Raw genomic sequence first — 72089 nt, 5'->3', positions numbered from 1 at the left:
AGAGAGAGAGCAGAGAGAGAAAGAGAGCACACAGCAAGGGGAGCAGAAGAGGGAGAAACAGGCTCCCCACTGAGCAGGGAGCCCAATGCAGGGCTCGATCTCAAGACCCTGGGATCATGACCTGAGCTGAAGGCAGATGCTTAACAGACTGAGCCACCCAGGCACCCTGAGGATGGCCTTTTTCTTAATATGACTACTAAAATATATGTTTAAGAAAAAAAACATATAAACGTATATGTTTAAAAAACATAAAATATATGTTTTTTTTTTCCAAAAATCTCTCTTTTCTTCCAAATTAAATAATGGAAGACCTGTAAGGAGATGTTTCTGTCATCTTTTCTGCCAAAGCCCCAAAATGATTTTTACTAAAAATATACATGTAAAAATATGTACACAGTTTTTGTTTGCTTTGTTTATACATAGAATTTTTCTGATTCTTCTCTATATTTCTGAATTGTTATATATTGCATTCTGCCTTGAAAAAGAATAGCTCTATCCATAGGCTGAATTTTTTTTCTTTTTTTCAAAATGGAAGAAGAAAGTGTGAGTGGATAAAAATTTGAAATAGAACTATTCTAAAACAACAAGATAAAATGAAGTAAATGAAATGAAAACTTTTTTTTTTTCATTTTCCCCCAGCTTTCTTGAGGAGGAAGAGAAAGATCCTGGTTTAGTATCCTTTCTCTCTCTCTTTTTTTCCCCCTTCCTCAGCCTATAGCACAGTTCTTGGCACATCATGAAAGTTCAATAAATATTTGGTCAATGAATGAATGTGTGAGTAAAAAAAAAAAAATGCATATGCAATTAACTATACTCCAAGTGATTTCTTGTATGCGCCAGTACCCATTCTTGTTTCAATTTTTATGGAAAAGTGACTACTGGAAACCCTCTTTAGAAATTTTACCCAGAATGATTCACATCTGATTCAAATCAGAAGAACAATCAATTTGGCGCCATCATAAGAGCTCTCAGATGTTAAAGGTGACAAAATGGGCAGAACTCCTCCTAACAGATTATAGATACCATGTGTGACAGAATTAAGTGGGAAAATGTTCGTAGAAATGCTGAAGTGGAAGGCATGTCATGCCCATGTGGCTTGGCTGCAGGATACAATGCATTCACTGACACGATGGCAAAGTTGGGTGGCATATCACGTATGGCATATGGCAGGCTTCTGCTTCAGCAAATGCATACCACATGCCAAAACGTGGTGTAGAGTCTACTGATTATTCTGTGTCTTTTTCTTTCAAGTTTTCAAAATTAATATAAAGCTTTTTTAGTAACCCCAAAAGGAACACAAGAAGTCCAAACATACTTTAACTCATTCCACAGTGGATTTCCGTATTAATTATTTGTCCACCTTAAAAATTGCATATGTACAATTATTCCTCAAAATATGAACTAAGAAGGCTACTAAAAGGAAAAAAAAACCCTTATATTTAGTCAAAACAGAAAGAATCACTTTCAAAAATTCAAGTGTACATATGGATACCAATACATATGCTTTCATATTCTACTTCTTTATAGTCATATGCACTTATTTAGATCTTCACTGGGTGCTGATTCCTTCACTGGTTCCTTCTTTCAATGTGCTTGCAGTCTAGATAGGGAAAAAGGTAAACAAACAAAAAACCTAAGCTACAATGTGATAAATACAGTAGGAACAGAAACGCGGGTGAGGGGTAGTCCTGAGAATAGTAGAAATAATTAATTGGAAAGTATCCCAGAGTAGTTGATTCCTGTGATTGGTCTCTAAAGAAATTAAGAATCAACCATTTAACAAGGGAAAAAATAATACTATGAGCAAAAGAAGGAGCATTTGCAAATGCTAGGAAGCATAAATTAATATATTGGTTTTCAGGTGCTGCAAGTAATTTAGTATACATAGAGCATAGTGTAGAGAAATATGGCAATATGTCAAGAAGGCAGAGGCCAGGAACTATTCTATGTTATGTTGAGATTAGATTTTATTCTAAAGGGAATACAAAACCACAAAAGGGTTTTAAATGAAGAGTGATGATCAGATACATGTATTAAAGACATCAATCTGCAGAAGTTGCAAGAATGGGAAGAATGGGTAAGAAAATTATGATATCGAAGGCTGCTATAGTAGTCTAAATGGTAACAACCAGGGCCTTACTAAGGTGTTACCAATGCAGATGGAAAAGGGAGGGTGGCTCTTAAAGTCATGTGATGACAGAACTGGCAGGACACAGTAACCAAGTGAAAGCCTCTGGGCAACGGACAGAAGTAGTTTAGGATGACTCCAAGAGTTCTTGCTCAGTGAATTGGCTAAAGTAGGAAAAAAAGAGGGAGGATGTGAGAAAGATTTATTAAATAGCTATAAATGCAGTTTTGGAAATTTTGAATTTGGTTTGGCAATGGATTTATCTAATCGGAACTCTCTAGTAAAGAGGTCAATGTGTGGACTTTTAGGGGAAGACTTAGACTGGAGATAAACACTTTGGTCTTGAACAGAATGTGCCTTCTTCTATTTTGGAGGATGTTATGTGTTATAGGTGTCCAATAGACCACCATTATGGATTTATATGAAGGAGAATATTTATATTTTCTTTGCCAATATTTTGTTTAGGAGTCTAAACCTATGTTCTAGACTAAGATTATTTTTTTAGTTTCTCTCTCTCTCTTTAGTATTATCAATATTTAATGTTATTATTAAAATTATGTTTGCCTCATAAAGATTGAGAAGCTTTTTGCTTTTTTTTTTCCTCTCTCCACAAGGGTTATGTTAAAATTGGATTATTTATTCTTTGGATGTTATCATCTCAGTCAGATGTTTTCTTTGTGGGAAGGTATTTAACACATTCAACTCCTCTGATGATTTTAAGATTTCTTAGGTTATATACATACATATATAGTTGTATATATAGTTATAGGTAACATATGTGTAGTTTTATATATGTGTGTACATATATGCTATGTACATATAGTTGTCAATTTTAAAATGTTCCTTCTAAATAAGTTTATCTAGCTTATCTAAGTGTTTGAATACACTGGTGTTTAATTGCTGAAATACCTTTTTTTTAAAACTTTTTTGATCTCTGAAACATCTGTAGTTAAGTCTCTTTTCATCCTTCATGTTGTTTATTTCAATTTAGGTAAATGATATAACTTATTAGCCAAACCAAGGTATTTTTGAGAATTAAAGGAGATGCTATTACTTATACCATAATAATAGGTATAACCTTGGAATATCATGATATGGGACATATGGACCCCAGGGGAATATCTAGTTAGCTTCATATTCTTAGCATTTGGCAGCAACGTTTCTTTCTTCCTTTCTTTCTTTCTTTCTTTCTTTCTTTCTTTCTTTCTTTCTTTCTTTCTTTCTTTCTACATTACTTTTCATTTAGCCATTCCTGTGATTCTGATAACATCCAAAACACATTTTAATAAAAAATAAAATTAGACATATTTTTTAAAATTAATGCAATAAGAGGATAGTGCTATTTATATTTTATCAACAGCCAGTGCTAAATAGTGATCACTTAATGATATTATATGTAATGTTTATGGGATAATAAAAGAGTGAAACGTGTATTACAACTAATAAGAAACACATAGGTATATAGCATTTATTGAGGATTTACTATGTGTAGAGTTCCTGCAATCCTCATTAAAATCTACATGTCCAATATTATCTCCACTAGGAGGATGGAAAATCTGAGGCTTACTTTGTTCAAAGTCACATGCCTGAGAAGTGGTAGAACTATAATACAACTTGGGCTCATAAACTTGTCCATCTCTTGGTCAACATTTAGCATATTGAAAATTCCCAATAATAAGTAATCACTATATAGTCAAAAAGTTCTCTGAGAAACAAACCGAGGGCTTCAGAGGGGAGGGGGGTGGGGGAATGGGATAGACTGGTGATGGGTAGTAAGGAGGGCACACGTATTGCATGGTGCACTGGGTGTTATACGCAACTAATGAATCATCGAACTTTACATCAGAAACCAGGGATGTACTGTATGATGACTAACATAATATAATAAAAAAAATTAAAATAAAAAAAATTAAAAAAATCAAAATATACTTAACTATGAATCTTATCTTTTTAATATTAAAAAGTGGCTTTTGTTATCTTACAAGCATTAGTAGAATATTATTTACTGAAAAATTTGAAGTTACCTATTTCATACTAAGGTATCTAAATGTCTAGCACTTCTCCTAATAACGTATGAGAACTTTCAATCACTCATTCATTCAAGTGAAACCTCAGAATGAATCATATTTCATTGATAGTGGTAGGTACAATTCTGGTTGATAGACATAGGTTGAACCAAAGAGAGAGAGCTCTTGCTTTCAAGAAGTTTCTAATTCAAGTGAGAGAGCAAAAAACAATGAAGCAAACATATAATGAAATTTAATGTACTAATTAGCTCTAGGAATAAAAATGATGTAGTGTGAAGCCATAAAGAGTAACCAACATGGATGTGGTAATAGATCAGATTTAACTGAAGCAATGGAGAAAGTCCTGTGAAACTCTGCAGGTAGCATACTAGGCCTGGCAATTAGAGTGGGCAAAGTCCTCCCCACCAGGTAGAAAACAGACAAGTGCTTTCAGTTTGGCAGTAACAAGGTCAGTGAGCAAGGAAAGAGGCAAGGAATAAATTTAGAGAGGTAAGATATAGGCTCCCACAGCAAGTGAAATGTTAAACATTTTCTGTTTTGTTTATTACTAAGAACTATGTACAGTATATTCCCCACCATGTCCAACCACACGTTATCCTTGAGATTCATGATATCCATGATGTTTTTGGTACTCTGAAAGATGAAAAATATACTTGGTGGTAAGAGGCTGCATTCTCATAAATACAGAAGCTAAAGGAAGACACAAAGTGGCAGAGAGGAAGAGCACGTCTCAAATTGAGGGTTTGTAATGACTTTGTGGTGATTCAGTTTCCTGAGGCTAAAATTCCTTTTCTGATATGTGTCCAGATAGGTAAGGAAGGATAACTTAAAATATATTCTCTTGCAACAGTCTGAAGAAGGACAGCAAGTCATTTCCTAGCACAGGCAGGTGTGTGTGTGTGCTTGCACACACACACACTTTCTCCCAGTTTCTCAATCAAACTCAAATCTAGGTGCTGCTCTGAAGTGATTTTGCAAATGTAATTAATGTTTCTAATCAGCTGACTTTAATTTAGTAGATTATTTTGGGTAGACCTGACTTAATCAGTTATTGGCCCTATGAAAAAAGGACATAAGCCTTCCCTGAGACAGAAGAAGAGTGAACAATTAGTGAGCAACATACTTAGGTCCTTGTTCATGGTGTTTCATTCTGCTTGTGATCCTTCCTTCTTGATTGCTGGCTCTGTGAACTTCAGACTTGTTTAGTAAGCCACCGCTATTGGATAAGCCAATTTCTTGTAATAATCTATGTATCTCCTCCTGGGTCTTTTTCTCTAGGTGAACTCTTAGATACAGGGAGTACCCATCACAATACTCAGCATGTTAGACACCAAAGAACACATGGAAATACCCATGAGTCAGTTTTAAATACCACTCTTAGATACAGGGAGTACCCATCACAATACTCAGCATGTTAGACAACAAAGAACACGTGGAAATATCCACGAGTCAGTTTTAAATACCTGCCAGATCCAGATATCCTGAGGCCAGGTCACATAATCACCAGTGAAGTAAGTATTTTCCTTTTTTTTTTTTTTTTTTTTACCTCTTCTCCCTTTCCTCAGTTTAAATTGCTGAGGTCAGACATTTTGAATGGAAATCTGGAAGAGTCTCTTTTAAGTTGTTTAACTGGTTTTTTTTTTTTTTTTTTTTTTTTTTAAAGATTTTATTTACTTATTCGACAGAGATAGAGACAGCCAGCGAGAGAGGGAACACAAGCAGGGGGAGTGGGAGAGGAAGAAGCAGGCTCATAGCAGAAGACCCTGATGTGGGGCTCGATCCCAGATCGCCAGGATCACGCCCTGAGCCGAAGGCAGACGCTTAACCGCTGTGCCACCCAGGCGCCCCGTTTAACTGGTTTTTAACTTGTTTAATTTTAAAGGGCAAAGACAAATATGACTATACCTTGAAATCTGGGTATATGATGTTATTAGTTTTGTATGGCTACGGTAAAAATTACTGCAAACTTAGTGACTTAAAACAACACAACTTATTACTTCACAGTTCTGTAGATTGTAGAAATACAACACATCTATCACTGGATAGAACCAAAGTAACAGCAGAAATCAGTTGCTTTCTGGAGGCTCTAGGGGAATATCTATTTCCTTGCCTTTTCTAGCTTCTAGAGGCTCCAGCATTTCTTGGCACCACGGACCCTTTTCTTCATCTTCAAAGCCAGCAATGGGGAGCAGAGTCCTAACATAGCTTTGCTCTATCTCTTCTACCTCCCTCCTCTGCTTTTAAGGATCCTGTGATTACACTGGACCCATTCAGATAATCCAGGATAATTTACTTATATAAAGGGCAGCTGATTAACAATGATTATTCCATCTACAACTTTAATTTACCTTTGTTCTATAACATAATATAGTCACTGGTGGTGGGAATTTGGACTTCAACAACTTGGCAGAGGTGACTGGTTGGGTAATTATTTTGTCTATCATATATGAGTTCTTTGCTTATTTGGATCTGGGAAAACTAAACATTTCTGCACTTCTTTCATCCCTTGATAAGACATCATTTTATTGAGACAAATGAATCCCAATAGACAGGAAATCACTCCTGTAATTACAGAGATGGAAAAACCTGAATTTGTCAACTTACTGGCAATTGGTCCACGTCCAAAGACAGAATTTCTCTTTTTATTGCTGTATATCTTAACATAAATTGTCATTTTCATTAACATTCATTTTTTACATGAAAGGCATTATCATTAGAGTTTATATACATATATTTTTTTCTATGCTCTAAGTGGTATCCTGTATTTCTGTACATGCATTTTCCAATACACTGCTAACAGGTAGCTTTTAATGTGAACAGAATAATGGTCTAATATTCAAAGCTATTTCAAAAAAGCATTTGCTTAAAAATGTTAAAAATGGAGGTCATTATACAAAATTGACTCCAAATGGCTTCTTAGTCAAAGAGAGATAATTAGGTGCTTCCCTGAAGAAAGTGGTATATTAGGAAATTAATCTCCATGGAATTGGTAACCTTTCTGAATTTCAGTGATTTTTAAGTTCTTATGTTTGATTATATAATCTGGAAACCTCCAAATATACCAGCAAACCCAAAGGCCTGACTGACAGCTGCTTGAACAGCCAGGCAGAAGAAAGGAAAAAAGAATCGAAAACAACAACAAAAAACCCACCCAAAACCATAATCTTGATTTTACCAGCAAGGTTTCAAGGTAATTTTGAAAGTGTGAGAACTTTTTGTATATTTCAGCAGTACTAGTAAAAAAATATGATTAAAAAGGAGGCAAATTTAAATAGAAACAGGTAGGGATGAAGAGGGAAATGAGAGGATGGGCACTGCATTAATGCCATATATGAAATGTTAGTTCAGAAAGGAAAGGGATCAATTAGCTTAAAAGTTTTAAAACCATTTTGTCATAGTTTTAAAGACAAAAGAAAAATCATCCTGCAGAAATGCAGTTCATTGTTGAGAGGAGATGAGCAATGAACAATGAATTCCATCAGTTTTGTAGGCAACATTCCTTTTCCTTCATACAGTACTATCCATTATTAATGAGCACTATTTCTGAGTGTGAAAGAACTGTTTGAAAAACATTAACATAGTCTATTGGATGTGATTGACATTGTCATTCCTTTCATTTTGCTGTTGGCAAGAGGCATCCCTGTAGACTTATGTGCATCTGGACATTACTAATATTCTCCTTGTTATGCACTCTGGGCAGCTGTGATATGGAAATTTTTGCATTGTATTTTATGGTATATTTTTCAGTTTTTACCTTGTGTTCTGTTGCAAAATGCATAAGTCAAGCCTTTTTGTATGCAATGATCAATCAGAAAAATTATCTCTTTTCTAATCTGACTCTTCTCCAATTTTTAAAAATAATTTATTCTAATTCTAGAGATGTGCAATGACCGTCTGGTAGCCAGGCAGTTATTTAGATCCATGTCTATTCATGGTATTTCTTTTTTGCAATCCAGTTTTCAAAGCTGATTACATTTTTAATTGTCCTACTGCATAAAAGAACTATAGTTACCGTGTACCTGTTGTTCAGTAACACCACAGCACTGACTAACCCACACACATAATACCTTTTAATCAGCAGAATTGAACGTAACAAAGTCAAGGATTAGAAGAGTAATGAATACAAGGAAAAAAATTAAGCATCACATCCTCTTGACTTTTAAATATGTATGTAACTAAGCTTCTTTTCTCCTCTCAGCTGCCCTGCTTCTCCCTCCTCACAGCCCATATGCACACCCACACAGAGATCTGCATTCCTAAGTGTTGCTGACTTACTTCATATGAGCATACCATAAGTCGATCTGTTTCTCTGTACATTAATAAGCCATCAGTGAAATAGAGACTAAAATATTTTCCGTCAGCTAATGCTGATAGTCATTGTTAGATGGAGGTACAATACAACTGCTCCCATTCTCATTTTTGATATTCTACTGCCAGTTCTACCAAGTGTTTTGACTGTCCTAAAAATTCATCTTAAAAGGGGTTCCCAAAATTATGTTTTGTTTCTTGGGTTACCAATAAGTGTAATCCAAAAAAAAAAAAAAAAAAAAAAGAGAGACGAGGAGGAGGAGTTGTTCCATAGTAAAAGTAATGTGGAATGTTCTATGTCAATACTCTGGAGTGCCTCAGAGCCAGATAAGCTCTTATAAGGCTGACATACAACAGGACTCCCTGATAAAGGCATTATAATTATATTGTTTTCTTAAAATGATATTACTCTAGAATATTTTCTCCTCACAGACTGTCTAGAGTTATTAGTGTTCTATGGAACACATTTTTGGAAATTCTGATTTAACTGAATCTCCCTATTAAAAATACCATTTTACTAATGGAACCTACTCTAGGGAAAAACAACATCAATAACAAAAAACTTTTACTTCCTACTCTTTCTATATACAGTGTAGTATGGTAATTGAAAGGACTGGCTCCAGACTTTCACTTCCTGGGTTCAAATACCAGCTCCTCTAATTACTAGTTGTAATTACTACTACTTGAGTAGGTCTTCTACCCCTTCTTGACTCAATTTTCTCTATAGGAAATGAGAAAAAAATAATAGTGCTTTAGACATGAAATAATGTGCATAAAGTGGTAGGCTATAATAATTGCTATTATCTCTCCCCAAACTTTTGCACCTGAAGCACATTATCTCTTTTATATCAGGAAGACAGGTGGTTATGTAATATGGTATAGTTTGCTTTATCCAGGATGTCCTATATATTGGAGAACTTTCCAGAAATTGTCATGAGTCCCAAAATTGACTATCAAACTTCATACACTCTGGTTTTCGGTAATTAAGTAGATTGTTTTATGAATTAGCCCATTCTAAAGAAATAGTACAACAAAGCTATATGTTATACCAGTTAGCACATTTTTACTGCAGTTGCTAGGGGATAGCACTCCCATTCCTCCATTGTTTGTTAAGGCATGTGTTGGTCTAAAATTAGAAAGGTCAAGCCTATCATGAATGATAAGCAGAAGACCCTTTAAAAATCTATTCAAATCCTATCATGGTGGCACCAATTTATTCAACACTTTTTTTTTTATTGCATATCCATCATGTATCAGTCACCATTGTAATTAAAATCAGAAAAGCAGTACCTAAAAAATTACATGACCAAGAGAAGTTCAGCAAACAATGGGTGATGTGATAGAGAATGGCAGAGGTGTGACAGGAATGAAGAAAGCAACTCTGCAGAAGTGACACTTGAACTGGAATACTGGTAAAAAGAAGGAGCCAACCATGCAAACAGGAATTGTTAAGAATGAAGGTGCTGCTTTGCTTGCTAACACCATGTGCCTAGCCCCTTCATTCTCCTGCAGACTGCCCCATCAAACCAACCCTACTTGCCGGCAGTCCCTCCAAAGTAGTGCCTATTGCATCTCATTTTGCAAGCAGTCCCAATAGTGGCCAGCACAACCGCAAAGTGACTCTTACTGAGGGGAGAGGGGACGATGACCACAAACACCAGTTCAACTGCAGCTCCAGCACTGTGATGGGGGCAGATATCTGACTGGTTGCCAGCCCTGACCACCACCAAAAATCTCACATGGGGCAACACAAAGAGAGAGCCCCATTTAGGGTCACTGCAACTCCAAAAGACAGATTAGGGGCAAACATCTAGTCTGACTACAGGTCCCATCAACTAACAAAAGCCTTTCAGGGGACAATGCAGGGAAAGTACCCTGCAGTTGAGAGTGACCATGGTTCCTGTAAATAAGCTGAGTGAAAACATCTGGTCTGAACCACCTATGAGTCCAAGGCAACCCCAGACTGGCTCCTTAATAGCACAGAGGCCAAACCTTGCCCAGGAGAAGCAAAGTGGACCATTGCAGCCAACTGACAGAAAGCAAACATGGCTCAACCACAACGGTAGGGCACACACAACATAAGACACCTCTGAAATGCCAGATTCTGGTGAAAAGGAGACACTGCACTCCAGGGCACTCCAGGCACTCTTCTTCATAAGGCCACTACTTTCAAGATCAGGAGTTGTATCTGACTTTCCTAATATACAGGAAAAAAAAACAACAGAGTTAGACAAAATGAAGAGACAGAGGAATATGTTCCAAATGAAAGAACAGGACAAAAATCACAGCAAAAGAGCTAAGTGAAATGTAGATAAACAACATGCCTGATAGAGCAAAATAATGGTCATAAAGATACTCACTGGACTTGAGAAAAGAATGGAGGAACTCAGTGAGACCTTCAACAAAGAGACATAAAATGTTAAAAAAGAACCAACTATAAATGAAGAACTGAATAACTGAAATTAAAAATACATTATGGGGAATAAAATGTAGAATAGAGAAAGCAGAAGAATGGATCAGCAAGCAGGAAGACAGAGTATGGAGCAAACAAGCTGAACAGGAAAAAAGAAAAGAAGATAATAAAAAATGAGACTAGGTTCAGGGTACTCAGCAACATCATCAAATGTAGTAACATTTGCATTATTGGGATTGCAGAAGGAGAATCAAGAGAAAAGGGGGAAGAAAATTTATTTGAAGAAACAAGAGCTGAAAACTTCCCTAAGCTGGAGAAGATAACAGATACCAAGATCCAGGAGACACAGAGAGCCCCCACAAAATCAACCCAAGGAGGTCCACGCCAAGATACATAATAATTAAAATGGCAAAATGCAATGATAAAGAGAGAATTTTAAAAGCAGCAAGAAAAAAAGAGAACAGTTGCATACAAGGGAAACAACACAATGCTATCAGTTAATTTTTCCGCAATCCCTCTCAAAATACCAATAGCATGGGAGGTATCTCCCATGCACAGTTTTGTAGTATATCTTGAAGTCTGGGGTTGAGACACCTCCCATTTTGTTCTTCTTTTTCAACATTGCCTTTGGCTATCTGGGATCTTTTGTGGTTGCATACAAATTTTATGAGCATTTGTCCTAGTTTTGTGAAAAATACTGTTGGTATTTTGAGAGGGATTGCTTTCGGTAGTACGGACATTTTAACAATATTGGTTTTCCCAGTCTTTCCATTTGCTTGTGTCATCTTCAGTTTCTTCAACCCCAGATTTCAAGATATACTATAAAACTGCATTAATGAAAAACAATATGGTACTAGTACAAAACGGACACATAGACCAATAGAACAGAATAAACAGTCTAGAAATGAACCTGCATTTTATAGTCAGTTAACCTAAAACAAAGAAGGCAAGAATATACAAGGGAAAAAGACATCTTTTCAAGAAATTGTGTTGGTGGGGCGCCTGGGTGGCACAGCGGTTAAGCATCTGCCTTCGGCTCAGGGCGTGATCCCGGCGTTCTGGGATGGAGCCCCACATCAGGCTCTTCCGCTATGAGCCTGCTTCTTCCTCTCCCACTCTCCCTGCTTGTGCTCCCTCTCTCGCTGGCTGTCTCTATCTCTGTCGAATAAATAAATAAATAAAATCTTTAAAAAAAAAGAAGAAATTGTGTTGGGAACACTGGATAGCTACATGCAAAAGAATGAAACTAGAGCACTCTCTTACACCATAACCAAAAATAAACTCAAAATGGTTTAAAACCTAAATGTGAGATCTGAAGCCATAAGTCCTAGAAGAAAACATAAGGAGTAATTTCTCTGCTATCACCTAAAGAAACAGTTTTCTAGATATGTCTCCGTTGGCAACAGAAACAAAAACAAAAACTATTGCAACTACACCAAAATCAAAAGCTTTTGCATATTGAAGGAAACCATCAACAGAACAAAAAGACAACCTGATGAATGGGAGAAGATATTGCAAATGATATAAGCAATAAGAGGTTAATATTCAAACTATATAAAGAACTTACACAGCTCAACACCAAAAATACCCCAAATAATCCAGTTAACAGATGAACAGAGGACATGGATAGAAATTTTTCTAAAGAAGACACATAGATGGCAAACAGACACATGAAAAGATGCTCAACATCACTATCAGGGAACTATACAACAAAACCACAATGAAATATCATCCCTCACTTGTCAGAATGGCTAAAATCAAAAATACAAGAAATAACAAGTGTTTTTGAGAATTTTGAGAAAAATGAACCCTGGTGCACTATTGGTAGGAATGCAAGCTGCTGCAGGCACTTTGGGAAACAGTAAGGGGGTTCCTCAAAAAATTAAAATCAGAATTACCATATGATTCAGTAATTCTACTACTATTTACCCAAGAAAAATGAAAACACTAATTAGAAAAAATATGTGCATTCCCCGCCCCAGTTAACTGCAGCATTATTTATAATATCCAAGATATGAAAGCAATCTGAGTGTCCTTTGATAGATGCATAGATAAAGATGTGAAAAGAAAAATAAAAAGAAAAAAAAAGGATATACACATACACACACAATGGAATATTATTCATCCATAAAAAAGAATGAAATCTTGCCATTTGCAACAACATGGATGGATCTAGAGGATACAATGCTATGTGAAATAAGTCAGTCAGAGAAGAACAAATACCTTGATTTCAGTTACATGTGGAATTTAAGAAACAAAACAGATGAACAAAGAAAAAAAGGAAAAAACAAAACAAACAAAACCCCCAGACTCTTCAATTTTGAGAACAAACTAATGGTTGCTAGAAAGGAGGTGGGGGTGGGTGGGTGAAACAGCTGAAGATGGTTAAGAGTATATTATCATGATGAGCACTACGTATAGAATTGTTGACTCATTATATTGCATACCTGAAATTAATATAACACTGTATGTTAAATATACTTGAATAAAGAATGATTAAGAAAAGAAAAATGAAGGAATGGAAGTGCTGAAGCAGGAATGCACCTGGTATCTGAGGGAAATAGTGAAAGCCACTGGGGCTGAACTGTAATAAAATAGGGCAAGAAGGTTAGAAGATGAGACTGGAAAGAAACGATCACATCCCCATTTAAAGAGATCCTTTCTAGGGGTGTCTGGGTCATTCAGTGGTTAAGAAGCCAACTCTTGGTTTCAGGGCAGTGAGATCAAGCCCCATGTCTGGCTCTACACTGAACAAGGAGTCTGCTTGAAATCCCCTCTCCTCCCTCTGCCCCTCCCAATTGTGCTCTCTCTCTCTCTAAAAATAAATAAATAAATCTTTAAAAAAAATAAAAAAAAAATCCTTTCTAGAGAACAGACTGAAAGAAGGTGTGCAGACAGAGCATGGAAGCAGGGAGACCACTTCAGCTGCAAGAGCAGTGATATATGCCAGAGTAAGGGGAGTTGACCTAGGATGAAAGCAATGGAAAAACAATTAAGTATCAGATTTAGCATATTTTTTATAAGTGAAGCTGACAGGATTTGGAGATGTACTGAATATGAGATATAATGATAGGAAGAAACCAGAGATGATGCCTGTATTTTGGCTTGAGAAGCAGTTAATGATAATATCATTTTGAGTCCCAGATAAGACTTAAGGAGTGGGGACATAAATTCAGCATTCTGCTTTGGTCACAATAATTTTACATGGCTCCTAGGTACTCAAATGGGGAAGTGAAATTGGAAGATGGGTAAAAAAAAAAAAATACAAATTGGGGCTCAGCAAAGAAATCTGAGGTAAAATATTTGTTAGGAACCTAGTGTTGACCAGACACTGGGCTAGTTGCTGGAAATAAAATGGTGAGGAACATTATATATGTGGTAGGCAAAATTCTGAAATGACCACCGGTACCCCTGCCCCTGATATACATATCCTGTAAAATCTCCTCCTCTTGAGAATGGGTGTCACCTGTAAATATGATGAATATCACCCCCATGGTTAGGTTATGTTACATGGCACAGTTTGCTTTAAAATAAGGGAGATTATCCTAGGTGATCTCAATCTAATCAGAGGGGTCCTAAATGGGACTGGACCTTTCCTGAAGAGAGGGAACATGTAAATTCAATCAACATGAGAGAGATTAGAAATGGAGCCATGTCTCTAGGACCTGAGAGTAGCCTCTAGAAACTGAGAGCTGTGCCTGGCCAATAGCCAACAGGAAAACAGGAACATCTTACTGAAAAATAAATATCTTAACCAACCAACCAACCAACCAACCAACCAACCAACCAACCAACCAAAGCAGGGACCTCAGTCATGCAATCATTAAAGAGATATATTCTTCCAACAAGCAGAGAGAACTTGGAAGTGGCTTTAGCTGAGTCTCCTGATGAGGACATCAAATACTCAGCTGACATCTTGATTTCAGCTGGTGAGAACCCAACCATGCTGTGCTGAATTCCTGGCCCATGGAAACTGAGACAATACATTTGTGATTTTTAAAGCTATTAACTTTGTGGTAGTTTCTCACACATCCTTAGAAAACTAATACAATGTATTTCATCTGTTCCATGGAACCTACGGTCTGCTAGAAAAGGGGAAAGAGAAGAGCAGATAAATAGTATCAAATTTTCATTTTTAAAAGAAGGCTCTTATCAGTATGAGATTAGTGTTAAAATGGCATGGGAATGGGATCTTTTATGCCAGAATAGATGGGTGGATGTTTGGCTACTGAAGTCCAAGTAAAAGACCTCAGATTTGTGTGTTGGTAGCAAAGACAGAAAAGAGGACATATTTAAGAGACATCATGAGACAATATTGAGGGACTGAAACAATATGATATGAAAGGAGATATGAAACAAGATGGGCATCTGCACTGGGCCAGCCTAGTCCACAGTATTGGCTAATCCCCTAAATCTAAGTCATTCTGGGATATTGGCTTCTAGCTACAACAAGAGGAAAATTGGGAAGGAGATCATTTAGCATATCATCAACTTTTGTTTATACAGTTACATTACTTATGCCACACTCAAATTACATATTACCATTGTTATTTTATATTTTTATTTAATGTTATATAGCACATGCAAAAGCATAAATATAAGAGCAATAAATCTCAAGAACTTCTGTGAGTAACTCAAATACAGTACTATATTATGGCTGGATTCTAATGATGCCAAACTAGCTAAATGACCCATTTGAATTGTAACATATTTTTTTAAAGATTTTTTTATTTATTTGTCAGAGAGAGAGAGAGAGAGAGAAAGCGTGAGCAGGGGGAGAGGCAGGCAGAGGGAGAAACAGACTCCCCTCTGAGCAGGGAGCCCAGCGGGAGACTCAATCCCAGGATCCTGAGATCATGACCTGAGCTGAAGACAGATGCTTAACCAACTGAGTCTCCCAGGCATCCCATAACACAACTTTTGACAACAACTTTTGGAATCAACTTTCTCTATTCTTATATCATAGATTATCAATTTTGAATTTGTGATTTATTTAATCTGTTGATACAATAGATTATGCATTCAAGCAATTAAAAAAAGATTTACATAGATCGTTTATAATCTTATTTGTTTTATAAGTGAGATTCTCTTTTCTGGATCCTTAAATGTGAAAGTCAATTTAGTGCTATAAAAGGTGTGGCATGATCTTTCCCCTCAAAAATTTATAAATGTTACCTATTATCTTCTGGCATTTAGTGTTGCAGAGATAGCTGAGGTGAGTTGATTTTAATTTTTACTGCAAAAAATAGGACATTTCATTTTGTTTTGCCTTTACTGTTTTGTCTTTTTTTTTTTTACTAAACGAGAGAAAAATATTATTATCATTTATATTCATTTGTCTGTTTCCAAATTATCGTTGCTGTTGTTGAGTTTATGGTTTGTGTTGATTTTCCCCATAATACAGTACTTTCACAGTGTGTATATCTGATACTATCTCAGCTCTCGAAAGTTGTCTTCATTTCTTTCTTATACTCATTCCAATCATTATATCAGATAATTTTCATTCTTTCTTCTATTTCTTTTTTATTCATTGAGAGATTTATTTCAGAATTTTTCTCAAAATCTCACTTGGTTTTCCTTGGTACCAATTCTGCTTCTCATTGAGTTAAACAAAACATATTATATTACATTTTTTTGACTCCTTAAATTTTTATTTCTTTTACATATTTACTTTTCTATTATTTCTGTTTCCAGAGAAATGTATTATATGTTCCAATTTCTCAGTTGTGAGGTTTTCTATTATTCTTTATACATCAAGGAAGCTTTACATGTTTTCTTCTGATTTCTGTAAGAAATTGTGTATGAGATCTGTTCATTCTTAAATATCAAAATAATGTTGCCTTCCACTTTATCTGCTGTATTTTTTTTTAAGTTGGGTGCCTATAAATGAGGAAAGTGGCTGTAATAAAAAAAAAAATGTTCCAGAGGAAGTGACATTGACAAAAAAACTTTAAAGAAACTCTCGGAGATGTTTCATGACATTGAAAGTGCAAAGGATAAAATGTTGGGAGCTGACCCAAACTTGAAAAGGAGTATGACAATTTGCCAAGGAATAGAAAAAATTTTCACTGTGTACTGTAAGTTATATGAAGAGATGAAAAGGCAAGCATTATTCAAAAAAAAATTTAATTTTTTTCAAAGAAATAAAGCACTTAAATTTTAATGTTTCAATTATAGTATATTAAATATTAAGTTTATTATTTTTCATTTTCCTGTATATTTATAACTGCCAGTAAAAATTTTTAAAAAATTTTTTGAAAAGTTTTTTTAAAAGTCACAGAACAATTGTAATTTTTCCCACTGATTATTAAGATTGCTTTGTACAATTTCAGTTTGTATTACTGTTGTCCTATATGACCAACAAAGTGAAAACTTTCAGTATTAGGTCTGTATAATCATATTTATACAAGGTTCATATACCATCATCTAGCTTCACTTATTTTATCCAGTTTTTAAGGATGTGGAAAAGATTGACAGGAAGAGAACAATATTTTTAAATAAAAAAGTAATTTCTTATCAAATTAGTGCTTTCCTATAATTTCTGAATTTCTAAAATAAATAAGTAAATATAAACATTATACTATTTAATATATGTTTTCAGAGAGGGGGTAGTGTTCTTTAGGTGACACAAAGGTTTATTGTGTTGATTTATCAACATCATGTTAAAAGAGATATGAAACAAATATGCAAGCTATCTAGGATCATGGCCCCCAAAAAGATGCAGTTATTTGCATATACACAAGTGAGGCTCATAACCTGGGAAGCTTCCCTCAGAGCCTTTATGTGACAGTAGAATATAGTATTCTTCAGTCTCTGCTACCAATAATTCAATCTGATTTCTTTCCTTCAGGAGCAACTGTCATCTAGGAAATTTGCTTAAATAAGAGCAACAACATAGATTGTCATTTATTTTATTATTTTATTCCTGGCCTAGCTAGATAAGAACAGAAAGATAATTAAGTCAATGATGAGTTACAGGTAAAATGCCATTTCACCTATTAAGAAATATATGGAGGATTACAGTAGAGAGACATGGCGGCAGACCTCTGAGGGACATCATTTTAACTTCTTTTCAGGCTCTGTCTGTCCTCAATGATAAATATTCATCATTTAGGACTGTAGTCCAGGTAATTACATGTTAGATGAATATAGACAGATAAATAGACAGGATAGATGTTTTATAGATGTATATTAAAGCCAACACATTTTAAAAATTTAACCTAATTTTTTATCAAAATTTTTTTCTTTTAAAAAATAATTCTGATGGACAGTTATCTTTGTCATCATTGGATGGTAAATGCTATTACACCAGTATTTAAAACACACACACACACACACACACACATACACACACATCTGATAATCTAATCTACCCTACTGATAATCACAAGATTATGAGCATCTGGTAAATATTTTGAATATTATAAAATGTTAAACCTTGAAGGTAACATGTTTATGTTATAAATAGCATAAATACAGCTAAATGTCAAAAGAAAGCAAACTAAATGACCCACATAAGATAAAAAATTCATACATAAAATTTGAAAATATTCATTCATATTGTGGTGATAAGTATGACAAAATGGTCACATAAATGAGTGTGTTATATTTAATCAAAGTCCATAATCCTTCCTTCCCCATCTTGATTAACATCAAATATCTGAAGTTTATATTCTGAAGGTGTTCTGAACGTTGGAAAAGGTAATGGAATAGGTCTTCTTTATGTTTTCCTTATATTTTCCTAACTTTTACAAATGAGAAATGATTGTGATCATTTTCTTGTTTTACAAGAATATTTTTTAAAAATACAGTTTTATTTATACTGTAAAGAATTTAGCAATTTCTCTTTCTTCATTACTTTCTTCCTTCCATAAATATTGGGTGTCTACTATGTGTCAGAGACTGTAATATGCAATTATATTAAATAAGACTTCACTCCTTCCCTAAAGGAGATTACAGTCTAAAAAAAGAAAAAGAAATCATCAAGGATTCATGTAAGTCTGACAGAAGAAGGAATAAGAATTAGACTACTGGATATTCAGGGAAAACTTCCTAAAAAAAGAATATAATTGAACTGAGTGTTGAAAGATAAATAATCATTAGCAAGTAAAAAAAAAAAAAAGGGGGTGTGTGTGTGTGTGTCAAGAGAACATAGGCCTGAAGGTTCAGGATGTAAAATAAATAGAGATATATAACATATCCAGTGTTGGGGCACCTGGGTGGCTCAGTTGGTTGAGTGTCCAACTCTTGATTTTTGGCTCAGGTCATGATCTCAGGGTCCTGGGATCGAGTGCCTCCCTGAGCTTTGTGCTCAGTGGACAGTCTGCTTGAGATTCTTTTCTTCTACGCACCCCCCCCCACTTGCTCTCTCTCTCTCTCTCTCTCAAAATAAATAAATAAATCTTTAAAAATAAAAAAAAAACACAAAAAAAAACATATGCAGTATTTATTCAGTGCCCTATTATTGTAAAGACCCTGGAAAGAAAAATAAGATATTGTTTCCTTTCTCATAAAGCTTATAAACCAAAAAAGGAAAAAAAAAAAATCAGATATACAAGGTAGAATGAGCCACAAACAAAATACCAAAAATGCTTCAGAAGTTCAACAAGGCAGGTAAACATGTCTGGTTATAGAGATCTTAAAATATGTGGCTTTGAAATAATAGTTAAAGAATAGGTAGGATTCCTGTAGACCTATTTTTGAGGGATAATTCAGTCATGAGAAACAAAAGTAGTCATGGAAGAAAACTGAATATCCTGGAAAAACTGAACAGTTTGATTGCAGAGATGCAGTTTGCTTTTAAGACAAGTAAATCAAAGAAACAAAAGTGACTTTGATTGGAACTCTAAGGAAAAGCTTATATATTATATATTCATTCTTAAAATGTTTATACAGTTACCTTTTTTTTAAAAGATTTATTTATTTGAGAAAGAAAGAGAGCAAGTGAGCGAGAGCACAGTGGGGAGGAGTAGAGGGAAAGACAGAATATCACGCATATTCCCCACAGCCTAATGGGGGCTCCATCCCACCACCCTGAGGTCACTACCTGAGCTGAAACCAAGAGTTGGAAACTTAATGACTGTGCCACCCAGGCAACCCACAATTATTTTTATATCAAGTAACGGAAGAATTTAAAACATTTAAATAGCTCACCTGATTGTATTCTGTTAGGACATAAAGGTGGAATACATAAATGAGTTTTAGGCCTGTAAATACACACAAATACACACCAACACATTTTAACAACAATGGATCATACTGCACACTCTATTTTTTAATCTATCTTTTAATGTAATATAATTGTGACTATTTTCCATAACACTAATGATTTTATACTAATGATTTAAAATGAAAATGACTATTCAGAATTAGTTAAGGCAATAAGGGACATCATATATATATGCAAAAATAGATATATATTTATATTTAGGTTGTTTTATAGTATTATTATGTTATTTTATGTAATTTTTAAAAAAAATTAACAATTCTAGTAAACAAACCTGAGCAAGTGTCATCATGAACATTCCTAGATATTTCCTACAAATATTTCTTAGAAGATTATTGCATTGGTAAGTATAAACATTTTAAGAATGAATATCCTTGTCTTTTATTTCCAGTCAAGACGAAGTAATTTGTGTCTGGCTACAAGAATAGACAACATATATAAAGGATAGATAATATATATACAGGCACTGAATAACAGAAATAGGTGGGATCCTGGAGAGAAGGGCACCGGGTGAGAGCCACAATTATCTACAGGTTTCCATTTACAAGCACTTTCCAGATTATTGTGCATTGGGTAAGGGTACCCAAATAGAGAACAGTCTTTTCTGGGCTAAAGAGGAAGAGATAAATTTCAGAAGATGGTAATGGCTGGAATTTTCAGGGAAGGACATGAGACAGGGAAGATTTATGGTAGGTGGGTTGAAATAACCCAGAAGCTTATGTGGCAATCTCTAAGTCCTTGGCCAAAGGTGGGGCCCTGAGCTTGTATGGCAGAACCCTGTAAAAGCTCACAGGGAGGGACTACGGGGGAACTAAGAGCTGAACAGATTTCAGAGATTGTCCACGATAGGAGTGGAGAGCACTCACGGAACATCTCATTCAGTTGAGACTCCAGAGAGGCAAGATCTTAGCAATGACCATGTTTTACGAGGCATGACCTATGACTAAAGACAAAAGGAAAGTGAACTCATCACAAAAAGCAAAACCAACAGCAACAACAACAAAAAACCAAACCAAACCAAACCAAACAAAAACCAAAAAACAAAAACAAAACCAAAAAAGCAAACCTGAATGGATCAAATGAATTTTCCTCTAATGTAATCCCCTGCCAGAACAAAGCACAAGGGATCATCCATAATGTTTAGCATACAATTTAAAGTGTAGTAGACATGTAAAGAAGTAGGACATGAAATCAGTGAAAATGGTGGAACAGGCAGCTACAAGCCATCCATTCCTTTTACAGAAACTTTAAAATATCAAGCAAAAACCGACAGAACCCAATTTTGTCAGAACCCTGAAAAACAAAGGTTTACAGCCACCAAGCAAGAAAAGCAACTAAAATAGAGTGGGAAAGCCCTGTGATGTTTCTATTTGCCCTTGCCCCACCCCATCCCCAGTGCTGCAGATATTCTGAAGAGGACAGCCCCTGTTCCAGTGTGGAACCCTGGTCCCTGATCCTAGAAGATGCAGGGCAATCCTTATTAACAAATAATTGGGTATGCCTCTTCTACCCTATCTGGGGTCTACTGAAGGACTAACGCCAATTGTTTTTCTTTGTTTTGCCTAAGTAGGAACCTACTCAAAGTGAATAGATTGCATTCCTCAAAAACATTTTAAAGTTAATGAGCAGCCCACAGCAGCCTGAGTCAAAAGATTATATTCTTGAAGCATTCTCAGGAGCACTAAAAGCCTGAGAGAAAAAGCTGGGGAAAGTTTCTTTGTGAGATTAGAGCATTAAAAAGTGCCCTGTGTACATACATGCACAAAACAGGACACTTACTCAGGAAAGACCAGAGAAGATCCTAAAATTTCACCTCTGGGTTACAAGCAAGAAGTGAAGGCAATGGCAGAGGTGTGAATGGGTTGGCAGAGTGAGGAGAAAGAGCCTCAGCACAGAGCCAATATGCAAGGAAGTGGGGAAAGAGCGTTTTTTTTTTTTTTTTTAAGATTTTTTATTTATTTATGTGACAGAGAGACAGCCAGCGAGAGAGGGAACACAGCAGGGGAGTGGGAGATGAAGAAGCAGGCTCCCAGCAGAACAGGGAGCCCGACGTGGGACTCAATCCCGGAATGCCAGGATCACGCCCTGAGCTGAAGGCAGACGCTTAACGACTGCGCTACCCAGGCGCCCCGGAAAGAGTATTTTTTTTTCTCCTTTTGTGTATTCCCCTTTTCCTCTTTCTAAATATTTGACAATTTCATAGGAATAGGTATAATATCTTATATTCTAAAGTGACTTCATTTTGTTTCTAGTACAGTTGAATATCTTTTATGAATTTTCAGTGACATATTTTTTAATCTTTTGAACGACCATTTTTATGCCCTTTTTGCACCATAAAGAGCAATGATTTAATATTGTTTGAGGATATGGGTTAACTGCTAATGGATTTAATTTAATTAAAATTAAACTGTGTTGAATAAGTCTTAGTTTTGAGAAATATAGAGTTTAAAATAACTGCATAAGTTGAATCAAATTTGGAAGTAATCATGTGAAAGAATTTCTTAAGAATAGGGAGTCCAAGATGGTGGAGGAATAGGAGACCTTAATTTTGTCTGGTCCCAAGAATTCAGCTAGATAGCTATCAAATCATTCTGAACACCTGTGAACTCAGATGGAGATCTAAGAAAAGAGTAGCTGCAACTCTACAAATAGAAAAGCAAACACTTTTTGTAAGGTAGGAGGTGCAGAGAAGTGAATCTGAGGTGATATATAGGAAGGTAAACCACGGAGAGAGGGAGCCTCCATAAACAGGCTACCGACAAGTGATATAGCAGCAAAGCACAAAATCGGAACTTTTTAAGTCTGCTACGGTGAGGGATGTCACTCAGGTGGATATGTGGGGACGGAACCGTAGATGGGACGGTGTGGTCTCAGGATCCTTGTGATCACAGGAAGACTGGGCATGCCTGAATGCAGCATTGCTCCCAGGCATCGGAGAATGGAAGCTGGCTGCAAACAGTGAACCCAGGAGTGGGCTCTCAGCTTGGGGTTGCCATAAACCATGAACCAGAGCACAGCCAGGTGACTGCTATCCAAGCAGGGGCGAACCAGCGAGACCCCCTTCCTCCCCTGGGAGGAGTGGTGTGGGAGCATGCCACAGGAGTCAACAGGGTTTGGAGACTCAAAGCAGGGTTGTGTGCCTGAGATAGAAAGCTTGTCACAGGCTGGATGAGCATGGAGATGTAGTTTTTCTTACTGACCAAAATTCACTCAGAAGATAGTGTATTGCTCCGTTCTCATCACCTGTCTATTTATATCCATTCATTTTTTGTTGTTGTTGCGTTTTTTGTTTTGTTTTGTTTTTTCTTGTCTTTTATTTATTTTTTTTTTAAAGATTTTATTTATTTATTCGACAGAGATAGAGACAGCCAGCGAGAGAGGGAACACAAGCAGGGGGAGTGGGAGAGGAAGAAGCAGGCTCCTAGCGGAGGAGCCTGATGTGGGGCTCGATCCCAGAACGCCGGGATCACGCCCTGAGCCGAAGGCAGACGCTTAACCGCTGTGCCACCCAGGCGCCCCTGTTTTTTCTTGTCTTTTAATTTCCATTTTTACATTTACATTCTATCCTTTCATTGTATTTAATTTTATTTTTGTACATATGTAAGTTTTTCTTTCTTTACAATTTTGGAATCTAGTTTTCTAAAAAAACAGACCAAAAAAACACACAGAATCCAGTGTATTGCTCTATTTTGTTCACCTGTCTGATTATACTGTCTTTTTTTTTTTTTCTTTTCATTTTTTCCTTCTTTCCTGCTTTGGGTCTTTTCTGATTTGTTTAGAGTATTTTTCTTTGGGGTTGCTGCCATTTTAGTATTTTGTTCTTTCATTCATCTATTCTCCTCTGGACAGAATGACAAGATGGAAAAATTCACCTCAAAAAAGAGAACAAGAGATGGTACTTACTGCCAGCGACCTAATCGGTATAGACATAAGTAAGATGTTGGGACTAGAGTTCAGAATGACGATAAAGATACTAGCTGGGCTTGAAAAAAGCACAGAAGACACTAGAGAATCCCTTTCTGGAGAAATATAAGAACTAAAATCTAACTAAGTCAAAATCAAAAAGGCTATTAATGAGATACAATAAAAAACTGTTGGGATGAAATCATCCATAATACCTGGATTGCTAAAATGTAACACAGAGCCTGGTGTGGGCAGGGAAGGCTTTGGAGAAAGCCTCCAAAACAAACAGAAATTAAAAGAATTTGTGATTACCAAACCGGCCATACAAGAAATATTAAAAGGGATCCTCTAAGCAAAGAGAGCCCAAAAGAAACATAGACCAGAAAGAAACAGAGACAATATACAGTAACAGTCACTTTATAGGTAATACAATGGCACTAAATTCATATCTTTCAATAGTTACTCTGAATGCAAATGGACCAAATGCCCCAATCAAAAGACACAGGGTATCAGATTGGATAAAAAAGCAAGACCGATAGATACATTGTCTGCAGGAGACTCATTTTAGACCCCAAAACACCTCCAGATTTAAAGTGAGGGGGTGGAAAACCATTTATCATGCTAATGGACATTAAAAGAAACCTGGTGTGTCGATCTTTATATCAGGAAAATTAGATTTTAAATCAAAGACTGTAATAAGAAATGAGGAAGGACACTATATCATAATTAAAGGGTCTATCCAACAAGAAGATCTAACAATTATAAATATTTATGTCCCTAACATGGGAGTAGGCCAATTATATAAACCAATTAATAACAAAATTAATACAATAATAGTAGGGGACTTTAACACCCCCTCTCACTGCAAAGGACAGATCATCTAAGCTGAAGATCAACAAGGAAATAAGGGCTTTGAGTAACACACTGGACCAGATGGACTTCACAGATATATTCAGAACATTCCATCCTAAGGCAACAGAATACACATTCTTCTCAAGTGCACATGGAACATTCTCCAGAATAGATCACACCCTGGGTCACAAATCAGGCCTCAACCAGTACCAAAAGATTGGGATCATTCCCTGCATATTTTTGGACCACAATGCTTTGAAACTGTAACTCAGTCACAAGAAGAAATTTGGAAAGAACTCAAATACGTGGAGGCTAAAGAGCATCCTACTAAAGAATGAATGGGTCAACCAGGAAATTAAAGAATTTTTTTAAAAATTCATGGAAACAAATGAAAATGAAAACGCAACTGTTCAAAATCTTTGGGATGCAGTAAAGGCGGTCCTAAGAGGGAAGTATATAGCAATACAAGCCTTTTTCAAGAAACAAGAAAAGTCTCAAGCATACAACCTAACCTTACACCTAAAGAAGCTGGAGAAAGAACAGCAAATAAAGCCTAAACCCAGCAGAAGAAGAGAAATAATAAAGATTAGAGCAGAAATCAATAAAATAGAAACCAAAAGGACAGTAGAATAGATCAACAAAACTAGGAGGTGGTTCTTTGGAAGAATTAATAAGACTGATAAAACCCTGGCCAGACTTGTCAAAAAGAAAAGAGAAAGGACCCAAATCAATAAAATCATGAGTGAAAGAGGAGAGATAACAACCAACACCGAAGAAATACAAATAATTATAAGAACATATTATGAGCAACTAACTATCCACCAACAAACTTGTCAATCTGGAAAAAAATGGATGCATTCCTAGAGATGTACAAACTACTGAAACTGAAACAGGAAGAAAGAGAAAATCTGAACAGATCCATAACCATCAAGGAAATTGAAGCAGTAATCAAAAACCTCCCAACAAAGAAGAGCCTAGGGCTGGATGGCTTCCCAGGAGAATTCTACCAAACATTTAAACAATTAATACCTATCTTCTGAAGCTGTTTCAAAAAAATAGAAACAGAAGGAAAACTTTCAAACTCGTTCTATGGGGACAGCATTACCTTGATCCCAAAAGCAGACACAGACCCCACCAAAAAGGAAAATTACAGACCAATATCCCTGATGAACATGGATGCAAAAATTCTCACCCAGACACTAGCCAATAGGATCCAAGAGTACATTAAAAGGATTATTCACCATGACCAAGTGGGATTTATTCCTGGGCTACAAGGGTGGTTCAACATCCACAATTCAATCAGTGTGATACACTACGTAAATAAAAGAAAGGGCAAGAACCATATGATTCTCTCAGACGCATACAAAGTATTTGACAAAATACAGCATCCTTTCTTGATTAAAACACTCACAGTGTAAGGGTAGAGGGAACATACCTCAATATCATAAAAGCCATATATGAAAAGCCCACAGCAAATATCATTCTCAATGGGGAAAAACTGAGAACTTGTCCCCTAATCAGGAACACAGCAGGGATGTCCACTATCACCACTGCTGTTCAATATAGCAGTAGAAGTCCTACCCTCAGCAATCAGACAAGAAAAAGAAATAAAAGGCATCTGAACTGGCAAAGAAGAAGTCAAACTGTCACTCTCTGCATGACATGATACTCTATGTGGAAAACCCAAAAGACTCCATCCCCAAATTGCTAGAATTCATATAGGAATTCAGAAACATGGCAGGATATAAAATCAATGCACAGAAATCAGTTGCATTTCTATACACTAACAATGAGACAGAAGAGAGAGAAATTAAGGAGTTGATCCCATTTACAATTGCACCCAAAACCATACGATACCTAGGAATAAACCTAATCAAAGAGGCAAAGGATCTGTACTCAGAAAACTATAGAACACTCATGAAAGAAATTGAGGAAGACACAAAGAAATGGAAAAATGTTCCATGCTCATGGATTGGTAGAACAAATGTTGTTAAAATGTCTATGCTACCTACAGCAATCTATACATTCAATGTAATCCCTATCAAAATCCATCAACTTTTTTCAGAGAGCAGGAATAAATAATACTAAAATTTGTATGGAACCAGAAAAGCCAAAGGAATGTTGAAAAAGAAAACCAAAACTGGTGGCATCACAATTCCGGACTTCAAGTTCTATTACAAAGCTGTAATCATCAAGATGATGTGGTACTGGCACAAAAACAGACACATAGATCAATGGAACAGAATAGAGAATCCAGAAATGGACCCTCAACTCTATGGTCAACTAATTTTGACAAAGCAGAAAAAAGATTATCCAATGGAAAAAAACAAAACAAAACAGTCTCTTCAACAAACAGTGTTCGGAAAATTGGACAGCCACATGGAAGAATGAAACTGGACCATTCCTTACCCCATACACAAAAATAGACTCAAAATGGATGAAAGATCTAATGTGAGACAGGAATCCATCAAAATCCTAGAGAAGAACACAGGCAGCAACCTCTTCGAGCTTGGCTGCAGCAACTTCTTACTAGACACGTCTCCAAAGGCAAGGGAAACAAAGGCAAAAATGAACCATTGGGACTTCATCAAGATAAACAGCTTTTGTACAGCAAAGTAAATAATCAACAAAAACAAAAAACTGACAGAATGGGAGAAGACATTTGCAAATGACATATCAGATAAAGGGCTAGTATCCAAAATCTATGAAGAATTTATCAAACTCAACACCCAAATAACAAATAATCCCATCATGAAATGGGCAGAAGACATGAACAGACATTTCTCCAAAGAAGACATCCAAATGGCCACTGACACTTGAAAAATGCTCAATATCACTCAGCATTAGGAAATACAAATCAAAACCACAATGAAATACCACCTCACACTGGTCAGAATGGCTAAAATTAACAAGTCAGGAAACAACAGATATTGGCAAGGATGTGGGGAAAGCGGAACCCTCCTACCCTGTTGGTGGGAATGCAAGCTTGTGTAGTCATTATGGAAAACAGTATGGAGGTTCCTCAAAAAGTTGAAAATAGAGTTACCTTATGACCCAGCAATTGCAATACTGGGTATTTATCCCAAAGATACAAATGTAGTGATCCAAATGGGATCCCAATATTTACAGCAGCAACATCCACAATAGCCAAACTATGGAAAGAGCTCAGATGTCCATCCACAGATGAATGGATAAAGAGGTGGTATATATTGGAATAGTACTCAGCCATCAAAAAAAGAAATCTTGCCATTTGCAATGACATGGATGGAACTAGAGAATATTTTGCTAAGCAAAATAAGTCAATCAGAGAAAGACAATTATCATATGATCTTGCTGATATGTGGAATTGAAGAAACAAAACAGGATTATAGGGGAAGAAAGGGGAAAATCAAACAAGACAAAACCAGAGAGGGAGACAAACCATAAGAGACTCTTAATCACAGGAAACAAACTGAGGGTTCTTGGAGGGGAAGGTGGTGGGGGATGGGGTAACTGGGTGAGGGACATTAAGGAGGGCATGTGATGTAATGAGCATGGGTATTATAGAAGACTGATGAATCACAGACCTCCACCTCTGAAACCAACAACACATTATATGTTAGTTAAAAAATAATTTCTTAAAAAGAATAAATGGTATTGCACAAGGGAAAAAAACAGAAAATAATACATTCCATATGTTTAAAAAACTGCTTCTTTATAACACCTATACTTTCGGCTTTCAGGGAAATTTTATGTTTGTAGGAGAACTTCAGGGACATCTGCTCTAGGCAGATGTTAATGGTCTCAACTTAGCATTCTGGTAATGAGAGGGAAAAATGTATGGGAGAGAAAAGTGTTGAGACTTATGAGGTCAAAAGGGTTGTTAGAAACAGTGCAGTTTAAAGAAAAGAATGAGAATGATTGCAAAGCTCTTGTAACTGCATCCCTATTGCTACCATATTAACATATTTCTAAAAAATGTCCCATCCTTTTAAATAGAAAATGTTAACGTTATATAGAATATTCAGTAAAAATGAAATGCAAGACAAAGCAGTGACTTAATAAGAAATTAGGTCAAACTAACAAAATGGATGATTAAAATTTTCTTTTAATCGTCTCTAGATGTGATTAAACTTGCTGAATCTAAATCATTGCATATAATTTGACAGCCTTCAGAGTTAAATGCAAATGCATGAGATCCAATTGGAAGCAACAGGAAAAAGGAGGCATGTTGTTTAGTATATTAAATTTCCATAGCAGGTGTATGCAATGAGGACAATGGCAAAATCAGACATGATTGGCCTACTAAGAGAAAGATTCTGGTGCTGCAATTCACTCTGGCAATGATAGGAAATGTAAGACTCTCACTGCAGCTAAGGAAATATAGATTCCTCTGTCCACTGGGTCTGAAATAATTACGGGATGAACTAGTCACATTTTCTGACTTATTCAAATTCACTATATTTCACTTCATTTTTGAATTACCGATTGCATACTAATTCTAAATTGTTTTTAAGTGTACTTTCTCTGTTACTATAAAAGTGAATTCCTTATTAAATAAGCATGTGAATTGCCACTAAAAGGCCATTCATAAATAAACTATAGACGAATCTGAACAATCTGTTAACTACTTGGTTATAATAATCCTGTTGTAAGGTCATTTACAAATACACAGACACACAAATAGCTTCTACTTTCTACTATCCCTTTGTACTCTCCTCACCTTTCTTCCATTCAACTAAGTGTGATCTTAACAGCTACTAGGACAGATTTTTTCTTAGAAAAATCTGTGAATTTAAAATTAAAGGACAGAATAAATCCTAAAATTATCAAGAGTTATGGAAGTGGATCCTCAGGTTGGATTCTTATGCTGTGCTAGAAGAGTCTACAGGTGGCCTCTCCCCCCAAAATATCTCCTTTCATTTTTTGGAAAATTGCTTTTTGTTCTGTGGTTCTCCTTTTATTTTACAGAGACAATTTTGAATTGGAAAGTCACTTGTGAATAAGTGAGTCAAACCCCTAAAAACCCCAAGAGTCAAGAAACCATAATTGTATGTTTGCACACATTAGTTTGATAAAATTGCTAAATTCCTAATGCCTAAATAGCTTAGCTGAAATTACAGTTGCCTGAAATTTTAATATGAAGCAATTAAACAAATAACAAAAAAGAACAGAAATTAATAAAATTTCTGAATGTGTGAGTACTTTTTAAACTCAATAACGATTTTAGAAATAAATTTAAAAATTGATTGTGTGCATTAAATGTAAAATTATCTATATGCCAGCATATATAATTAAATGTAAATCACAAACTAGAAAATAGTAAAACTAATATGACAAAATTATATCCTCACATTTATAGATATCATTTAAACTATTACAAAAAAGTTAAGAACTGGAAAGATAAAATGACAAAGAATACCCAATGAATATATAGAAACTACCACAGTTTTAGAAGTGATTTCTTTTTTTTTTTTTTAAGATTTTATTTATTTATTTGACAGAGATAGAGACTGCCAGCAAGAGAGGGAACACAAGCAGGATAAGTGGGAGAGGAAGAAGCAGGCTCATAGCGGAGGAGCCTGATGTGGGGCTCGATCCCATAACGCCGGATCATGCCCTAAGCCGAAGGCAGACGCTTAACCACTGTGCCACCCAGGCGCCCCTAGAAGTGATTTCTTAAACATTGGTTAAAATATTATGAGATGATTTTTTCACCAAAGCAGTAATTACAAAAATCAGAATACTCAAGTCTAGTGAGATAAGACACTTTCATAGTTGGATTGCAAGAACAGAAACAGTTGTAAACGTTGTGGAAAGCAGTGTAATAATATGCTTCAAGATGTTTTCATTTCTGTGTCTTTTTACCCAATAGTTCTGCTTCTTGGTGTTTATATTAAAAACATAACCAAAAAATGAAAAATATGTCCATTAAAATAAATAGCAAATGAGTGTATGTAATTGAATATCTAGAAATGAGGAAATTTTGACTTACAGTACATCCATAAATGAATTATAGTGTGATCACTAAAATTATGTTCAGCTAATATTTCTAGGAAGAAGAAATGTTTAGGCTATAATGTTAAGTGATAATAAAAGGTATTAAAATTATAGAGTAAATGGATAGAAAAAATAATGGAATGAAATCTGAAATAGTAATGGTAATCTCCATCTTATAAAATTCATGTGCTTTGTAAAAATTCTCCTTCATACTTTTCAGTATCATCCACATTTTCTTGATAAGCACGTATTATTTTAAATCATATGTTAATATTATTTAATGGAGGTAGAAAAGAAAGAGATTGTTTAATTTTAGTTACAACAGTCTCATTGCATGCACTTATTCATGCATTCCACTGACAGATAACAAACAACAAGGGAAGTGATACATGAAATGATGAATGATGGTGAGCAGTCTATACGGGAGAAAAATTAGGCCTGATAATCACAGAAACTTCATGAAGGTCTAAGAAGCTACTGACTGAAATTAAATGGAAAAATAAAGCCATCTTTGTACTATAGAGAAACAACTCTGAAAGAACTATATAAGATGGGTTGGATGAAAGAAGGCTGGAGGCAGCAGATAGGAGTTGGTGGGTACCACAACAGTTCTATGGGATACTAGGAACACCTGAACTAGAGCACTGGCAGTGTGAAGTGTGTAGAAGACAAGTAGGAATGTAAGGCATCCTCAGGATGGAGAGCCAATAGGACCTGATAAACAACTGCGTATGTTGGTAAAGGAAAGGAGGCATCAAGATGTCCATTTATTGTCTCAGGCAACTGAATGGATAGTGACATCATGCATGCATTGAGATACACAAAAGTCATAGACTTTTGCTTTAAAAAAATACTGGGATTATTAGAAGAGGTACCACCTTAAGCTCTTATCATTTTGTATTTTGCATGTAATCGGCTCCATAGATACTAAGAGCAAGACCTTGCACAGGACCTAGAGCAAGCACCAACTTCAAGATTTTGCCTGGGGCCAGCCCTGGGTACAAATAAATTGTGTAATTTCCACAATGGGATTTTAATGGATAAAACTCTCTGGATTTTTTTTTTCTTTTTTTCAGAAGAGTGCCAATATCTTATGTAATACCAATATACAAGTGTTAACAGGATATATTAGGAGAACAGCCTAAGGGTGTTTTTATACATGTGGTATCAGGGGTGATTACAATACCATTTTCTCACATAACTTAGTCAGACACAGTTCTTCTATGTAGGGATACACAGCTATCATGTAGCAAGTCACAGCTGACCTATTTGAACAAATTAGTGAGCAAACATCCTGTGACTATTTGAATAGAGAGAATACTCACAGCAGTCTGCTTTTTTACTCACAAACTAAAATCTTTTAAAGCAATTCAGATTAGATATTGTTCTCAAAGCAAATTGAAAGACCTATAATTCATGTTTCCTAAATATAATTGTCTTGACAAAATTTACAAATTACATTTATAGAAATGAAAAGAGAAATGCTCATTCATGGCTGCATGGGTTTTCCATAGATATTTATGACTAAAAATAGTGATGTATCATGGTTTTAACCCAAATTTGATATATAATTGTAGAAAAGTATGACAAAAACTTTAAAAAATCAACTTGTGGGTGTCTGCCGAATGATCAATTTATTTCTTGCCTATGATGGCACATTTCATTAATTGAATTTTACATCTGAATTTTCTTGGTCTGAATAGAATCCTACTAGTTATGTATCTGTTTGCTTTTGGGCATGATTGCATAATTACTAATAATGATTGCCTCCTTCATGCATGAAATAACACTTGATTTTAATAAATAATGCTAATAGTTTAATTTTTAGACATTGTGATATAGGAACACTCTTCAAACCATAGATATAGTATGATTCAGTCATGTCCCATAGGTGAACTCAGAGGAAGAAAAAAAAATCATGCTCAGTTATAGTACAGAATGCAAACAAGTTGCAGTGCGTTGAATTTATTTGATTTGAAATTCCTTTTTATTTTGAAAATTTTCAATCAGCAATTATACATAAATATTTATGTAATATTGCTCTAAATACTAATTGACACAAGCATCAGCTTGTATAATAAATATATCCTTAGTTCTTACAGTAAATGAAAACAGAGAAGAAAACAAAATATAAAATACAGTAGAAAAGAAAACATAAGTAGATATATTAAACTTGTAGAATAAATAAATTTTACCCAGGTCCAGGGTTCCATTTACATTTTACAAAAATATTTACCAGCTGATATTCCTAATAGAAGCTTACAACTTTTAGGTCGATTATTGCTTCATAGTGTCAAGCAGTAAGACACTCAATTCTAACTATAAATAGCACCTACTAGTGTATACTTTTGAAGTTTCTGAAACCAAATATATTTAAAAGGTTTTCTCTGTTTCCTTTGATATTCAACCTTGATCAATTTTCATTTGAAGAGGTAATTGTAAAATCCCCAGAGTCCCCAAAATAACATAATTAGACATTCAAGCACAAATTCAAACAAAATGAATTCCCATTTACCAAAGAAAATGATGTGAACATCTTGCCTTTTGTCTAAATACATTGATCATTTTAATTACAAATCATGGGAGAAGTAAAGGGAATCACAACATTCAATACACAGCATATATGTGTATGCATGTGTGAGTGTGTGTGTATATATATATATGCCTTAAATGTGGGCAACATGCAACAATATTACAATAAAATATGGCTTTAAAATACTGAGCATACATTGGTTAATACATTAGTTTTCATTTTATATACATTTAAAAATTGTTTTCTATGTGTATGGAGGCAAGTTTGTTGCAGGGAAAGAACTGTAGTATTCTTCCTATTATGAGAGTGGGATCTAAATTAGTTGACTGTAGAATTGCCATGTGGAGGTCATAAAAAGTCTTTGTAAATTTGGACAGAATTTGTACTTGGAAATGTGTCCTTTGTCCTAATTCTGGGAGGACAGTTGTGTATATTTGTGTGTGTGTGTGTGTAAAATGTAACGCAATTGCACAACTCTCAGAAGCTTTACAAATGAGTTAATCCAATGCAGGCACTTTAATCTAAAAATTAAATCTTTGTCTGCACTGGGGATATAGTTTGATCTTTATAAAGATTAATGTAAGTAAATTTTTAAAGTACTTTTCTGGTTGTAATGAAGGAACTTGAATAAGAATAAAGTGGGCCTGAAATAAGCCCTTGTGTACAGGGCACTGTGAGTATTAAGATCTTTGACAATTGTGACAGGCCAAGGAGTCAGAGAGACATGGCAAATATGGGTCTTACTGGTGAACTTTCAGAGTTGTATTGTTTTATTCCCCCCCCCCCCCCACATTTCTTCACTACACACTAAAATTTTCATTTTCATTAAGATTTCAGGAAAGGTTTATTAATTCTACTTTGTTCTATTTAGGGAAAAGTAAACCAGTGAGGCCATCAGTAGCCAGGAAAGCAGATATGAAATTGTAACAGGTGACCCAAATTGATGGCTGGGCAGCAATCCATAAAAGGGGACAGCAATCCATTTGAGTTAACAAAATTCTCAGAGATTTTCAGCAATAGTAGATGAGATATGTTGGAAGGAGGAGGAAAGAAGGAAGGAGGAAAGCATAGAATTCCTGCAGACAGGCAGAAAGGAGGACTTGTGTTGGGCAGGTGTTCAAAGGAGTGGTGTTATCCTTAAGTCTGGGGAACTTGAGGTTTTGTAATGTAACCTGAAGTTATATGTGTATGGCAACATATACTTTTTGCCACAGTGAGGGAAACTCCCCTTCATGAAGAAAGAAAAAAATACAACTATGCTGACAAAATCACATTCAATACCTAATTTTTAATTCAATTAATGTTATTCAAATTGGGTTAAATATTGTGCAGACGCACTGACATAACAATGAGGAATGATCTGTAGAATCATACTACAAGAAGGGTGCATAAGTGGGAGAGGAAGACAGAAGGCAGTGGTGGGTGGACAAAAGCAGACTGACAAAAATATCTTTGCATATTTCTCAAATGACACCCAATCCTTAACCCTGCTGCTGAGAGGTGCCTTTCTTGTGGACGATGAATTCATCTACGGGTATGTAGACAGCATTCATCCATGTCTGATCTTTCTCTTCTTTGCACTGACATATCAATGCCCAGCCTGCTGTTGGATAATTTGAAGTAATGATCTATCTACATTCGTGATTTTGTGAAATTTGTTCTATTTTTATAATGGTCCACACATTTCAAGATAAAGAACTTCAGCAAATCAGTGATGATTTAAAGTGAAACTTTTTAGAGTCAATGACATAGTTCATATAGAAGCTGATAATTTATTTTCCTGTAGATGAAATAAGAACTATAGACTTCACTTCTCTTAACCTCATAAGTACTCTGATGTTCATCTGACACAAACCTGATCGGACTATTCCAGAAAAGACTATCTGGGAATATATTTTCTATAAAAGGGGAAATGTTACATTTAACTCAAGAAAACATACTCAGAAGTCAGATGCCCAAGAGACCACAAGTGAGATGCCACTGGTCTGTCTCTGCAGGATACAGCACCCAGCAACCACTCATCATATGCTTTGGGGGAATATTGTTCATGCATGTAAAATTCACAAAGGAAAGGCTTTATTTATAACCATCCTGCCCCAGCCGCATAGATGAGTGTGGGGTTGAGGTGAGGCATTTATTCTGTCTTTTAAAAATAACCCCAGTGTACATATTCTGAACTGTAAGTAGATTTACACTAATTTTCTGCTATATTTTAAATACTTGCTATTTTAATAACTATACTTATATTTATTTTAGAATAACAAACGAGACATAGAGTATTTACCACTTTTTAGGGATTTTCGCTTCATGCTATGTTAGCAGAGAATTTTAAAATATTACATAATTTATCCTTTAAAATATTTCCCTCTTAGTATTAACCTAGAAATCCTCTGCATGCTGAGGCAGACTTCATATATATATAATACCAAATTGAATAATGTCTTCTTCTACTCTACTTCTCTTTCCTGACACTTCAGTTAATAATCAATTATCTCTTACTGTTTTAATGGTTTTATTGGTGGGTACATTGGTATGTAAAACTGAGGACACATTCCTTGAAGAAACTGCATTTATTAATATATAGCTGTAAATAATTGCATTCATTAGTGAAAGATGTAGCTATGTTAGGTATGAGAGGTTAACTTTTCTACAAATTTGTGTTCATTTACTGCAAACTCTGGCTTTAGTGTCCTACTTATACTGAATTAAGTGGTATATAAAGATGCTTATCCCATTATGAATTTAGGAACAAATATGAAAACCTTCTTCTTTGTCAAAGTTATTTTCAAAAGCAAATCATATGCGATTCTAATATAGTTTGCTTAAATTACTAATTTAAAAAGACAGTGCGAGATCTCATTTTTTTCATAGATCTACAATGTTTAGTGATCCTTCCATTTAAAAAATGTGTTTATTTTATGTACACTAAACTTCTCTTGCTATTCAAAATTCTAGCCTATTTTCTTTCATTTTTTTCCTCAAAGAAAAGGATTTTGTTAGTCACCAATTTAATAAAATAATTTTAGAACTGCTTGTGGAGTGTAATTAAGCTTTTCCCTTTTCACATTAAGTAATACTGTGAGTTCAAACCCTAAGCCGCAAGCAGGAGTTTTAGAAATAACTTTTTTCCTTTATTAACTATAAAATAATTAGAGGTTGAGGAAAATGGCAATCGTGGGTTATGAGGGCAAATGGTGAAAACAGTTTTTTTTCTTTCATTTCATTATTATAAGAATGACATTTGAACCGAGGAAACTATTTAGGATCAATATATCACTAAAACATGAAATATTATTAAAATCTCACAAAACATTTATTTTAGCTAAGAAGTTCTGTTCTGCTTTTTCAGTTGCACACCTTGTTGGTTCCTTGGCACTGTGTGTGTGACATGAGTGAGCTTTCTTTCTGGAATAAATCTGCATAAAGGGTAGGATTGATATGTCAATAGTCTTAGATTGTGTTGTAAGCACCACTTCAACACTTCAGTCTTTCTCTTGATTTTTTAAAAATGTGAAGAATGGATGAGTAGAGAGAAAAATAAATAAATAAAAATCATTTGCTGCCTTGTTCTACCAAACCTGAGAAATCTTTAGAGCATCCAGCCTATGTTTTTATTCTTAACTGTCCTCCTCAGTGGTCAGGTAGTTGTTTTGAAATGCCCAATTATTCAACAAGTCCTGGCAGTCTTCTGCTTCTGTCTTATTCTTCCTATATTATCTAAATGCCCTGTAACCTGGTGCCTACAAAGATGGACACAGTAAAACAATAAAGTCTTATAGAAACTTTTAAACAAGGACACTACTCTTTTAGTCACTGTATGACAATTCCAGGAACAATATCTTTTTTCTATTTTGTCATTTCATTAAAAAATAATCAAACAAATAAAAGACCTAGCTACTTAGAGAATTAATCTTTGGCAAAAATATAATACTTTCTTCCAAATGATTCATACACTTCAAGGACAAATTTAGTTTCCTAATACCATAATTTATTATGTCATATTTGTCCCTCAAATATTCCAGTACCAACATGTGTAAGTAATGATGGCTTTTTCAGTGCTTTATCTTTGTCATACATAACAATGATAAAATCAACTGGACAAGTGTCATCTTTTTTTTTTCTTTGTTGCTCATTTCTGTACATTAATATTCTTGATGACTCTGGATAGTAATTTTTAACTTCAGTGATCACATTCTATCACAATAGCCTGTAAATTACTTTTTATTCAATTTTTGCTTTTGAAATTCTTCTGTCTCACAGTCATGATTCCTCTTCTTCTTCTTCTTCTTCATCATCATCATCATCACCATCATCACTGTGCCATCATCATCATCATCACCATCACCATCATTATCACGGTGCCCTTGCTTAATAACTCCCCAATCCCTGGGTCTTCTCTAATGCCTCACATATTGTTCCTGTGGTCTGTTATAATATCCAATATGGTACAACTGAAAGGAGAGTCAATAATCGCAAAGTGAGAACTTAGTGCCATTTTTAAATTCAGTTTTTACATTAACTAGCTATTACTGAGTTCTTACTATACAATAGTTAATTTTGTTGGCAAATATAAATACATTTTTGCTTTGGCTCATTAATACTTATACTTTAGTATAATTAAAAAATACATAATGAAGATAAGAAGTATAACAGATATGAAACGGCAAAGCAGAAGAAGGAACAACTAACTTTGCCTCTGTGAGTTAGAGAAGCATTTAAGTTGAGTTTGGAAAGGAGAAAAATGTATCTCGAAGGCAGAGTTTTGGGGAGGAGGCAAAGGTAAAAGTAATTACTAAGGAGTACACACACATTAGTGTATGAATTTTATAATGATCTTGTTATTGCTTAGAGGTCAGTGATTCTTCTTTCCTTGTGAAATATGTTCTAAAATGCTGAAATTGCCAGAAAAGTATATTTTATATAGTATGAAGATGAGAGGCAGAATTAAGTTGTGCTTTATACTATTGACCACTGGACTGAATAGATTGAAAAAAGAAATAATTTTCAGTACCAGAAGGACATAATGAGAAGCTACTTTACTCACACATGGATTCTAACTGAGACTCAGATAATAATTTGTATACACAAAAGCACTGGTCTTTGGTTATAAGAAGATGCCTTTAAATATACTTTTAATATTTAACTGGTCTGTCAAACGATATTTAAATGTTACTGAAAAGCTATATACATGAAAGAATAAATTTACTAATTTTTAATAAATATTAACATCTATGTACTCATGTAAGAAAAAATATTTCTATACGATTGATTTTATGCCTATATTTGCAAGATGAATACTTTTTATGCCATTGGTAAAAAACTTTCTAAATTTCAGTGCTAATCACCTCTCCCAGTTTCTGCTCATTGTGCTTGTTTGATAAGAAAAAAGTATGGGCACTGGGATACATCAGCTTTGTCTTTCAAGCTTTGTTCTCTGCATTGCTCAATCTTTAACAGCTTACCTTCTTCTAGATTTCACTATTTGTCAATATATTGTGAGCAGTATTTCGCCACTGCTTGTGACTGAAAGAAACACAGCGCTAGGTTCAAAGATTCCTATTAATAGCCATTCTATGCTTCAATTATTCTCAATATTAGAGTGGTAGCAATGTACACTTTCCCCCTCACATAAGTTCCTAGTTTCTGAGCCTTAAACAAGTTAAGTATGTGCCAAGCATTTGAATTTTAAAGGAATAAGAGCTGGCACTGAATACAATGCAATGGGCAACACTGCCACAAAATAAAGCATTTAAATTTAAAAATAAAGCCCATCTGGCAACTGCCAGTACCAACAGAAAGGAATCACAACAAGGAGAACAAGACAAACTCCTCAAAAGAAGGAAAAAAAAATATGCCGATAGAATTTGGGGGCTTGTGCTTTCATTCTATTTCTCTTTGGAGTGGGGGTAGCTCTAGGCAAAGATTTAAATATTGGCTTGAGCCATATTTTTTTCATGTGGAATGTCTCCAGGGAACCTCTGACTGAGATCCAAATTCAAGTCCATTGTAATCTCCTTGCACGGTGTGACATATGGAGGAGCAGATTTGTGCAGGATGGTGTTGTGCAGATGTAGGATGGTGATGATGCTACACCGTGACGCTGAAGATAGCATCTAGGGGTGTTCAAAACTATCAGTTTCACTCCCTGGTTTGAAAAAAGTAGAAAGAAATTCAATTTGAGAATATGATTGTGCCTGGAGGAAAATAACAGAACATAATATTGAAACACTTAATGGTCAAATGGAACCTGAAACCAAGTTAAGCTAAAAAGAACCGGATTGATAACAAAAATCAGACTTGGTATGTGTCAGAAATGAGACATAGCATTTGAAAACATGATACTTTGTAATATTTGATCTCATTGATAACTTATTCAGATTGTACACCTAACTGGAGGAAAAATGTTGATGACTTAGAGGCCAGTGAGGGAGAAATAAAAATAAAAACGTAATATGAAAGGAGAAATGAGTTTTTGAAAAACTACCTTTTCAAAATTTTAATGAGAATCTATTATTTAAAAACTTAGATGTAAGAGAGTAATTTATATAAAACTATCTAAATCTATGTTATTAAGAATAAAGAGAAGACTATGTGTAAAAAAAATAGGTAAAAAGAGGGCATTAGGTCAATACCATAATAGGAAGACTGCATTTGATTTTATGAAAGTCTTTTTTTAGCAGATCTTATTATTTATCTGAGACAGAGAGAGAGAGCACACAAGTAGGGGGGACGGGCAGACGGACAAGCAGACTCTCCACTGAGCACAGAACCCTATAAGGGGCTTGCTGGGGGCTTATCCCAGTACTCTGAGATCATGACCTGTACCAAAGTCAGACACTTAATCTGACTGAGCCACCCAGATGCCCTGATTCTATGAAATTCTTAAGAGATGGTGTGAAATTTGCTATTTGAAACAATTTTTAGAATACTTGTCTAGCTCCTTGATTTACTTCACCAAAAGTCAAAATGGATCAGAAATGGCATTTAGACTCACAAAGCAAAAGATTGAAGGTATTTTCTTTCCAACTAATTTATTCAATTTATTAAATAATATTAAGTAAAAGCCATGAGCCAATTATCAACACAATAGTCATAACTATTTTATTTAACCTATTTATTTTTTAAAAGATTTTATTATTTGTTTGTTTATTTTAGGGAGAGAGAGAGAAGTGTGCACAGGGTGGTCGGGGCGGGGTGGAGGAGGAGCAGAGGAAGAGGGACAAGCAGACTCCATGCTGAGCATGGAGCCCACTTCAGGGCTCGATCTCATGACCCTGACATAATGAACTGAGCCAAAATCAAGAGTCAGTGGCTTAACCAACTAAGCCACCTAGGCACCCCTAGTTATACCTATTTTAATACCTTAAATGTCAATGTCAAGGTTTAATATAAGGTCATCCACTTTTTTTCTTTTGCTCTATAATTAAACATTCAAAATGCTATGGTTTTCCCTTGGAGAATGTCAAATTATAAGCTATAAATTCAAATAGTAATTTTTTACTATCAAAGCCAGAGAAATTCTTTCTGGGTTTAGTTAGTTTTAGTCTCAGTATGAGTTATTTTCTGAATAGTTTAATATAATAAGTCTTGTACAGAATCTGTGTCCCATGTTAGTGTTAGTTATTTTCATTTAATTAGTCATATTAAGCACATATTAATTGAAGCAGGATTGCATGGAGTTTAAGATGCCAAACTCTTATATACAAATAAGTCATATGTAGAAGGAAAAGGAATTCTACTAAGAAAAATATTAAAGCAATAAAGAGTAATTGTGTACATTTTTTAATTTTAAAATGAGGAGAATGTATATGCCAAAAAGTAACTGTATTTTTAAAATTATTATATATTGCATGTCTCGATAACATTGTGGCCCTTGATCCTTAAAGCATTCTTTAAACCATCAGGTGCTAAAATTTAAGTGAAAAAACCTTAGCATTGTGTATATTTCTTTGTAAGTAACTTTTTAAGGTAACTACTCCAATTATTTTGCTTGCTTTTTTTTGCAAAAATATCCAACATGTTTTCTGAATGAATCCCTTGTTATTGCAATTAAGTCATACATAAACAGATTGTGATATTTAAATTTTCCTCTTAACCACTATCACACATATCTAAATTCAATAGCAATTCTTTCACTTGGCAACTATTTATTTAGTGCAATTGTGTGCTAGTCTCATTTTTAGGCATAGAATATAAAGACAGAAATGGTAAAACTTTGCCCTTGTAAAACTTACATTTTAATGAGGGAAAGAAAACAAACAAATGCATGATATAATGCCAGGTATTTACAAGTCTATGAAACCAACAAAACAGAGTCAAGCATAGAGTGTGATGGTAAGAGGCAGAGAAAAGGTGGACAATTTTAGATAAGGCATTTTGGGGGAGGCTTGCTGAGAAGGTGACATTTGAGCAAATACAGGAATGAAAGATGACCGGAGTACAACAAATAAGGGAATGAGAAGAGATAAGAGAGGACATCAAGGGTCAGGAAAGAGTCAGATTATGTACAGAGTGTGGATTTCATTATGATTTTTTTTAAAGATTTTATTTATTTATTTGAAAGAGAGAGAGGGATAGTGAAAGAGAGCACAAGCTGGGAGGAGAGGGAGAAGCAGGCTCCCTGCTGAGCAGGGAGTCCGATATGGGCTCCATCCCAGGCCCTGGGATCATGACCTGAGCCGAAGGCAGATGCTTAACGGACTGAGCCACCCAGGCATCCTCATTATGATTCTGATGGAAGACACAGCTACTTTTGAACAAGAACAGTGAGGTCTGATTTGTATTTTTAAATGTCCATTCTGCCGTCTATTTTGTTTTTTTCAGCAAGAACTGATAATGACTTGAAGTAGGACAGCAGTAGCAGAAGTAGAGAAAGCATAGCCAAGAGAATATACTGGTACAAGGCAAAGAGTAGAGTTGAAATATTCCCATTTTCATAGGTTGTGCAAACTGATGAACACTGGCACCATTCGCTAATAAGGAAAATGGTGGAAGATTAGCTGGTGGGAAAAATAAAGAATGTGTTGCTAATCAGGGTATGTTATGTCTGATGTGATTATTAGACTGTTAAAATTACAGATGCAGAGATAGAGTTGGTAGGGCTAGAAATATAGATTTGGGAACTCTCATAGACTGATCTTCTCTGCCTATCCCCTAATTTTAGCTGCAGCTGCTATGGTTATTCCCTGCAAGCTCAGATATTATTTAACTAGGTCTTCATAAATTTTGTCCAAGAGCATCTCCAGTGCCACAGGAACCCATTTATTCTAGGAAGAACAGGGAGTCTAGCACAATTCTGAGTATGTTTTACTGAAAGTCCAGAGCAACTAAGTTCTGTTGCCTTGTGATAATTAATTTTACATGTCAACTTAGCTAGGCCACAGTACTCAGATATTTAGTCAAATGCAAAAAGTAACATTTAGATGAACAGATGTTGAGAAAAGCAGACTGCACTCTATAACGTAGTAGACCTAACCCATTAATTGAAGATATTGAGACGAAAAAAACAAGAGGTCCTTAGAGGAAGGGGGAATTCTGCTTCCAGATTGCCTTGGGAGTCAAGGTACAACATCGTCTTTTCTCTTGGTCTCCCATTTGCCAGCCTATCCTGCAGAATTTGGATTTGCCAGTTCCTACAATAGCATGAGCCAATTCACAATCTCTTTCTTGCTCTCTTTCCTTAATGTTTCTTTTCTTTATAGAATTGTGACTAATACAGATTTTGGGGCCATGAGTGATTCTAGAGGACCAGAATTTTAAGGATCAGTTTTCTGAATTGGTTCTGATTTTCCTAGAATTGGTTTTCTAATCTTTTTAGATTTAAAGCACTATGACTCTTACTTCCAGCAGTAAAAAGAGCACTAATTCATGGCATGAGGTGTCAATATTGATACGCAGAATATTACCATTAGATATTCCTAATCAAGAGTATAAAAGGCAAGGCTTTAGATGACCACATATATACCTTGAAACATTACTGCCAAATTAATTAGGGCTTTAGTTTCACATGTGAAATGGGAATAGTGGTTTCTAGCTCAGTCATTGTGAAAATGAAGGAATAAATGAGAAACCTTACACACAGTATATACTCATTAAATTGTTGTATGCTATCAGTGAACCTCATTTCTTAACCATCTATTTATTTCAAGCAATATTCTAGTCATTGGAATTCAAGGGTGAGGAAGAAGGACAATATCTCTGTTCTGTTAGAGCTAAACTTCTACTTTGGAAGAAAAAAGTTTTGAAAGAGACTTGAAAACACTATATATTCTAAAAGAAAGGCAAGATCAAAGACATTTCTGGTGAAAAAAAAATAATGGGATTGACTTGATTTGACTGGAGGACCCTATCAAGAAGTGATAGATAGGAAAAAGTGGGGTTGTGGTTGAGTATTCACCAAAGGAGTTAAATCATAGGAGTTTAAAAGACTAACTTAGAGTTCTTACGAAAAATTTAGGTAAGTGATAAACCTGGACTTTATGGGATGCCAGGGTTGTGTGACCATCTCACAGAATCTTAAAATTTGGAAATATTTCCACTGAGTTTGTTCCCAGTTCTCAGAATGCAACCTCATGTTTCTTTGCTTTTTAAAATAGAGTTTCATACAGACAGAAATATTGCTCAGCGTATTAACTTATTTAAGACTTCAAGTTTAAATACCAGGTGAGCCCTACATTTTTTTTTTTTTAAAGAGGCTGCAGGCCCAGTGAGGAGCTCAACACAGGGCTTGAACTCATGACCCTGAGATCAAGACCTGAGCTGAGATCAAGAGTTGGATGCTTAATAAACTGAGCCACCCAGGCACCTCTGTCCCATACATTTTTAAATAAGTAGTGATTTCATTCATCCATAGTCACCTATAATTTGTCCTCCAAATTAACAGGCATGTAACTATTATCCAAAACTTTTTTTTTAACCAAAACCCATTTCTTCTTTTATTCATTTATATTACTTTAAATGTTTCAAGCATTTCACTGGGTTTAAATAATTATGAAGTAGCATGATTTCAATTATTTTCCATGATATTCATTACAGCATACATAATTATTATGTTTAAATATAAACATTAACACAGTAAAGCATAATAATTTAATAGAAATGGACCAGAGCACCATGTCTTTGAATGCTGAGTTTTTAGGTTTACTCACTGAAACCTCAAATTTTGATCCATACTCTCATGACAAAAAAATTAAATAAAAAGAAAGAAGAAAACAGCCATCATATTATTACTTTAATTAAGGAAAGATAAATTAAATCTAAAACTAAAATATAAAATTTAACCAAAGGGTGTTTTAAATATCTTTGAATTCGTGGGAAAAAGTGAGAAGAAAGAAATAATGAGAAGAAAGAAAAATGAAGGAGGGGTAAGTGTTAGACAATGAAACAGACTGTTTTGTTGGGTTTGAACAAAAGGATAACTAATTACTGCACCAAATAATTCTGATCTTTGTCACAATCTGTAACATTAGAAACCAAAGCAATCCTGAGTGTCAGCCTTAATATGCACTTGATTTTCCAATCACTTTATTAGCATATTTTACATTTATTTGATAGAAACTTTTGCATTTCTTTTCTCAAGAAACCTCTGCATTTTTTCAGTAAGGCAGCACATTATTATAAAATTGAATTCTACTAGTCTCTTGTGAACTGGACTTTTTATTTGCATCAGGGTAAATTTTTTAATATTAGGGAATTTTGAGGTACTTATTCAATTCTGTATTTTGTCCTAAGAAGTGTACCAGCCTACTTTTTTATTGCATATTCTTTTGAAATTTGTAACATCAAAGCAACAAATGTTCTCTTTAGAGTTTAGTTTTCCTGAAATCTATGGATTCTTCCCCACCTTGGGACATTAAGACATAACAAAGCCTAAGGCACCAGGAGCTGCAGTGTAGAGCTATAACATATACTGCCAGGTGTTCACATTGGAGTCCATATAAGCAGCCCTATTTGTGGACCTCTTGATACTTTTAAATGGTAAAGGGAAAGACTGATAGTTTTGTTCTTATATACTCAGCAAATTACAAAGCACTGCTCTCATTTGTGTACAATTGTTAATCTAGTGACTGACATTACTTTGCCATAAGAAATTATACTTATTTCCCATGTACTGAATATATGGATTACAGTAAAAAAAATTTGAAAATCAGTAAAACATATTAAATATAGTCAGAGTATTTCAAACAATAAAAATCAATTCTGTGGTAGTGAGTAGTAATGAAGCAAGTTTCTTTTCAATGGTAATCTAGATATTAGTTTTATAGGAATTGATTTTTTTAATCCTTAAACTGTCAAAAATTTATGACAAGTAATGATTATTTGTTATTTTCAAAATTCATAAAAAAGGACTGGGTCCATTAGAAATGCTCATTTGTTTGTAATATAACAAGTAAGTAAAGCACCAAAAAGACTGTTGATCTACTTTTAGTAAAAATTATATTGGAAAATAAATACCAAGTACTTCTTTGGATGAACACCTTTGTAACTCCTTAAAGTACAACTATTAAAATCATACCATTTAATTGTCAAACTATCTATTTACAAATCTATATATCTTTAATATTAATGTGATTTATTATAAGAAAATGTATGTCTCAAATATATCACACAATTATGAAGCAGACTAACTGTAATTTTTAAAAAAGTGATACATTTAGTTGAGGAATAGCTTAGTAAACTATGTTTTACTTCATATGGTTAAATACATATTTATAATTTAAGGGGCGCCTGGGTGGCTCAGCTGGTTAAGCCTCTGACTCTCGCTTTTGGCCCAGATTGTGATCTCATGGGTCTTGAGATGAAGCACCTATCGGCTCTGCACTCAGCGGGGAGTCTACTTGAAGATTCTCTCCCTCTGCCCCTCCCGTCACTCGCTCACATGTGCACTCTCTCTCTCAAATAAATAAATCTTTAAAAAAATACATTTGTATAATTTAAAATATTCATGGCAGGAAATATGAAATCATTAAGGTAGAAAAGGAATTTGCCAACAAAATCTAATTCAAGGAATATTAAGAATCTATAGTTGAACTGAATATATTAAATAGTTTAAAGAAGTATTCTGATTACTTGTAGTAAATTCTCCAGTATTCTCCAATTTTGTAAACTAATACACTTCAACAAAAGTTCAATGTTAAAATTGAAGGTACTCTTAAAGACACAGAAATGACCCTTTCTTAAGATTTAGGAAGGACATCAGGAATATTTTATACAACAAATTATACAAAAATTGTTGACAAAAATTCTAACTCCTAATATTGCTATCATTAATTTTAGTACAGTATTATGTCCAAGCTAGAAAATATGTATCTACTGTCAAGTCTGTGAGTGGTTATTATTTTTTAATATAGGTCAATTACTCAAAATTAGTAACTGGAAATTTGTGTTTCTACAGAAGTTAAATTCCTTTGAGTTGAATTTGGTCTCATTAATGTGTGTATACACACAAACACGCACACATGCAATCACACACACATGCACAAATACACCTATATATTAAATTAACCAAACATGATATGTGTATATGTAAGTGTATGTGTGTGTGTAAATATATTGCATTTACATCATTTTGTTAATTTTGGTATATTAAAGTAGCTGAGGCTCAAGAAAGATCCATAACTAAGATAAAGAAATTAAGGGTGATTTTCCCCAAATCTCACATATATTGGGTGTCAAGAAAACTGCAAGAGAAAGTGGGTATTAATACATTTTGCCCATATCCAAATGTCAGTGTGTAAATACTGGTTTTATCTGCTTCTAAAACTCTTTAATCTTCTTTTGCAACTCCTTCAGGAAATTTATTATTTTCTGTACCACTTTCTTTAAACACAACTTTAACTGTGATGGTTGTCCCTTATGATTACATTCTTTATAACTAAGAAGATCTCAGTACAAGTTAAACATCTCAATATTAGACATATATACAAACACACACATACAATAAGAAAGTTTGATTTTCCCAACCTCCTATTCATTGTCCTCCAAATCTAACTTTGAATAGTTCTGAGCAGACAAATGAATGCTTAATTACATAAAGGAACTAATAATAGTAAAGAAATCCAGGTACGGTTCAAATTGATGGATTCAGATTTTGAGGGCCTTATATAATCAGGGATGCTCTCATTAAAAAAAGATATCATTCAAAATCACTAATTCAAAAATATGTACAAGGCCTTGAAAAGAGCTCATATAACCAGGAGCTATGAAACTTATACTTCAATACATTCACAACATTATCTATCTGTGACTGTTTTATATTCTACTCAGTAACTGGCAAGAGTATTATTTATCATTTGTCACAACCTGCCTATTCACTATAGCTGATGTCTTTATAAATATATCACAATAACACTAATAATCAGTGATTATTGCTGGTCTTCCTGCATCACTTGCCTGAACTGAACACATGGGTACAATGAAGGAGGTGTGGATGTGCTTTTGGTTATCACTGATATTTAGAAGTTTTTGGATATAACCTGTGAGCATGAAAAGATTTGGGATTATTTGTACTACTCTAAGATTCTTCTGAACTGTGTGCCAAAGAACATTTTGTAAACATAATTAAGTTAGGATACTAGGGTTACTTCTTTTTAATCTCTAAAATTATATGTTATAATCTCATCTCAGACAAATGGGGCTCTTTAAATTGCTTTTCACTTTACCATGTTTCATATTTACTGGCCTTAAAATTTTTACCAAAAACATAATCTTTTACTGTTTTTTTCTCATTGATTTTTCAGGCCAAAAATAAAAATGATGATTTTGCTTTTTAAGGGAGTCAAATCTTCACATAGTTCTTCAGCAAATAAAACTCAAAATTTGAAATATATTTTTTGAAAGAAATCTCTTCTAAACTGTAAGGATAGGTCTTTGGAACATATTTATTAAAGTTTCAATACAGATTAAACTCTGCAAGGTTAAATGACAAGGTTAAGTGTCTAATTTTGTAGCCCTTTTATACCTGGTGAGTGCTAAGGCTTTCCTAATGATAGGATTAAATATGGTTTCTAGCTACAAACAGTTGCTTGTCATTCCCTGTAGGTTAGCCTCTATATTCTGCGCTTATCACAAACAGAGAGGAAATAACTTTCTAGGCCTTTTGTGAGTCATTTAAAATGCACGGACTTTAGGGAAATCATATTTTCTTGAAGGAAATGAGGCATGACCAATCACACAAAACGTGAGAAAATCCCTTGATAGATGACCTTTGCCACATGTAAAAGAAACTGTTCAGTGGCTGAGGTTTCATGGATTTCATGCATGGAAATCAGATTTTCTGGCCACCAGTGCTGTTCAGTAAATAAATAATCCATCATTGTGTCAAACCGTTGAAACATGGAGATACTGCCCTTGCTATATGAATGGACATTTAGAGTTAGTAACTTACATAAACTGTTTGCATGTCAGCAGTTGTGTGAGCAGTGCTCTAGTTTTCACTACATAAAATAAAACCACTTAGCTTTGGTGATGTTAACCTAATGATGACAGTGTTCATTTGATTTTGCCTATACCTATGAATTTACTGGTGCGTGGTGAAGGCATTAGGATGAGAGTTCCCACATGGATTCCGTGGTGTGTCACAGCATAGTGCTAAATCTTTAGTAGACACTTCCAATGACAACATTAAATAAGCCTACATATTATTTCATTAAAATCAATCACAACACCTTTCCTAAATTATGTTGGCAGGATTCTCCCTGAATTCTGTTTTAATATTTACATTTTCAGTACATTGTATTATTATAATAAAGTTGGTTAAAATAATGATCCTTGACATCTAAAGATCATTTTTATTTTCTTTGGGGAAGTCATATCTACTTTAGGCTATATTCATCCCTTATTTTTACTGATTTAACTAGCTTATATTTTAATTCTATATTAATTTTCGTTTAGTATTTATTCAACTGTATCTGCAAAATATCAACACACACACACACACACACACACACACACACACACACACACACTTCATTTGCCTCCCAGATCTGTTTCTATTAATGGACCACTTCGGGTTTCCACTTTGTCTGTTTTTTCTAGATAGGAAGAAATATCAAAGTATTTCAGCCATGTTTCTGGCACTGAACACATTTATGTTGCTTTTCAGCAATCCTCTACTTTCACCTTTGATATTTAAAATACTTTCTTCCTAAAATGTCAGGCCCCTTCTGCAACAAAGAGTTTCTCTTTCCAGTCTTATCTTCTAGGTATTTAAATGGCACCTCACATAACAATAGCCCTTTTAACTCTTCCAGAAAACAGTGGGCATTCTTTTGCTTTATAGCACATAAAGTGCTCATTTCTTTTAAGCCTCCTGTCCAGCATTCTGAGAAAACGCTTATGAAATTAGTCTATGAAATGGGTATAAAATAAGATATATGGAAAAGCTTCCTGAAAATGGGAAAAAAAAATTGTAAGCATTAAATGTAAAATGTTTTCATTTCAAATGACTCAGTCAAAATTTTTATGATGTTTTATCAAAGATAAATGCTATAGTTGTGCCCTAATTTAAGTCTGTAAGAAATTCACTTTTAGAAATATTTTCAGAGATATTTACCAGATTAGATTTTAGTCAAAATAGAAGTTTAACTTGGTTTTTAACTATGTTATAATAAAGATTGTTTTGCTTTTCATTTGGCACCTGTTTAAACTCTAAGTCCTTACACATTTTTGGTTTAGGGTCTTATTTACTAAAAAAAAGGGACCCAAAGACTATGAGAATATTATTTAATCTAACAAGTAAATTAATTAAAAAAACAAAACTGACTTTAATTTATAGGCAAGGAAATAAAGCAAAGAAACTTAAAAAAGGCTTTTTGCTTGTTCTTGCTTATATTCTAAAACAAATTAATCATAGGACATTTGTTTTCAACTTTGTAAAAGGTAAAACTACAACCAAGGAAAACTCAACATATTTTGAGTATTTTTAAGAAAATCTGGAGTTCAGGACAGTCGTTCATTAATAATATTGTTCTGTATTAGCACTAAAAAAATCCATGTGTTTGTGGATCACCTCACTTGAATTATGATGTATTTTTAAAATCTGTCATTCATTTGCCCCAGAAGGAATTTATATCTAGGAAGCATAAAGTAAACTGACATTATCACAAGGGTTTGCTTCAGTGGACATTTCAGGGCTTCTCAACAGGCTAGGAGAATGAAAACTAGGAAGGCCATATTCAGTCAATCTGGAAGTGAAAGGATTACAAAAAACATACCACCAATGACTGCAGCCATATCTCAATTATCAAAGAGAGTGATTCTGAAAAGCATGTCTGTGGGCACCTGAATGCTGTCCGAGACCTTAGGTGCTTCAGGACTCAAGTGGGTGATTATGAGGTGAAGCTTCCAAAATCACGATTTGCTTGTGTACAACTGCCTTTAGAAAATAAGGGTTCTCTTTTGTTTTCAGAATCTAACTTGGAACAGTTCTGCAAAGGAATCATGAGGAATGAACTGCCAGTTTCTCCCTTGAGATAGTGGAAGGGACAGAGATGAAGGTGAGCTGACAAAGGACATTAAAAATAGTCACCAGTGTTTTAGTGGCTATATTCTATATTATGGATTTACATAATTTTCTTAGTTAATGTAATTTTTTGGAAGTATTGTTTCCAATTTTGCTAATTCAACTACTGAACATATTTATTTATATATTCCAATTCAATAGTTCAATAGTTATAGCTTCATATATATTTATAAATATATATATAAGCAGTTATAAATGTATATAATTTAAATATTTGACTTAAATACTGGAAAAATAATAATCTAAAAGAGAACACAAGTTACTTTAGGAAATAAAATCTGTTTTTTAAAAGAAATGCATGACAAGCTTAATTTTCAATTTGGGTTAGGGTCAAGATGTGAATCTCCAAATAATTATCAAAATTTAATGATTCATTATTTCATATATCCATTTATCCAAAACCAGTTTTAAATTAATCTATTCCATGGAGAATACTGTGAAAAGTACCCAGAGAGATGACAATGTGTTATAAGGTGAAGTTGCTGTGATCCAGATACTTACAAACCAAGTTGGTGAAATATGATATATAGTTTGCAATTAAAATAACAAACAAACAAACACCTCAATACATTCTATGTGGCTAATCATAACAACTTTTAAAACTTCCAAAATTGATATTTCAAGGACAAAATATTCCCAAATGCAGAGACTAGAGCTGAGCACAATATCAGGCCAATATACAGATTTGTGTAAGTATTGTGAAAACAGTACAACGGGCCTAAAACTGAGTTGCATACGCTAAGCTCTGCATTGCCAAACCAAGACTTAATTATAGTTTGGCTCTCCCAGAAATGGAATCTTAAACCAGTTAGTCAGGAATTGCAGGATCAGCACTAGTTAAGTAATCCGATAGACCCCCTGCCATCTCCTCAAGGAAAGTAACTTTACAATAACCAACTCATTTTTTTTTGCCAGTATACCTTCTTTGTTCCCACTCTCTTCTGTCTACATGAGTCTTCAATTTTGTACAGCTCCTTGGAGCTCCTTTCTATCTGCTAGTTTGGATGTTGCCTGTTTCCAAAAGGTTTTTGCTCAAATAAACTCTTAAAATTTTTATTACACTTCAGTTTATCTTTTAACAGTATTAAGTATACATTTGATGGAAAATTCTCCCTATCTTATGGAGAAAAATACTTTGTAAAACACTCTGATAAAATGGTCAAAGGGAAATTTTCTTTTCATATAAAGAAAGCAAAACAGAAATAAACATTTCTTTCTAAAACATTTACCATTTCTTGGCTATTCAGTGTCCTATTTGAGTTTTTGTTAATAATCTTTAAATTGCCTAATATTTAAAAATGCATTTTGAAAGAATTAAGTAGAAAGAAGCTTAGATGGTCAATGATATAAATATATTCATCTCATACATTCTACTAATTTAGATAATTAGATGTTTTCTAAAGATGTTAGAGAGAGAAAGTGAGAGAGAGATTGAGAGAATTTAGAATATTAGAGAATTTAGAATATATATTTGAAATGTCATGTTAATATAGCCCTTAGAGCCACAAATGTCAGTTTTATTCCCAAGTCCACCTGTATTTTTAGGCATTTTTCTGCCTAAAAAATGCACTTTCCCTCTAATTTCAGGCATCCTTTTTTTTCTTTAAGAAAACAGCCCATTTTTGCTGTTTGATGTAACAAAAAACCAAATATCTTTAGACTCTGACTATATAATCCTCAGCATGAGAAGCAATCCTTCATTAAAAATAAATAAATAAATAAATAAGGAAGAGACTGTATCTTACACCCTGGAGAAATCCTGAGTGTGGTTTGATACCCAAGAAAAGCCTTTGAAATGAATCTAATGTCACGTTATTGAAAACGTAGCTGCACAGATTAACTTTTTTCATTCTGCAATGGCTTACAAAGCTTCAAATGCCCAGAAATCTCCTAAACCAGACCATTTAAGGAATCTAAATAAGCTTGCATGGTTTTAAGCTTTCTGACTTTGAATGCTAGCTTTGAAGTTTTGCCAGAACCTGACTGCAGAAGAGTTGCTTTTCAACTAAATTCATGACACTGGAATTAGTGTTGTAGGCTCAATATGCCTAATAATGATTTTGACCATGCTAACCATAGACAGGCATCACATATGGTAACTCTGAAATAGTAACTCTCCAAAGATAAGATGTGTAACATTCTGGCTCCAATATTTATTTATTTTTCATCTTTACACACTGGGCTTTGGATAGTGTCCAGTTTAAAGAGCCAATTGCTTTCATGGCACATGGCATTTGTCCATGGATAAAAGAATATGGAAGGAAAGAGAAAAGAAAGAAGCTTATAAGGCTGAACTACAAATGTCCCAATATCATATTCCTTTTCCTTTTTACCCCCCTTTCATTTTCTCTTTTTTTATTAGCTGAAAACCTACAGCAAAATTCTGGGCAAAATTCCACTGCAAAGTGTCCTTTTGCCAATTTCCAACCATGACCAATTCTAACTTCTACCTTCTCTGGACCTTTACATAAGCAAATTTCCCCTCATAACACGAGGTTAATTACAAACCCTTTTTAATAACAACATATACACTTACTTTAATTTGAAGACCTGCATTTTGTCACTCAGGGGGAAAAAAAAAGGCTATCATACAGGTCTCCCCTCCCATCCTAAATGTGATTTAAATTTCCCACCCAAGTTAAAAAAAAAAACCCAAGTCTATACGATTAGAAGGCAGTATATCCATCTCACATATGGAGAGATTTATTATTGTCTTCAGTTCCCCAGATTTTCCAAGAAAACATCATACTGTTATTAATATACAAGTCTGGAATCTGTCACAAAATTTAGAGTTAAGAATTTTGCCCTGTAAGGTTTATGATTCTGCCAACTAAAATGTTTGATTAGTAGTTATAATAAAAAGCAAGTAGATATATTCAATAAGTACATACAAATAAGCTTCAGAAAATACGTGTGTGCATAGAGAAATAGATAACACACATATCTTAAATAGCTATTTCAAATGCTCATCAAAAATTTTTTTAATTCTTGGGGCAACCTTGGTGGCTCAGTCGATTAAGTGTCTGACTCTTGGTTTCAGCTCAGGTCATGATCTCAGGGTCTTGAGACCAAGCCCCACATCAGGCTCTACATTCACTGGGGAGTCTGCTTGTCCCTCTACTCCTCCCCCTCCCGACTCTGTCTCTAAAATAAATAAATAAAATCTTTAAAATCTCTAAAATTAATTAATTAATTAATTAATTAAAAAAATCTTCTTGATGTGATGACATTTTGCATATTATTTTGTGTGATTTTTCTACTGAAATGTGACCCCAGGTAACTAAACATGTTTAGCATTTCCAAAAGTAATTTTAATCAACTATAATTGCCTTAAAAATGTTTTATATATTATATGATCTGAAAATATAGGTAGCAAAATGTAAGAAAGAAACCATGCATTGATTTTCTATGTAGTTAATTACATATATGCAAGTGTCAAAAATAGTAAAATTTAAGGGGAACCCTCCTACACTGTTGGTGGGAATGCAAATTGGTGTAGCCACTGTGGAAAACAGTATGGAGTTTCCTCAAAAAGTTAAAAATAGAACTACTCTACTACCCAGCAATTGCACTACTAGGTATTTACCCAAAGGATATAAAAATACTCATTCAGAGGGTTACATGAACCCTGATGTTTATAGCAGTATTATCAACAACAGCCAAATTATGGAAAGAGCCCAAATGCCCATTGACTGATGAGTGGATAAAAAAGTTGTGTGTGTGTATATACATACATACACATATACACAATGGAGTATTAGTCATAAAAAAGAATAAAATCTTGCCATTTGCAATGATGTGGATCAAGCTAGAAATTATTATGCTAAGCAAAATAAGTCAGACAAATGCCTTATGATTTCACTCATATTTGGAATTTAAGAAAGAAAACAAATGAACATGGGGGGGGAGAGGAAAACTAAGAAACAGACTCTTAATTGTAAGAGCAGACTGGTGGATGCCAGAGGGGAGTGGGTGGGGGGGTGGGTTAAATAGGTGATGGAGATTAAGGAAGGCACCTGATGAGCACCAGGGGGTTCTATGTAAGTGCTGAATCACTAAATTCTACACCTGAAACTAATATTACACTGTATGTTAACTAATTGAGATTTAAATAAAAACATGAAAAAATAGTAAAATGTATTTTTTTTACTTTTAGCATATAAACATAAAAGTAAAACTTAAGAAAAATACATTATTTTTACAATGCTTTCCAATCACACTTCCACATCCTCAATTGCTTCAGCATTTCTAATGGAGATTAGAGGATAATTTTAATAGGTACACTGGTTTGCTAAAATACTAATTTTCAAGTGAATTTTTAAAAAAACAATTTTTATATAATAAATGAATAAGCTGTAATAGTTTGTATCATAACTTCTTTAAAAATATTTTTAATGTATAAAATCAAAACGGATGGTTTATAGTGTTTGAGGTGAATGAAACTATACTGTTAAGTAACAAACATAAAAATCATATTAAAAGGAAAGAGAACAGGGGCACCTGGGTGTCTCAGTTGGGTAAGTGTGCAACTCTTGGTTTTGGCTCAGGTCATGGTCTCATGGGTCATGAGATCAAGTCCTGAGTGGGGCCCTGGCTTCAGCATGGAGTCTGCTTGAGATTCTCTCTCTGCTCCTCCCCCTAGTCATGCTCTTTCTCTCTCTCTCTCTCAAAAAAATAAATAACAAAATCTTTAAAAACAAAAAAGGAAATGGAACAACTGAAATAACCGCCAATTAACTTAATCAATACTCAGCCAATATGAATATTTTCTGTTTGTCAATGTGGAACCCACACAGAGACATACAAAAAAAGTTATGTATTCTTGAACTAGAAGTTTTCTTCCTTTCCTTATTTCTTTTTAAAAAAACTTTTATAGAGAAGATAGGTTAATTAAAAAAATATATATATTGCTTAGTGGTTCTGCCTATTCTTGTCTTTTAACTCATTCAACAATTACTGAACACTAAACACCATCACGGCTTTGGTGATACTTAGATGAAAAAATATTGTCCTGCATTTGAAGATTGCACAAGTCTATTGGTAAGATGGGTGCAATATGGAAAAACAAGTGCCATGACAACAGTGTATTGTGTTTGAATTTTATGCAAGTTTGAATTATGCAAATTTGAAAGAGCATCATATAAAATATTAATAAAGTCTTACTTTATGCAAAAACTTTAAAATAGGGTAAATCAACCCCAAATTAAAAATTCATCAAATGTGCATAATTTTAAAATTTATAGGCAAATGAACTATGAACTTGGCTGTCTATTGAACTTGGCTTTCTACTGACGCATGGTTGTGTCAATTTAATTGTTAAAAATTATGCATCACTTTTTCAGAAGTAGGTTTGAATTATTTGAGTTTTTTCAAATGAAAATTTCTAGTTTATCTCTCAAAATAAACAAATACACAAACAGGATCAGATGATACATAAAGTGTATTGTTATGAAAGTAAGAATCTAAGCCTAAATAAGGTTGCTATAGAATGCTTTAGAGATACTTTAAGTAGACTTCGGAATTTGTGTAGAAGTTTTCCAGTTAAATGAGGTAGAAGAGACTTTACTGTCCTGAGAAATAAGTATATAGAGACATGACATATTGAGGAGTAAGTGGTTTATTGATTTCTACTCAAGAATGAAGAGCATGATGAGCAATTAGGGTGGTTAGATAAACAAAAGACACACACACAATGACTTGGAAATATTATACTGGTGATGATGAGTCATTTAGAGACTAGGTTTTTACTATAATTTCTCAACATAAAACCTTATTTTTTAAAAAGAAAAGATTTTATTTATTTGACAGAGAGCACAAGCAGGGGGAGTGGCAGGCAGAGGGAGAGGGAGAAGCAGACTCCTGCTGAGTAGGGAGCCAGATGTGGGGCTTGATCCCAGGACTTTGGGATCATGACCTGAGCCAAAGGCAGACGCTTAACCAATTGAGCCACCCAGGCGCCCCTCAACATAAGACCTTGTAACTACTCATTTTTTAAAAATGCTCCTAACATCAAAAGACTCTACTAGATCTGTCTCTCTATAACTGAATTTTTTAGCAAAGGTTAAAATATATTCCTGTGACATACAAGATTGAAAATGATTCAGTCCAAATTAATAATAAATACTGGTGGAGACTGTGTAACAATGTTCCCTCTCACTGGGGCTTAACAGAGTAACTTATAAAAGTAAGCATTCAATAAATATGTTTTGAATTGAATCACATTTTATTTGATTAAATGAATCAGTTGTAATTTACTTACGCCTCTGTTTCCAGTTTGAACATTTCCTTTCCTGCTTTTATTTATAATTAAGAATTCTATAACTCCTAAATAGCTCAGTCTTGAATTTCAAATCTATAAAATTCTTGTTTACCTATTTCAAACTCCCTTCTGGGATAAAAAGATATTTTGCAGAAGTATAAACTTGCCTTTGTAAGTTTAAAATGCATAATGTAATATGACTTATAACCATTAATCTGGTTAGTAGTAAGCACTCAATGAATATTTTAATATATGAATGAGAAAATCCTGTATGATTTTGTTTCATTTTTTAACTCTTTGGTGACAGATGTATGTTAGATTCTAAAATATCTTAGCCAAGAAGGCATTAAGTCAGTATCTCTATTTTCCCCTTTTTTCTAGTTATTTTAAAATAAATTATTGGGGACTTTCTGCTTCAAGCTTTGGTGGATGAATTTGTTTCAGATCAGCCTTTGTGCTGAACACAACTTGAAAACTTGATAGAAAAAAAAAAATCTGTTTGAAGTCATCTAAAACCTACCAAGATAGTGAGAACTTAATCCCAGAGAGAAAGGAAATCCAGAGAGGAAAGCCCAGTACTTAGTGTTGCTTTTCTCTTCAAAGCATGTACTGATTCAAACATAGCTGAAAAGCTTCACAGAGTTTATGAAGACTTACCTGGTTGATGAAAAAAAAAAAAAGAAATTTAACATATGTCTTAGAGGAGGGACCCTTGTTTTAAAAATACCCAGTTGGGGCTCCAAAGAGCTATTCTTGGGAATAAGGGATTGACACCCACCTTTACATCAGTTCAATTTTTGATTGGATTAACGAGATCTTCTTCTAGCTTATGGTCTATTAGAAGCAAAACTAAATTGCCTCTGGAGGAACATAACATCAATAAGAGTATATCTTCAATTATTCATGTATAATATGCACCATTCATTAAAACATAGTCCAATTACGAAAAATACAAGGGTGACTAAAAAGCAGGAGTGAAAACAAAATGGAAACAGACCCATAGGAGATCCATACTGAATTTACTGGATACAAATTTATGTATAATCATGATTAATATATTGAACAAATTAGGGACAGGTTGAGAATTTCAGCAGAGTATGAAAAAAATCAAGTGAAAGTGGCAGAGCAACAACAAAATGTATTAATAAAATTAAAAATTAAATGGATAAGATCTTCCATTTCTAAACAAAATGGAATGAGAACCAAATTTTCCTTCCTTAGCAGGAAGGAAGTAGCCAAAATTTCAAGCAAATAGCTAAAATCTGGAAAATACACATAAAACAACAGTTTTCAAAAACTAGACTTCAGGCAATAAAGAAAAATTACCCCTAGAAACTAGAAACAATTTAGATGAACCCAGTAATAGTCCTAGGCTACAGCAAGAGAGTTTCAGACTATATTGTGAAGAAGGGGTCCCCTTGAGAAGGTGTAGCTGAAAACTTGAGAGACCAAGAAAAATGGAGTTTGCAGAACAGACTCCTGGGAAGAAGGAGGATGCTCTGAGAGAGAACTATGGAGATCTATAGAGGGTCATCTTAGAATATTCAGCAGAGTACTAATCAGGACATGCAGGCCTAATTACCTAAGGCAAACAAAAGAAAACACTCTAGGATTTATAAGTAACACTGCCTAGTTAGCAGTCACATAGGGTTGGGAATAGTGCTAATTTTCACTAAATAGTCTAGAAACCTCATAATTCATGTGACATTAGATGTAATATCCAGATAAGTCTTATGTCATGTTTGGAGAAAAATCAGCTTTAAAATAAGCACTGTTCTGGTGCTGCCCAGCTGAGATTAAAAGCAAGAGCATTTCCAAGTTAGCTTAATTGCATTCTAAAACAAAGCTCAAGATTTGTAGAGATACAAAAGTATCAGGCATATAACAAGGTAAAAGTCACAATATCTGGCATCCAAGCCAAAAATTACCAGGTATGAAAAAAAAGGCAAGAAAATGCAATTCAAGATGAAAAGAAAAGTAAGTTAATTGAAACTGACCAGAACTAACACAGAGCTATAACTATATGTGGGCTATATTCAAAAAGGTAACTGCCAACATGAAAGATATAAAAGTACTCAAATCAAAATTCTAGCATGAAATCTATATTTGCCGTGATTTAAAAAAAATGGCAGTGGATAGAATTAATGGCAGATTAGACATTACAAAGGAAATACTACTGGATTTGAACTGAATTTGTCAGCAACAATCCAAAATGAAACAGAGAGAGGAGGGAAAAAAAAAAAAAACCTTAAAAAATGTAAAGAGCATCACTGACTCGTAGAACAAGTTTGAGTGGCCTAATTAGAAAAATAATAATAATTCCGGAAAATTATGCAAATTCCATAAAGACTATGCAAAAAGGTCCAAGAATTTCTTGGAACCCCAAGCACACAAAGCACAAAGAAAACAGTGCTGAGGAAAACTATAATGACATTGCTTGAAACCAGGACTGCAGGAAAAAACCCTAAAGATACCAGAGAAAAACCCATCTTATGTACAGGAGAATACAGATGAGACTGACAGCCAGCTTTCTAATTGGGAAAAAAACAAAACGAAAACAAAATGGAGATAGTGGAGAACCACTTAAATTACTTAAAGAAAAAAAAAAAAAGAAAAAACTCAACTCAGAATTCTATGCACAGTGTAAATTGTCTTTTACAAATGGAGGCAAAATAAAAACTTTTTAGACATATAAAATTTAAAATATTTCATCTCCATCAGACCCATAGCCCAACAGATATTAAAGAAAGTCCTTTGAGTAGAAAAAACGTGATATCAAAAGGAGGTACAAATCTACAAATCTACACAAAAGTGAACAAAGAGCACTAGAAATGATAACTACATGGACAAATATGTAATAACTTTTCTCTTTTATTTAAATCTCTTTGAAAATATAACTGGCTCTAAAAAATAATGTACTGTGGGGGTTTATAATAGTAAATGAACAATGTATGGAAATGATAACATAAAGGCTGCAGGGTTCTTATTCTGTATGTGAAATGTTAAGATTTTAATTGAAAGTAGACTGATAATTTAGCCATAAAAACTATAAACTTTAAACCAACCACTAAAAATAACAAAACAAAATTTATAACTAATAAGTCATAATGGGGGATAAAAATTGTAGAAAACACAGAAAGTGGAAAAAGAGCAAAGATCATGTGAGATAGAAAATCAATAGCAAGGTAATAGACTTAAACCTAACTATATCAATAATCACATGAAATAAACGATCTGAACACTCCTAATTAAAAGTCAGAGTTAGAACGGAGACATGAGCAAATACTTGTTCCCTATAACCCAAATACTTGTTCCCTATAACAAACACACTTTAAATATAAAAACAAAATTGGGTATAAGTTAAAGGATGAAACAAGATATACCATGTTAACATCAATTAAAAGCAAGCTGAATTTGCTACATTAATTTCAAAAGTAGACCAGACCAAGAATAAAAGTGACTGCTCATGTGTTAAAAGGGTTAGTGTATCTGAAGCACATAAAAATCCAAAATGTTCATGTTCCTCAAAATAGAGTTTGAAAATGCATGAAGCCTGGGATGCCTGGGTGGCTCAGTTGGTTAAGCATCTGCTTTCTGCTCAGGTTGTGATCCCAGGTTTCTGGGATCAACTCCCACAGCAGTCTTCTTGCTCAGCAGAGAGCCTGCTTCTCTCTCTGCCTGCTACTCCCCCTGCTTGTGTTCTCTCATTCTCTCTCATAAATAAATAAATAAATACATACATACATACATACATAAATAACAAATAAAATCTTAAAAAAAAAAATGCACGAGGCAAAAACTGCCAGATTGAGGGAAAAGAAACAAATGCACTCTGTAGTCAGAGAATTTACTACCTATCCCTCATTATATGATAAAACCAGGAAAGAAAAAATCACTAAGGATATAGAAGTTTGAACTAATTTGAACTGATTGACATTTATGGAATGCTCTAACCAGGAATGTCAGAACATATACTTATTTCAAGTACATGCAGAATATATACCAAAATAGGCAAAATTGTTTGCCATAAAAAGCTTTCAAATATTCTAAATGTAAGTAAATTAGTAACCAATAAAAGAAAGATCTCTGAAAAAATCCTTAAATATTTGAAAATCAAATAGTATACTTCTAAATAACCCATAATACCGAAGAAAAAGTCATTTGGGGGAGCTAAGAAAATTACCCTATGTACAAGCATGGACATGCAGAGAAGATGAACAATCAAAAGAAAATAAACAAATATGTTAACAAACATAAAAAAAGAGAGCAAAACAGAAATAATTATATGTTGTTGATTTAAAACATAACAATTAAAATATAAGTGAATATCCTACAAAAGTGCAATGTGTAAATAGCATTAATTTGTTCTAATGCCTTTGCTTTGTGATATTATACTCTCTAGGGTAACCATTAAAATAATAAAAGCACATCTAACTAGCAACCTAAAAGAGGGGAATGGAATAATTTTAAAAATACTAAAGGAAGTCAAAAGAAGTAAACAGAGTAGAGAAAAGAGAAAATAAAGCATAAAGGACAAATAAGAAGCAAATCATAAATTTAATTCCAAATGCATAAAAATTACATTAATATAAATGGCCTGAACATTCCAGGTAAAAGATATGATTGTTTAACTTTCTTATGAGACACATTGTATTCATAAGGATACAAAAATAAAAGCTAGAAAAAGATTTATCACATGAACACCAACAAAAATAGAGCTGTTGGAAAAGTACTGTATCAGAAAGAAATCTCTTTTAAGGCCATGGTCATTATTCGAGATAAGGAGAAACATGCCATAATGATAATATGGTTGATCATTCAGGAATCTATAAAAATTCTTAAAAAATCGAATATGATGGATTTGATAGAAATCACTCAAAAGAGATAAACATAAATTCGACTTAAGTATAAGGAAAAATAAACAAATTCATAATCACACAATGAGATTCTAATACTCATCTCCGAGTGAATGACAGTAATAAGACAACAAAAAAAATCAGTAAGTATATAAAAAAACTGAACAAATATGACCAAGAAATTTATGTAATTGACATATATGGAATGTGGCATCTAAAAACTGAAAGATGTATTCTTTTCAAGTACATATGGAATACTTACCAAAATAGACCATAGGTTGGTCCATGATGTGAATTTTAATAAATTCTTAAAGGATTGAAATAATAGAAAGTAGGATTTTTGACAACAATGAAATTAAACTAGAAATAAAAAACAAAAGGTAACTTAAAATTCTAAAATCTTAAAAATTACATCCCTTTAAATAATCCATGAGGCAAAAGGTCTATCTAATAGAGATCAGAGAATATTTGGCAATGTTCTCAACTGAATCATAATAGAAAAACTACATATCAAATTTGTGGTATCCAGCTAAATCCCATGCTTTGAAAGAGATCTGTAGACTTCAAACCATACATAGGAAAAACATTGAAAGAATAAAAATAAACTATCCATGTATTCATGTCAAAAGTTAGAAAAGGAACATAAAATTAAAGAAAGCAGTAGGAATAACTAACAAAGATAAGCACAGACATTAGAGAAATAAAAATAAATAATGATAAAGTGGATGAACAAAAGAAATATTCATTCTTTGAAAAGACTATACAATGATAATCTTTGGCAAGACTGATAAGAAAAAGAGAGGAGGTACAATAACCAATAGCAGGAATAAAGAATTGAACATTAATGATTTTAGATTCACTAAAATCTATTTTCTATAAAATGCCTACACTAGACACTCATCTCCTTTCACACTGAATTTTAATGAAGTATAGACCACATTTTAAAATATTCTTTCAAGGCTCAAATTTCTACTTTGTACTTGGGTAGGCAATTTAATGACCCTTAATTTTTTGAACTAATGACCCTTAATTTTTCTGAACTACTCTTAACTATGGGGGGACTGGCTTCTGAAATCAGTAAAATTCCCTTCTTTTTTTTTCCATAAAAAATATTATTTCCACTTACTTTTAATTTTCAAAGAAAAGAACTGTAGCCTGAACAACATTTACTGGTGATAAACTAGGTTTATCTTTTTTTTTTTTTTTGGAACATCATTTCTTTATTGAATATTATGAGTTCATGAATTCTTATTTTTTGTTTTGTTCCAATAAATTATAGTCCTTTTTTTAAAAAAAGATTTATTTATTTATTTTAGAGAGAGACAGGGAGAAAGAGAGCATGAGTGAGGGAAAGGGTGTGGCGGAGGGGAAGGGAGAGAATCTCAGGCAGATTCCCCGCTAGGCACCGAGCCCTGTGTGGGCTGATCCCACCACCCTGAGATCATAACCTGAGCTGAAACCAAGAATCAGACACTTAAAGGACCGAGTCACCCATGAGCCCCAATTGCAGTCTTTTTTTAATTCTCAGATTGTCTTCTCATATGCCAATGAAAGCTTCTTTAGATTGACTGAAATGTCCTTTTCACATGACCACATTAGTCTTTGACAAATTCCTTCATTCCTAGGAAAAAGATGTTCTAGATTCATCTTGTACATTCATATCCTGCCCTAGACCTGAAATCAGTCACTTCCCCAAAGAGCTCTGATTCCTTTAGTGGAAATTATGTTTGGAGACCAAAAGTAGATGTTGCCATCGAGTTGCTCTTGACTCTTGCTCTTTTTAGTGTATACAACTAGAAATACATATTTTTAGAAAGAAATGATAAATCATAAGTTTATACTGGTATTACAAATTCAAATTTAAGATTATAGAGTTTTACTTTACCTATCTGATTTTATGTTTGTATCTCTTTTTTCCTACATTGAAATCTTGGTTCTAATAATATTAACATGTAGTCTACTTCCTTCATATACATATAAGATAGTTTCAAAATAATACTTACATTATTACTAATTGTATTGTTTGTGGTTTAAGATTTCTCTCTCTCTCACCCTTACCCTATAACTTACTAGAGATATATAGTCAAAATGCATTGCCTTAAAGTCACTTGAAATTATTCTCTTCTTTGAATGGTTATGCCACCATGAAATTATTCTTTTGAAAAATATCATATCATTTAGATTTTTTTAATAGCTTATAAATTGAAAGGGATATATTTGTTCATGTAATTAAAAAGAAAATAAGAAGACAAGCAAGGCACAGACTGGGAGAGAATAACTACAAAAGATTTATCTAATAAATATATACAAATTGTGTTAGCCACAATATACAAAGAACTCTTAAACTTCAATAATAAGAAAATGAATAACCCAATTTAAAAATAGGTAAAAGGCCTCACTAAAATAGATACACATGGCAAATAACCCTATGCAAAGATGCTCCACATCATATGTAATCAGGAAATTAGAACAATTAGATACTACCACATACCTATTAGAATTGCCAAAATCCAGAACACTAACACCATGAAATGCTGGTGAGATTGTGGAACAATAAAAACTCTCATTCGTTGCTGGTAGAAATGCAAAAGGTATGGCTACTCTGGAAGACAGTTTGGCAGTTTCTTACAAAACTAAACACACTCTTACCATATGATCCAGCAATCATACTCCTTGGTATTTATCCAAATGAGTTGAAAACTTTGTATACACAAAAACCTGCAGACCGATTTTTTTAGTAGCTTTATTCATAATTTTCAAAGCTTGAAAGCACCATAACAATATCCTTTAGTATGTGAATGAATAAGTGGTGGGACACACAAACAATGGGATATCATTCAGTGCTAAAAAGAAATAAGCTATCATGATTTGAAAACATGGGGGAGTACTTAAATGAATATTACTATGTGAATGAAGTCATGAAAAGGCTACATACTGTATGATTCCAACTAATTAACATTCTAGAAAAGGCAAAATTATGGAGACCCTAAAACAACCAGCGATTGCCAGGGATTGGGTATAGGGAGGAAGGAATGATTGGTAGAGTACAAAGGATTTTTTAGGTTAGTAAAACTTTCCTACATGATATTATAATGATGGATATATGCAATTACACATTTGTCCAAATACACTGAAAGTACAATACCAAGAGAGAAACTTAGTATTAACTTTGGGTGATAATGATGAGTCACTCTAGGTTTATCAACTGTAAAAAATGTCTCATTCTGGTGTGGGATGTTCACAGTGGGAGAGACTGTGTTTGTGCAGGGGTTGTAAGAGAATTCTCTGTACTTTCTGATCAATTTTGCTGTGAACCTAAAACTGCTCTAAAAATAAAGTATATTAAAAAATATGAAAGTTAGTAAGGCTTGATCTAATGGTTAAAATGATATCACCAATGAGCTGACTTTCCCCTATATCTCTTCTTTGCTTTCTGAGATGTTTAATCTCTAATATTCCTTATGATGGCTTCCTCTAGAATCTTCCATATTTGTAAATTATAGTGATAGCTTAAGTCTTATATTCTCATAGAAATAGAGAATATGAGAGAGATATTCTCTTCTACAGAGACTCATTGATAGACTGGGGAAGAAGTGTTTCTCCCTTAGAAACAGAATAGTCTCCCTGAAATTCATTGGCCCTGATTAAGTTTTGTGTACATCCCTGAGCTAATCACTGAGACAGTGGTATAGTGGTATATCGATGAAGGAAGGTTAATCAAGAAGAGGATAGAAAACCCAGCACTGATCATTTGTGTAAGTGAATGGTTCTTCAGAAGAAATAAAAGGTTAATAGATGCATTTTTTAGTTCTCATTTCTTCCTGTGAATTTGAGTTATCATCCTTTCAATGTTTCCTTTCAGCTTGAAGGACTTTCTTTAGAATTTCTTTGAGAGCATTTTGCTCAAACTGTTTTATTTTTTGTTTATCTTGGAATGTTTTCATTTCAGCTCATTTTTGAAGAATAAATTGGCTGGATATAGAATTCTTAGATAATTTTTTAAAGTCAGCATTTGAATACTGTAGATTATTCTCTGGTATTGTTCCTGATGAAATGTTAGTCATTAATCATGTAGATACTCCTAAACATGATGATTGTTGTTTTTCTTGGTCTTCTCAAGATATTTTCTTTGTGTTTGGCTTTCAAGGCTGACTATGATGTTCCTAGAAGTTGATCTCTTTGTGTTCATCTGGGATTGGCTGAGATTCTTGGATTTTCAGATTAATGTTTTTCATCACATTATAGAAGTTTCTAGTTATTATTTTTTCAAATAGTGTTTTCAGTCCCCTTCTCTCTCTCATCTCTGTTGGGAACTCTAATTACACTTACATTGGTATATGTGACCTTTTCCTATACATCTCTGAGGCTCTTTTTCTTTTCTCTTTAATCTTTTTTCTCTTTGGTCATTAGATAGTACAATTTCTATTTCTTTCTTCTGCCATCTTAAATTGGCTATTAAAATTATCCAGTGAAATATTTATTTAAATTATTGTATTCTTCAATTCTAGGATTATCATTTGTTTTTTTTAAATAATTTACATATCCTTATTGAGCATCTCTGTTTGTTGACTCATTATTGTCATACCTACCTTAAATTTGTTTTTTTTTTTTAAAGATTTTTTATTTATTTATTCGACAGAGATAGAGACATCCAGCGAGAGAGGGAACACAAGCAGGGGAAGTGGGAGAGGAAGAAGCAGGCTCATAGCGGAGGAGCCTGACGTGGGGCTCGATCCCATAACGCCGGGATCACGCCCTGAGCCGAAGGCAGACGCTTAACTGCTGTGCCACCCAGGCGACCCTACCTTAAATTTGTTAAACACAATTTCTTTTATTGGATATGTTGGACATATTTATAGTAGATGCTTTGAAATCTTAGCACTCTGTATCCTATATCTGGGAATATTAAGAGAGGGTTTCTACTGACTGATTTTAATCTGAATATGGGTTTTAATTCCCACTTTCTTTACAGATATTGTATTTAATTGAAAATTGAACATTTCAGATAATTTTTGTAGCAACTCTGGATTCTGAGGGCATTTTTGAGGGTTGTTGTTACTACTTTTTTGTTTTTTTCTGTGTTTCCTAACTTGCTTAGGCTAAATCTATAATATGCATTTCCTACAGTGTGGGGCCACTGAAAATTCTACTCAGATTTTAGTTTGTTTTTAATTTTTGTTTTATTTTGCTTTGTGTTTCTTGTTGTTATTATTCTAATTTGTAGGCCTAGTTTTAGAAATTGACCTTTATGTCCATAGATTAGTAGTCACTGGATGATTTGTCAGAGATTGTGTTTAAATGCCTGGAGCTGGCAGTTTTCCCCAGGTTTGGGTGGTGGCCGATGTACCATCAAGAGGGTGAGGCAGCGTAAACAGAGCCAGGCACCCCATGCCTCACCACTTGCAGCCCGCTGCCTCTTGCCTCAGCCCCCAGATGCAGGCCATCAAGTGTGTGGTGGTAGGAGATGGACCTGTAGGTAAAACTTGCCTACTGATCAATTACACAACCAATGCATTTCCTGGAGAATATATCCCCACTGTCTTTGACAACTACTCTGCCAATGTTATGGTAGATGGAAAACTGGTGAATTTGGGCTCATGGGATACAGCTGGACAAGAAGATTATGACTGATTACATTCGCTATCCTATCTGGGAACAGATGTATTTTTTTAAAAGTTTTTATTTAAATTTTAGTTAGCTAACATATAGTGTAATATTGGTTTCAGGAGCAGAATTTAGTGATTCATCATTTACATATAATACCCATTGTGTATCACAATAAGTGCCCTCCTTAATACCCATCACCTATTTAGCCTGTCCCCCACCCACTACCCCTACAGCAACCCTCAGTTTGTTCTCTATAGGTAAGTCTCTTATGATTTGCCTCTCTCTCTCTCTCTTTTCCTGCTTCCCCTATGTTCATCTGTTTTATTTCTTAAATTCCACATGAGTGAAATCATGTAGTATTTGTCTTTCTCTGACTGACTTATTTTGCTTAGCATAATACACTCTAGCTGCATCCATGTTGTTGCACATGGCAAGATTTCATTCTTTTTGATGACTGAGTAATATTCCATTGTGTGTGTGTGTGTGTGTGTGTGTGTGTGTGTGTGTGTGTGTTTTATGTATATACCATATCTTCTTTATTCATTCATCAGTCAATGGACTTTTGGGCTTTTGCCATGATTTGGCTATTACTGATAATACTGCTATAAGCACTGGGGTGCATGTGTCCCTTCAAATCTGTATTTTTGTATCCTTTGGGTAATAGCTAGTAGTGCAATCGCTGCATTGTAAGGTAGTTCTATTTTTAACTTTTTGAGGAACCTCCTTACCGTTTTCCAGAGTGGCTCCACCAATCCGCATTCCCATCAACAGTGTAAAAGGGTTCCTTCCCCTTTAGAGAATGGGGACCAACATTCTCATCAATGTCTGCTGTTTCCTGTGTTGTTAATTTTAGCCACTCTGACAGGTATTAGTATAGTATCTCATTGTGGTTTGATTTGTATTTCCCACATAACGAGTAATGTTGAGCATCTTTTCATGTGTCTGTTAGCTATCTGTATGCTGTCTTTGGAAAAATGTCTGTTCATGTCTTCTGCCCATTTCTTAACCAGATTATTTATTTTTTGGGTGTTGAGTTTGATTTCTTTATAGATTTTGGATACTAACCCTTTATCAGATGTGTCATTTGCAAATATCTTCTCCCATTCCACAGGTTGCCTTTTAGTTAAATAATTTTCAAATATAAATGCTTTTCAGATTATTTGGTAAATTTCCAAAGTCTTGAAATAGTTGTTTTAATCATGCTCATTTTATAGTTATTTTTTGAGGAGTATATCATTCATCCATAGCCATAAGTTCCCCACAATCTCTTTCATAAGCATAATAAGCAAGAAATAGAGCAGAAGCTCATGAGCAGAAAGAATAAGAAAACATATGTGTTTATTTTTAAAACAGTACAAAATCCTCAAAATAAAATAATTCAATGACCCTGCCATATTTTGGGTTTCTATATGAAAATCTACATGCTCTAATTAACTTCCTATCATTACATTTTTATAAATTCCGGGCCAGAATATTTTACTAAACCAATTCTTTATTAAGTAACTCATTATTGTATTTTAGTTCTCCTTTGTTAAGTTCTTAAATAGTAAATCTTTTGATTTATTTATTTACTAAACTTTTATTATTTTCTAATAAATGCTAAATGTTGTCCTACGAAGTTAGAAAACAACGGTGACAAAGATGCAGATTTTATATTTAGGGAAATCATAATCTAGGGGAGAAGCTAAACATTTAAGCCCATTAAAATATTAGCTGATAACACAGAAGATACATTATTTGACCTTCACAATACCTTTAGTAGAAAATTTTTACTTCACAAAAGGTGTTCTGTTGCCTCTGCCACCTTCTCCCCAACATACTTTCATGTAAGCAGCATCTATTGGTCCCCTGTGTGCACAGAAAGAAGAACAAAAACCTGTAAGGTTTTAGAAAGCAGCACCAATACATTTTCTGGAAGCCACTATCTTTTCTCAAAGTCTTCCTTCTTTCCCAGAACTTTCATTACACACCTCCCCTGACTCTCCTGAATCCTCTAAGCCTTGGTGTTTTCTAAAATCTTAATTGAGTACTTAAAAAAATAAAAGTGAAACTACATCTTTTTAAGACAAAAACATTTCCAACTTTTTGTGATTAATACCAAGAAAACACAGAAGATCTTCATAATAATCAACTAAACAATTGTTCTTTCACTGTCATTTCCAAGGAAATAAATGTCAAAGTGTGGTTTTATAGTGAAACACAGCAATAACCTATAAATTTCCCAGTGAAAGCAGCTCTATAGGGCAGATTCATGATGAGAGTAAATGAAAGATGCAGGATTAAGCAACAGTCAACTGATATTAAAATGTCAAACACAAGGTGAAAATAATCCTTTGATTGAAGATAGTACAGTTTGTGGAATTCACATGTTTTCACAAGGATGAACAACTATTTCAATAAAGATATTTTCTTTCATTTATTTGACAAGATTCTGTACTGTTGAATAAGTTGAGAAAAAAAAGGAAAGGAATACCAATACTTGTTCCTGTATAAGTCAAAATAGGTTAATTTATGCTATGATAATAAACTAACTCCAAATTCTCAGCAGCTTAAAGCAACAAAAAATTAATTCTTATTTTTGCTTCAGGTTCCATGAAAGGCAGTGACAAAGTCTCTGTTCATTATAGCCACTGAGGCTGATGGAAGCTCAGTTTTAACATACTTCCACAATCACCAAGACACAGGGAGGTAACAGAGTAAACTGTGCATTGTTAAAGCTTTTATCTGAAAGTGACATGCATATTTCCATTTCTCATTTTCTTGAGGAAAAAAGTCACATGGCAATTACTAACTACAAGAGCAAGAATGTGAAGTCCTTCCAGCTACCTAGAACTACAACCAGAATATTTACTACCTACCTACTACCTCTGCTCTTCGTGCAATCTACAATTTAATGAGGTAAATTGGACATCTAATCCTATGTCATTATAAAAAGAGATATAAGAGCCAATGAGCATAATGATAAAAATGCAAAGGTAATGACAATAAGAATGTTTATCATGTCTAAATTTTATCAATTTTATTTTGCCAGTCATCTTTCTAAGTGTTCTACCAGGTACTACTAAGGCATTTAATTTTCAAAGAAACTCTCTGAGGTGGGTAGTAGTATTATTTTCTTTTATACATGAGAAAACTGAAGTACAAAGAGGTTAAGTACTTGCCCGTTTCATATATATATGTATATGTGTATATATGTGTGTGTGTGTGTGTGTGTATAGTGAGCCAGGATTAGAACGTAAAGAATTTGGTTCTTTAGCTTGGTCTTTACATACTATAGGACACAATAATCTGTTTGCCATAGTACTTTTATTTGCCACCTTTGCTTTTAATTTACAAGACACGTTTTCATCTAAAAGCTTACTTAGAAAGTTGTTATAAAACTAATCCAAATGAAACATCTAGTTAAAATGGAGAGGAAAAGCTGGAGCCCATCCCACTTGGGATAGCATGTGTGTCTCCCAGCTACAGATCTAGAAAGCTGGCATTAACATAAAAAAAAAAAAAAAACTTGACACTTCTATATTGCTAAAAATATGACTAATTAATATGACCCTTCACATCCTCATACCTTAGCTATTTGTAACAGGTGTTATTGTGACATTAAAAAAACAGAAAAACCAAGTACCCTGAGACACAAAGTCAGGAGTCTTTTGTCAGGCTAAAATTGAATATACGAAGATTTTTATTTCTAGAGTTCAATATTTTAAAAACTTTTCTCAACTACATGTGTGCAAACAAATCCAGGATTAAGAAAGTTGTAAAGGGAGGAATGGACAGTGCTCCATAAAAAGGATGAAAAGCACTATCCTACCAGTTAATTATTAGCCAGCTGGGTAATCTTGTTTAATTCTATAAAGAGGCCAAAAAGCACAGCTATCTGGCAGCCACCAACAGAGAAGGAAAATTTGAATACCCTCTATACTCCATGAAATCCATGCACCTGTCGAAAGTATTTGCTCTCCCAATCTTAAATGTGCTTCTCATTACTCTTTCTTCATTAACATTGAAATGAGAAAAATACTGATATATATTTTTCTAACTTCAGCATTAATTGCTTTCTTTAAATTGTCTGAATATAAGAAAGAAACACAAGACCAATATTTATAATAGTTCTTCTGAGAGTACAGCATTTAACATTAGTAGTCATTACTACATATTGTTTTAAGGAAATAAATACTTAAAAACAAGCAACTTTAGTTTCCACTCACCAATAATATAAATATTTGGCATTTTTACTACCTTTAAAATAATTAGGTAGTTATGTGAAATATGAGAAATAATTTAAAGAACTACAAACATAAATAAGTAAATACCTATAATAAATATATGGATATTATACATAACCCTCTTTCCCACACACACAGGGCCACATTCATTCACTCAATACTTCCATTTTCTATTGTTCTCCTTTAATTAACCTAATGAATATATTAATGCATTTCAGCCATGCCACATAAAACTTTTTTTTAAACCTTTC

Source organism: Ursus arctos, unplaced genomic scaffold, assembly GCF_023065955.2.
Source record: "Ursus arctos isolate Adak ecotype North America unplaced genomic scaffold, UrsArc2.0 scaffold_13, whole genome shotgun sequence".
In the NCBI taxonomy this organism is placed as follows: Eukaryota; Metazoa; Chordata; class Mammalia; order Carnivora; family Ursidae; genus Ursus; species Ursus arctos.
Note: the sequence above shows the minus strand (reverse complement) of the source record.